At 35.0% G+C, this 52832-nt stretch overlaps 2 protein-coding genes across 10 annotated transcripts; one reads left to right on the forward strand and one right to left on the reverse strand.

Moving 5' to 3' along the window:
• Positions 1–26363: 26363 nt before the first annotated feature.
• LOC108339702 (E3 ubiquitin-protein ligase CCNB1IP1 homolog) lies at positions 26364–30557 on the reverse strand. 6 transcript variants are annotated; one of them, XM_017576893.2, is made up of 10 exons: positions 30388–30557; positions 29177–29296; positions 28949–29021; positions 28523–28568; positions 28344–28374; positions 27910–28165; positions 27671–27834; positions 26834–27101; positions 26722–26759; positions 26364–26637 (listed from the first exon to the last, which is right to left on the reverse strand). In XM_017576893.2, the coding sequence occupies exons 2-9, from the start codon at positions 29244–29246 to the stop codon at positions 26753–26755; spliced, it is 915 nt and encodes a 304-aa protein (XP_017432382.1). In that variant the 5' UTR covers positions 29247–29296; positions 30388–30557; the 3' UTR covers positions 26364–26637; positions 26722–26752. The 6 variants fall into 6 exon arrangements, with proteins under 6 accessions (XP_017432382.1, XP_017432385.1, XP_017432380.1 ...); XM_017576896.2 differs by lacking the exon at positions 26364–26637 and having other exon boundaries at positions 26721–26759; positions 26834–27071; XM_017576891.2 differs by lacking the exon at positions 26364–26637 and having other exon boundaries at positions 26721–26759.
• Positions 30558–39347: 8790 nt separating this feature from the next.
• On the forward strand, positions 39348–48642 carry LOC108340756 (pentatricopeptide repeat-containing protein At1g03560, mitochondrial). 4 transcript variants are annotated; one of them, XM_017578316.2, is made up of 3 exons: positions 39348–42080; positions 42883–43155; positions 48512–48642. In XM_017578316.2, exon 1 carries the CDS (start codon positions 39420–39422, stop codon positions 41280–41282), a length of 1863 nt encoding a protein of 620 aa, XP_017433805.1. In that variant the 5' UTR covers positions 39348–39419; the 3' UTR covers positions 41283–42080; positions 42883–43155; positions 48512–48642. The 4 variants fall into 4 exon arrangements, with proteins under 4 accessions (XP_017433805.1, XP_017433807.1, XP_017433804.1 ...); XM_017578318.2 differs by lacking the exon at positions 42883–43155; XM_017578315.2 differs by lacking the exon at positions 48512–48642 and having other exon boundaries at positions 42883–43332.
• The last annotated feature ends 4190 nt before the right edge of the window (positions 48643–52832 follow it).

Raw genomic sequence — 52832 nt, forward strand, 5'->3', positions numbered from 1 at the left:
AACAATCTCCCAATAGTCAAACACCAACATCTTCCAAACACAAGTGCAAATGTGAATGAAATACACTAGATTTGACAATGGTCACCCTTGTTACCCTGACTGACAACTTCAGTTCAAGTTTCTGTACAAAATATGGATTTCTCTCGGGTAATCGTTTACGAAGATACTGTAAACGATTACCACAGGGTTTTTTTAACACTCTCATTCATCCCTTACACAACTTGGTCTCCCCACTCATAAGGGGTCATTCCACAGTCCTTGGGGTCACCTGACATCACCAAGCACCATCTGCCAACAGTCAAACACCAACATCTTCCAAACACAAGTGCAAATGTGAGTCAAACTGACTGGTTTTGACAATGGTCACCCCTGTTACCCTGACTGACAACTTTAGGTGAACTTTCTGTACAAAATATGGATTTCTCTTGGGTAATCGTTTACGAAGACACTGTAAACAATGACCACAGGCTTTTTTTAACATTCTCATTGATCCCTTGCACAACTTGAACTCCCCACTCATAAGGGGTCACTCCACACTCCTTGGGGTCACATCACATCACCCACCACCATCTCCCAACATTCAAACACCAACATCTTCCAAACACAAGTGAAAATGTGAGTCCAACTCACTGGTTTTGACAATGGTCACCCCTGTTACCCTGACTGACTACTTCAGTTGAAGTTTCTGGTCAAAATATGGATTTCTTTCGGGTAATCGTTTACGAAGACACTATAAACGATTACCACAGGGTTTTTTGAACACTCTCATTCATCCCTTGCACAACTTGGTCTCCCCACTCATAAGGGGTCACTCCACACTCCTTGGGGTCACATCACATCACCAACCACCATCTCCCAACATTTAAACACCAACATCTTCCAAACACAAGTGCAAATGTGAGTCCAACTCACTGGTTTTGACAATGGTCACCCCTGTTTCCCTGACTGACTACTTCAGTTGAAGTTTCTGTACAAAATATGGATTTCTCTCGGGTAATCGTTTACGAACACACTGTAAACGATTACAGAAGGGTTTTCTTAACACTCTCATTCATTCCTTGCACATCTTGGTCCCCCCACTCAAAATGGGTCACTCCCCACTCCTTGGGGTCACATGACATCACCGAGCACCATCTCCCAACAGTCAAACACCAACATCTTCCAAACACAAGTGCAAATGTGAATGAAATGCACTGGATTTGACAATGGTCACCTCTGTTATCCTGGCTTACTACTTTAGTTCAAGTTTCTGTACAAAATATGGATTTCTCTCGGGTAATCGTTTACGAAGATACTGTAAACGATTACCACAGGGTTTTTTTAACACTCTCATTCATCCCTTGCACAACTTGGTCTCCCCACTCATAAGGGGTCATTCCACAGTCCTTGGGGTCACATCACATCACCAAGCACCATCTGCCAACAGTCAAAAACCAACATCTTCCAAACACAAGTGCAAATGTGAGTCAAACTCACTGGTTTTGACAATGGTCACCCTTGTTACCCTCATTGACTACTTCAGTTCAAGTTTCAGTACAGAATATGGATTTCTCTCGGGTAATCGTTTACGAAGACACTGTAAACGATTACCACAGGGTTTTTTGAACACTCTCAATCATCCCTTGCACAACTTGGTCTCCCCACTCAAAATGTGATTGAAATGAACTGGTTTTGACAATGGTCACCTATGTTGCCCTCAATGACCACTCAAACACCAACGTCTTACAAACACACCTGCAACATATCGAACACAAAACTTCACCAGATTCTCAAATCCACAAACCCACAAATCATAATAACAATGCTATTGAAAAAATCAAATATGTGACCAAACAAAAAACTCAAATTTTATATTATTCAACTAAATCCGATACATTACACTTTGTTTTCTTAATCTATTTACAATGATCATTTACTTTCCATTAATCAACTCAATACACATATAACTCATTTTTTATTCTAAGCACTACGATTTTGGTGTATGGAGTCCTAAGTGCTCTTCCCTTGTAACGCCTTCGTGACCCAACCCTTACATACGTCTTCAAAGGTTGTTGATTTTTGTCAATGTCAGTAGGAGATACAAAACCAGTGTTCAAGGATGGTTCTGTACGAGGCACACTTTGTCCACCGTGATCTTTATTTTGTCGTCTTGCCTTCTCTTCAGCCAATTGTGCCTCTAAACCTGCAACCCTCCTTTTAAGTTCTTCAATTAGAAATTCTTGCTCCTCTAAGGCACGCATAAAAATTCTTGGGCATCCTTTCTTGTTGGTGTTGGTCTGTATTCCTTCTTATCCTTGATTGAAGCACCAACATAAACATCATCAACAACCTGGAATTTAACCACATATTTCAGACTACACAAGTTTTGTCAATATATCAAAACATAACAAAACTTCGGATAACAAACCACATACCAAACCTATCTCCATACACCGTTTTACGAACTTGTCTCCAACACTTCTATTCATCCAATGCAATATTCGTGGAAATTTATCAATTGGACCTTTCGGTGGAACAAATACCTCAAAAAACCATACCTAAGAAAAATAAATCATCTTAACTTCTAGTAAAAAACTAAAATCACAAAACAATAAACAAACAATTTACATTTTACATCAACAAGTAATAATTACCTGCAGCATGTAAACACAACCATCCACGTAAACGTTTGTTGTACCTTTGCCTTTCTTCAAGCCTTCTGAAGCTTTGCACAAACTACGTAACAAAAAACGATAAACTAGACTACCCCAACAATAACTACCCAAACCACTTAAGTTGTCAACAATATTAAACATTACGGGAAACACTTTTCCGCTACGTTTTGGAAATAAAATCTCACATATCCCTACCAATAGGTAAAGGCTACAAAAATGAGAACAAGGGATCTTTTTCTTGTGTTTTCGCATTAGAATTTTGTATATGGAATTCAAATCCTTTGTTCCTTTACCTATGTATTTCACACATTGAATATTTCCCATTTCTTCCTTTAAGTTAATATTTTCACCATTTGTACTCAATCCCAACCCTAAATAAAAATCATTTTCATTTATATTCAAAACTTTATTTCCAACTAAAAAACCACTACTCAAGTCGTCCCACTTACCCAATAACTCACTCAATATATTTCTACCTAGTTTGACATTCACATTCACATCTAAAAACCACGCAAATAGAGTCTTCGCAATCAATGACCGATGCTCGTCTGTCAAGCGTTCGTTTAAAGTACATATATACTTTGTCGAAAAAGAGTGACGAACGATCAACTGCATCAACCAAAATAAAATCAGCAAAACTACTAAACCCAATAACCAAAACAAAACGATACAAACCCCAAACCTTAACCCAAACCAAAAAACCATGGAACGAAATGGAACGAAAAACCACTTACCTTCGTCGTCGGACAATGCTCACCGGACCTTGCCATTGCACACGATAACATCTACGAAAAACACCACCTTTACGAAAATGGAGGGAGACAACACCACGCACAGAGAACCATCACAGACAAAGCAAAGTGAAGACGCAGGGAAACGAGAAGTTCATTTCCAATGAAACAGACATGGGTATTTTGGGATTCTCACTTAAAACAAAACTTAGGTACTTCCATTTCCACAGTTTTTAAAACAAACCAATAAACATGCGACACGTGGCGTTGTAAAAAAAGTATTACAAAATCGTTGTCGAAATATCGTAATCCTTATGAAAAAGGGTTTTGAAAGAAAAGAGAAAGCTGTTGGAAAAGATATTAATGTTGGAAGAGTAGTAATACATTGATAGGTCTACGTGTGAATTACACTCATTTGACACGCTGCCACGTCATATTTCATTTAAAACATGCACAGTGATGTCAGGGTAAAATAGGAAATTGTACGTTTTTTTTTAGAATTTCTTTCTCCTCGCGTGCTCTTCGACTTCATTTTTGTCCAGTCTTAAACTTTCCTTTCTTCTATTTGGTGTTCTCTCTCGACCTTTCTTCAATCATGTTCTCTCTCGGCTTTTCTTCAATCGTGGTGGTTGTGCATATTTGTTGTTGTGAAGGCTATCGATTAATTTCTTCTTCGTCTTTGGTTATTCATTCTTATCCTTCAAAGAAGCACAAACCCTAGGTCGAGAAAAAATGGGACTTTTGGTACGACAAGGGTCGTAACGAAGAAAACAAAAATTGTGAAAAGCAGCAATTGAATTTGAAGGGAGAAGGACAGAAGGAGTGGGTCGTGAGAGGCTAAGAAGATAAAAGGGACGCATTCCCTCCCTAAGGGGTTTACTGTGTGAGGAAGGACCAATTCCAGGTAGGAGGAAGCTAACTTGAACTGATTTGTTTAAGGTGTGTTAATATTTGTTGAATGTATGAACCTAAGTTTGTTTTAGGGTTGTGAATATACTGTTGTTCGCCATTTTATTGATAAAATGTAGCGCCATGATGTTATTCTAATATTAGTGTTGTAACTTTCTTAAAGAAAATTTGCATTTGGTTAGTATTGTAATCTGAAATGCATGAAGGGTGCGGTTGTGTTATTTCATTAACCTGGAATGAGACATAGATAAGCATGTGCATGGTTATGAAAAGCATATTTGGGTAATGCAACAGTAGTCTCAACCTTAAAATCGTAACAACCAATGTTCAACACTTACAAAATACAAGGAGCTACACAATTTAAAATAATGGACCCTTTACTTGTTTTAGAAAATAACCAAAGCAATAACAAGCATCCAGCTGTGAGAAGACCATTAATGTTATAAAAAATTAACAAGCACCACTAACAAAGTACTTAAAAAGAGTAGAATAAAATCTTGGCGTTATTAGAATTTAATAAAAATTACCAATCACAAAAAATACCAGCACAAAGCAGCTGACCCCAAATCCTCTTAATGGTAGCAGGATGACCAATATGTTAAAATAACTTAACATATATGATTACATCACATAATTATAAATTATAAATGTTCAAAAATTCAAAAACAGGAAGCATTCAAAGTTATAAATTAAAAGAGAAAAAGTAAAGGGAGTAGAACACCCAGACCGAGAACTAAAAGGGAATAAATTCACAACATTCCCTCAACTAGTCAAGATAAATTAACAACTTGCACAACAAATTAAATTCAGTGAAACTCAATCATATTATTCTCTCACTGATTATTTATTCTTCTTAGGGTGGTGAAACATGTGAATTATTCTATTTATTGGAAGCATAAATCTGTAAAATATAAAAAAAAAAGAGGGTAAGTGATAAAAGTGTATTGATTGAAAGATATTTGTCTAGAATTGGGGATTGTTCATTTCTCTAGAATTTTCTTTTAGTTATAGTGTAGTAGAATAGTTAAATTCTGCAGTTTTAATTTTTAATAACTAGAAAGATATAGTTGTAGATTAGTTCAGTGAATTTGAGTTTGTTTAAATAAACATTAGAGTTGGTTAGAATTAAGAAGTTAATTTTTAGATTAATCTATTTTACTGCAGTACTTTTAGGCTATTGTAAGGGTATTTTCAGATGTTGGTTTTATAATTATAGAGAGTAGATGATGTTGGGAATTGTTTCTAATGTTAATTTTAGGTTTGTTATCATAGTTATGATAATGTTTTGGTAGTTTTAGCATTAGGATATAGGTTTAGGATAATTTTAAAACAACCTTTTTCTTATTTTTCTACATGCTGCATTTTGTTCATTCATTCACATCTATAAGTGCTTGTGTTGTAAGAGAAGAGATATGGTACAGAGCCCATCTCATATTTGTAGTTTAGAGTGGAACACCAAGGCCATGTTTGTCATGTTGGCCTTATTTTCCTCTCAACCTAATGCTTCAAACCACCTTATCTTCTTACTTTTCAACTTATATATATATATATATATATATATATATATATATATATATATATATATATATATATATATAAACAATATCTCCATCCCTATCTATATATCTATGTATCCTAGTATTACTTGATACTTATACACAACGATTTATATTATTTACATATATGTTTATTTAAATATGATTTATGATAAGTGATTTTTATGTGTAATATTTGACAACAATAATATTATTACAGGAAGAATTACAAGTTCTTCGACAACAAATGGTTTGTGAGTGGGTCTTACATGAAGAAAATATTCATCGAAATACGATAATGAAGAATTGTGGGATGCTATAGACAATGATGAAGTGATGAAGTGATGAAGTAGGAGATGAGGAAGAAATTGAAGATCCTGAAGAAGGGGAATAATTTCTAGTAGAAGCTCAAGATGACTTGAGTGATGTAGATATTGAAGACAAAGTGGATGAAATATGATTGATTAAGATAGAATTTTTGTTTTTGCTTTTTAGGTTGTTTAGTATGTGTAAGCAACAACCATAGAATGCAATAATTATGTAGTAGCAGCAACAACAACACTTAACTTTTTTGGATGGCTATAATGCAAAATTTGTTTATTAGGATATAGCCATGGTAATAGTAATCGTATGCAGCAACAACATTGTTCTTTTGGAGGTTGTGTTGCTGAAATTGCATAGTATATACACATAGATACAACCAATTTTATGACTACGTGGTTGTTTTGTTATTAATTGTATCTTTGCTTGTTTAATGTCTTATATATTTAAGAATATGTTGTACTTTTGAATGTTTATGAATCTTATCATTCAATACAAAATGGTTCATGCTTTAAAATATATGTTCTTTAAAGATATTTTTATTTTAGGTATGTTGAACAACTTCAATGAATGAACTTCTTGTAGTGACAATCATAGAAAACCACATACTCTTGATTGGATAATCGCTTACTACACTAAATAATATGACCCTTTATATTCAACTTAAGCATTTATTTTAGTTGTACATAACCAGCTTAATAAATAACCACATAAGACTTACTATATAACCAGTTACTGCATCAATAATTGCTTGAAAATTTATCCTCAAAAACCACTTTAAATGTTGTATATAACAACTTTTACAACTAACCACATAACCTTGATTGCATAAGTACTTACTGCACTAACTAATTTGATCCTTCATATTCATCTTAACTATTATGTTAGTTGTACATAACCAGCTTAATAAATAACCACATAAGAATAAGTATATAACCACTTATTGCACCAATAAATTTGATGAAACCTATCCTAAAAAATCACAACATTTGTTGTTCGTAAGAAATTGAGTAAAAAATCACGTAAGACTTACTATATAACCACTTATTGTACAAAAGAAATGTGATCATTGATATTGAATTTAACCACTTCTAGTGTTGTATGGAACCCCTTTCAGAAATAACCACATAAGAGTGAGTAGATAACCACTTACTACACCAATGGATTTGATGAAACCTATCCTCAAAAACTATAACATTTGTTGTTCGTAAGCAATTGAGTAAAAAACCATGTAAGACTTACTATATAACCACTTACTGCACCAAAGAAATGTGATCATTGATATTGAATTTAACCACTTCTAGTGTTGTACATAACCCCTTTCAAAAATAACCACATAGGAGTGAGTAGATAACTACTTATTGCACCAATGAATTTGATGAAACATATCCTCAAAAACCACAACATTTGTTGTTCATAAGCAATTGAGTAAAAAAAACACATAAGACTTACTATATAACCACTCATTGCACTAAAAAAATGTGATCATTGATATTGAATTTAACTACTTCTAGTGTTGTACAAAACCTCTTTCAGAAATAATCACATAGGACTGAGTAGATAACTACTTATTGCACCAATAAATTTGATGAAACTTATCCACAAAAACCATAACATTTGTTGTTTGTAAGCATTGAGCAATTAATATGATTGATAATGCTAATTTTTACCACTATCTAAGCATCATTTTAGTAGCAAAATCAACTCCTTTATAACTTATAACTTGTTAAATCCTCTTCTTTTGTCTTGTTTTCTAAATAATTGTATCTTTGGCTACTTTGATGTGCTTTCATCAATAATCCCTTATTTTGTAGCTAATAATGAGCTTGGAAGAGTCTCCAATAATGTCTAAAGCTGAACCAAGCATGAGAAGCAAGCAGATCTGCAGAAAAAGTGAAAATGATGTAGTGCTGAAAAGTCAGGCCCAAGCCCCCCCTGGCTGAGGGGCGCCCAAGCGTGACTGCACCAGGCCAGTTTCTGCACAGAAAAGTGACCAGGTGCCAGTTTTGTGTGCTGGTCAGGCCCAAGCCCCCCCTGGCTGAGGGGCGCCCAAGCGCGACTGCACCAGGGCCAGTTTCTGCACAGAAAAGTGACCAGGTGCCAGTTTTGTGTGCTGGTCGCGCCCGGGCGTGAAAAAGGGGCGCCCGGGCGCGACTTTTTGCGAGAAGCTTGCACCCGGGCGTGAGAAATGGGGCGCCCAAGCGCGACTTTTTCCGAGAGGCTCGCGCCCGGGCGCGACTGAGAGGGCGCCCGGGCGCGACTTTTGCTGATGTGTCAGATCTAGCTTATTTAACCCTAAAACGCGAAGGGGTTGGGATCTTTGGCTGCCCAAACACGATTTCTCTCAATTGGAGCTCTTGGAGGCGAGCTAGGAGCTGTGGAAACAGTCCTTCTTCAACCTTGGGTCTTCCTCCTTCTTCCATTTCCACCATTGTTGTAAGCTTGAGCTCTCCATTCATGGAGAGCTAGTTTCATTATTGTTGGGGGATTGATGTAGCCACTGAAATCTTATGTAAACCACTATGTTTTGAATGAATTTATGCCTCTTTCATTGATTGTTAGTGTTTAATTCCTTTTCTTAATGCTTGTTGTGAAATTGCTACCCATTACATGACTTTAGGGTTTGCTTGATATTGGAAAATGTTGGGTAAATCTGGACTTGGATTAAACACCTAAAGGAAATAGTATCTAGGAATAGAGCTAGGACCTTTGGTTGTCTTAAGATCTCAATTCTTAATGCAGATAATTGTTAGGTTTTCCAAGGGATTGGAGCCTAATAAGGAAGTCTAGGCTCTCTCTACCAAGGAATTGGGTTTGAGTAATTTAGTAGATTGACATTGGCATATTAATGAAGAGGAAGTGATTTTCTATGCATAAGAGTGAAGTAGGTGAAATCATACCCCCAACATTACCATTCCATATCATTTCTAATCTTTCCATTTCCAAGTGTTTGAGTATCTAAGATCACTTTTATCAATTATGTTTCTTGTTTACTTTAATTGCACAAAAACACAAATTATGAAGAATTCTTTAGTCTAAGTTAGTTGGAAATTATACGATTGTTTGGTGACACGAGTCTCTTGGGAAACGATATCCGGTCTTACCGGTTTTATTACTTAGAACGATTTGGTACACTTGCCAAAGTCTCAACAAGTTTTTGGCGCCGTTGCCGGGGACTCGTGGTTAATACTATACTTTTGTGTGTTTCTAACCAACTTAGGCTTTATTCTTATATTCTTTTTACTGTGAATAATTTTTGCTATCTTTTATTTTCGGATAACTTGGTACTCTAGTATTGTTGTCTCTAGTGTATGCAGGGCACAATCCGTACTAGGAGCACAACATCATCTGAACCCCTCCTTTTTGACCCTGAAGTTGAGAAAACTGCCCGTAGAAACAAAAGTAGAAGGAGAAGATATGGTCGTCAATCCAAATGGTTATGGTGATGGCCAAGCTAGACGCACCTTGGAGGACTATTCTACATTCTCAGGGCCTCTTCACTTTAACAGCATTTCTAGGCCAAGAGTTAATGCCGCCAACATGGAGATAAAGCCTGCTCTCATCCATTTGGTGCAGAACAATCAGTTCCAGGGCCTTTCTCATGAGAATCCGTACAATCATTTGGCCACCTTCATTGAGATATGTAATACTGTGAAGATTCATGATGTTCCTGATGAAGCTATAAGGCTGAGCCTGTTTCCATTCTCGTTGGTAGGAAACGCCAAGGTGTGGTTGAATTCTTTTCCTGAGAATAGCTTCACGGCATGGGAGGACGTGGTTGCCAAGTTCCTCAACAAATACTTCCCACAGTCAAAAGTAAATAAAGGAAAGCAGGAAATCTCATCTTTTCAGCAAGATGGTAGTGAAACTTTGAGTCAAGCATGGGATAGGTTCAAGGGCTTACTACGAAAGACGCCCACTCATGGGTTTGATGAGCCTACCGTCCTGAATATGTTTTTGGGGGGCCTTAAATCCCAAACCAAATTAATGTTGGATGCCTCAGATGGAGGAAACATCAGATGGAAGACACCTGAAGAAGCACATGAGCTGATAGAGAATATGTCTTCTAATGACAATGAAGTGCAAAATGAAAGGGCTCAACTCCAACAAAAAGGTGTTTTTCAACTACAATCTCAGGACGCCTTGTTAGCTCAAAACAAAATAATGACCCAACAACTCGAAGCTCTCATGAACAAGCTCTCTCAACTCCCTAAAGAGCTCCAGAATGTTTCGCAAGCTCAACATCAAGGTTGTGAGCTATGTGGTGGAGATCATATAAATGGTCAGTGTGCCATGCAAGCCAATTTCCAAGAGGTGAATTATATGGGTAATCAAGACCGCCAAGGTAACTACAACCAAGGATGGAGACCTCACCCAAGCATGGGCCAAGGACAAGTTGGGCCATCAAACATACCACCTCAACAACAATATCAACCACATCCCTCCTTATCTGACAGGACCTCAAAGTTAGAGGACACTCTTCAGCAGTTTATGCAAGTGTCCATCTCCAACCACAAGAGCACTGAAGCTTCCATTAGAAATCTGGAGATAGAAGTGGGTCAACTTGCTAAGAAGCTCGAGGAAAAACCTGAAAAGAATTTTGTGGCCAACAATGAAGTTAACCCTAAGGAGGAATGCAATGTCATTACAACAAGAAGTGGAAAAGAGGTTGGGGTTGATTACAAGAAACAACTGCCAAATAAAGAAAACAGAAGCAATGAAGATGAGATTCAAGCACACAAGGAAATAGATCAAGAGATTGTTGGGAGAGAAGAAGAAAATAAAGGAAAAGAAAAAGAGAAAAAGCAAAAAGAGAAAGAAATAGTGAAACACCTCCCTTACCCAAAAATCCCATCTACTAAAGGGAAGGAGAAACAGTTGGCTCGGTTCAAGCAAATATTTGATCAACTTGAGATCACCATGCCATTGACCGAAGCACTGCAACAAATTCCTGCTTATGCGAAGTACATGAAGCAAATCCTCAGCAAGAAGAAATATTTAGATGAGGAAACAATTGAAGTACAGGGAAATTGCAGTGCCATCATGCAGAAGACTCTTCCTCCAAAATTTAAAGATCCGGGGAGTTTCACCATCCCGTGCACCATTGGAGACCATGATATAGGGAAGGCTCTCGTTGACTTGGGGGCTAGTATCAATCTGATGCCCCTATCTATGCTTAAGAAGATTGGTGGTCTTGAAGTCAAGCCTACAAAAATGATGCTACAGCTGGCGGACAGATCCATCAAGTATCCGTATGGTGTCGTGGAAGATGTGGTGGTCAAAATAGATAAACTCCAATTCCCGGTGGATTTTGTAGTTATGGACATGGAAGAAGATGCAGAGATACAACTCATACTTGGAAGACCTTTCATGAAGACAGCAAAGGTTGTCATTCATGTAGAAGAAGCAACAGTGAAATTAAAGGACCAAGATGAGGAAGTAACTTTCAACGTCTTTGGAGTTGAGCAGCAAAATCATGAAAAAGAGACTAGTATTGAAGCCACTGATGAAATTTTATCAATTACTAGTCTAACAGAGAAAGCTGCCAAGTTGGTCAAGAGGAGCCTCAGCTGTTTATCCCCAAGAGTAAAGGGAGAGGAAGAAGAAAAGGAAGAAGAACTAGTTCACCAAAATTCTGTGAAAGCAAGCGATGAGCCCAAACATGGCAAACCAGTGAAATTCAAGAATAGGTTATGGGTCATCAAGAACATCAAGATAAATTGAGTACTTGAGATAGAGGCTCCATATTCTAGGAGAGTCAAGTTGGTGACTAGGAAATTACTGAGAGGATGTTGGTGTCATGACAAGAAGAGGCACTGCAACATCAAGAATCAAACTTGAGCTTAATGATGTCAAGCTAATGATGTTAAACAAGCGCTTACTGGGAGGCAACCCAGCTTTCTAACCCTCTCTCTTTGTGTGATTTTGTTATTTGAGTGTGTTCTTATTGTTTGAATTTGCTTTAGAATGTTTTGATTTGATTTTGTTATTTTGGAGCATGTTAGTTTCAATTGTAGTTTTTGTGTTTTTAATGGTTAACTAGTGTAATGTTGAGTTTTATTGTGTATTGATGTGTTTTAGAATTGTTCAATCTGTTTTTATGTGTTCTAGTGTGATTGTGTATGTTGTGAATGGTTATGTTGAGTTTAGGTATGTTTAAAGTGTAAAATTTGAAGCCTTGAGTTGTAGAAGAAAGCTTTGGAAGTGTGCACCTAATTTGGCACTGACAATGAGCTACAAATCATGAGTCACAGGACCTTTTATTTTGCTTTCTTTTACTTTGGTTACTAGTTAGCTTTTGTTTTTCAATTTTAGTTAAGTTGTTTTAGTTATCTGGCTTGATAGACTGTGCTGAACCATGATGCTTATGCTTGAATATGAAATGATTTTTGAGATGGTTCAAGTTAGTTCAAATTGTGGTTGCTTTCTTCATGAAAATTATGAGAATGCTCTATGTTTAATTGCGATCAATATTTATGGCAGTTGCTTCATGATGTTGTGGAACCTTGAGTTAATCTTGTGAGATGTTGTGCCTTATATTTTTCTTGTAAATGCTATCATGTTAGATCACAATTGACTTTGCTTGAGTTTCTCTGAATTGAATCATTTGCTTGCTTGTTGGACATGATCAAGGTCATCTTACTCTTCTACCTCTTTCACATGTTCTAAGCCAAATTAGCCAATACTAACCCCCTCAACCTTAATGAAAGATGTCTTCCCTCTTTGAACCTCAAGTCTATTGAAAATTCCTTGATTTCCCTACCTTGAGCTTAATAGAGCAATCATTTGTACTACAGGAGAATGGTTTAAGTTTGGGGGAGTTTGTTTAGTATGGGTGTATTGAGAAAAATAGAAAAGTAATGAAAAAGAAGAAAGAAGAAGAAGAGGAAGAAAAATGAATTCTTTGAAAAAGAATTGGGAAATGAGTTGAGAAGTGGTTTATCCAATTGTGAAGCAAAGAGAGAGACTAATAGAATATCATGAAGTAAATTGTTTTATCTCTTAAGCTCAAGGTGCTTATTATTCAGAAAAACCATGTTTCTTTCTTAGCCCAACCACAATACAAGCCAATCAAAGTCCTTGTGATGCTAACTTGCTTGTGAATGTGTTTAATTTGGTTGAAACGAAGGGCAAAGTTGATGTGTGTGACATTGTGATAGTAGAGTGATAGATACACATCCTTATACACTAGAGCATTAAAGTAAAACACTATCTTGAGTGAGGATTGGTTCTACATAATTCAGTAAAGCATTCTGCCATGATTGTTGATCTCTTATAAACTGTGACATTTGATTGATTCAATGTATTGTGAGCACCACAGTGGAAGACTAATTTGTTATACATTTTCAGTTGTTTCAAGTTAAGCAAGCATTGTGAATTCGGTTGTGCTTTTGAAAATTTTGTTGTGTTATAGACAGATACCTTTTGCTTGAGGACAAGCAAGGTTCTAAGTTTGGGGGTATTTGATAATGCTAATTTTTACCACTATCTAAGCATCATTTTAGTAGCAAAATCAACTCCTTTATAACTTATAACTTGTTAAATCCTCTTCTTTTGTCTTGTTTTCTAAATAATTGTATCTTTGGCTACTTTGATGTGCTTTCATCAATAATCCCTTATTTTGTAGCTAATAATGAGCTTGGAAGAGTCTCCAATAATGTCTAAAGCTGAACCAAGCATGAGAAGCAAGCAGATCTGCAGAAAAAGTGAAAATGATGTAGTGCTGAAAAGTCAGGCCCAAGCCCCCCCTGGCTGAGGGGCGCCCAAGCGTGACTGCACCAGGCCAGTTTCTGCACAGAAAAGTGACCAGGTGCCAGTTTTGTGTGCTGGTCAGGCCCAAGCCCCCCCTGGCTGAGGGGCGCCCAAGCGCGACTGCACCAGGGCCAGTTTCTGCACAGAAAAGTGACCAGGTGCCAGTTTTGTGTGCTGGTCGCGCCCGGGCGTGAAAAGGGGCGCCCGGGCGCGACTTTTTGCGAGAAGCTTGCACCCGGGCGTGAGAAATGGGGCGCCCAAGCGCGACTTTTTCCGAGAGGCTCGCGCCCGGGCGCGACTGAGAGGGCGCCCGGGCGCGACTTTTGCTGATGTGTCAGATCTAGCTTATTTAACCCTAAAACGCGAAGGGGTTGGGATCTTTGGCTGCCCAAACACGATTTCTCTCAATTGGAGCTCTTGGAGGCGAGCTAGGAGCTGTGGAAACAGTCCTTCTTCAACCTTGGGTCTTCCTCCTTCTTCCATTTCCACCATTGTTGTAAGCTTGAGCTCTCCATTCATGGAGAGCTAGTTTCATTATTGTTGGGGGATTGATGTAGCCACTGAAATCTTATGTAAACCACTATGTTTTGAATGAATTTATGCCTCTTTCATTGATTGTTAGTGTTTAATTCCTTTTCTTAATGCTTGTTGTGAAATTGCTACCCATTACATGACTTTAGGGTTTGCTTGATATTGGAAAATGTTGGGTAAATCTGGACTTGGATTAAACACCTAAAGGAAATAGTATCTAGGAATAGAGCTAGGACCTTTGGTTGTCTTAAGATCTCAATTCTTAATGCAGATAATTGTTAGGTTTTCCAAGGGATTGGAGCCTAATAAGGAAGTCTAGGCTCTCTCTACCAAGGAATTGGGTTTGAGTAATTTAGTAGATTGACATTGGCATATTAATGAAGAGGAAGTGATTTTCTATGCATAAGAGTGAAGTAGGTGAAATCATACCCCCAACATTACCATTCCATATCATTTCTAATCTTTCCATTTCCAAGTGTTTGAGTATCTAAGATCACTTTTATCAATTATGTTTCTTGTTTACTTTAATTGCACAAAAACACAAATTATGAAGAATTCTTTAGTCTAAGTTAGTTGGAAATTATACGATTGTTTGGTGACACGAGTCTCTTGGGAAACGATATCCGGTCTTACCGGTTTTATTACTTAGAACGATTTGGTACACTTGCCAAAGTCTCAACAAGTTTTTGGCGCCGTTGCCGGGGACTCGTGGTTAATACTATACTTTTGTGTGTTTCTAACCAACTTAGGCTTTATTCTTATATTCTTTTTACTGTGAATAATTTTTGCTATCTTTTATTTTCGGATAACTTGGTACTCTAGTATTGTTGTCTCTAGTGTATGCAGGGCACAATCCGTACTAGGAGCACAACATCATCTGAACCCCTCCTTTTTGACCCTGAAGTTGAGAAAACTGCCCGTAGAAACAAAAGTAGAAGGAGAAGATATGGCCGTCAATCCAAATGGTTATGGTGATGGCCAAGCTAGACGCACCTTGGGGGACTATTCTACATTCTCAGGGCCTCTTCACTTTAACAGCATTTCTAGGCCAAGAGTTAATGCCGCCAACATGGAGATAAAGCCTGCTCTCATCCATTTGGTGCAGAACAATCAGTTCCAGGGCCTTTCTCATGAGAATCCGTACAATCATTTGGCCACCTTCATTGAGATATGTAATACTGTGAAGATTCATGATGTTCCTGATGAAGCTATAAGGCTGAGCCTGTTTCCATTCTCGTTGGTAGGAAACGCCAAGGTGTGGTTGAATTCTTTTCCTGAGAATAGCTTCACGGCATGGGAGGACGTGGTTGCCAAGTTCCTCAACAAATACTTCCCACAGTCAAAAGTAAATAAAGGAAAGCAGGAAATCTCATCTTTTCAGCAAGATGGTAGTGAAACTTTGAGTCAAGCATGGGATAGGTTCAAGGGCTTACTACGAAAGACGCCCACTCATGGGTTTGATGAGCCTACCGTCCTGAATATGTTTTTGGGGGGCCTTAAATCCCAAACCAAATTAATGTTGGATGCCTCAGATGGAGGAAACATCAGATGGAAGACACCTGAAGAAGCACATGAGCTGATAGAGAATATGTCTTCTAATGACAATGAAGTGCAAAATGAAAGGGCTCAACTCCAACAAAAAGGTGTTTTTCAACTACAATCTCAGGACGCCTTGTTAGCTCAAAACAAAATAATGACCCAACAACTCGAAGCTCTCATGAACAAGCTCTCTCAACTCCCTAAAGAGCTCCAGAATGTTTCGCAAGCTCAACATCAAGGTTGTGAGCTATGTGGTGGAGATCATATAAATGGTCAGTGTGCCATGCAAGCCAATTTCCAAGAGGTGAATTATATGGGTAATCAAGACCGCCAAGGTAACTACAACCAAGGATGGAGACCTCACCCAAGCATGGGCCAAGGACAAGTTGGGCCATCAAACATACCACCTCAACAACAATATCAACCACATCCCTCCTTATCTGACAGGACCTCAAAGTTAGAGGACACTCTTCAGCAGTTTATGCAAGTGTCCATCTCCAACCACAAGAGCACTGAAGCTTCCATTAGAAATCTGGAGATAGAAGTGGGTCAACTTGCTAAGAAGCTCGAGGAAAAACCTGAAAAGAATTTTGTGGCCAACAATGAAGTTAACCCTAAGGAGGAATGCAATGTCATTACAACAAGAAGTGGAAAAGAGGTTGGGGTTGATTACAAGAAACAACTGCCAAATAAAGAAAACAGAAGCAATGAAGATGAGATTCAAGCACACAAGGAAATAGATCAAGAGATTGTTGGGAGAGAAGAAGAAAATAAAGGAAAAGAAAAAGAGAAAAAGCAAAAAGAGAAAGAAATAGTGAAACACCTCCCTTACCCAAAAATCCCATCTACTAAAGGGAAGGAGAAACAGTTGGCTCGGTTCAAGCAAATATTTGATCAACTTGAGATCACCATGCCATTGACCGAAGCACTGCAACAAATTCCTGCTTATGCGAAGTACATGAAGCAAATCCTCAGCAAGAAGAAATATTTAGATGAGGAAACAATTGAAGTACAGGGAAATTGCAGTGCCATCATGCAGAAGACTCTTCCTCCAAAATTTAAAGATCCGGGGAGTTTCACCATCCCGTGCACCATTGGAGACCATGATATAGGGAAGGCTCTCGTTGACTTGGGGGCTAGTATCAATCTGATGCCCCTATCTATGCTTAAGAAGATTGGTGGTCTTGAAGTCAAGCCTACAAAAATGATGCTACAGCTGGCGGACAGATCCATCAAGTATCCGTATGGTGTCGTGGAAGATGTGGTGGTCAAAATAGATAAACTCCAATTCCCGGTGGATTTTGTAGTTATGGACATGGAAGAAGATGCAGAGATACAACTCATACTTGGAAGACCTTTCATGAAGACAGCAAAGGTTGTCATTCATGTAGAAGAAGCAACAGTGAAATTAAAGGACCAAGATGAGGAAGTAACTTTCAACGTCTTTGGAGTTGAGCAGCAAAATCATGAAAAAGAGACTAGTATTGAAGCCACTGATGAAATTTTATCAATTACTAGTCTAACAGAGAAAGCTGCCAAGTTGGTCAAGAGGAGCCTCAGCTGTTTATCCCCAAGAGTAAAGGGAGAGGAAGAAGAAAAGGAAGAAGAACTAGTTCACCAAAATTCTGTGAAAGCAAGCGATGAGCCCAAACATGGCAAACCAGTGAAATTCAAGAATAGGTTATGGGTCATCAAGAACATCAAGATAAATTGAGTACTTGAGATAGAGGCTCCATATTCTAGGAGAGTCAAGTTGGTGACTAGGAAATTACTGAGAGGATGTTGGTGTCATGACAAGAAGAGGCACTGCAACATCAAGAATCAAACTTGAGCTTAATGATGTCAAGCTAATGATGTTAAACAAGCGCTTACTGGGAGGCAACCCAGCTTTCTAACCCTCTCTCTTTGTGTGATTTTGTTATTTGAGTGTGTTCTTATTGTTTGAATTTGCTTTAGAATGTTTTGATTTGATTTTGTTATTTTGGAGCATGTTAGTTTCAATTGTAGTTTTTGTGTTTTTAATGGTTAACTAGTGTAATGTTGAGTTTTATTGTGTATTGATGTGTTTTAGAATTGTTCAATCTGTTTTTATGTGTTCTAGTGTGATTGTGTATGTTGTGAATGGTTATGTTGAGTTTAGGTATGTTTAAAGTGTAAAATTTGAAGCCTTGAGTTGTAGAAGAAAGCTTTGGAAGTGTGCACCTAATTTGGCACTGACAATGAGCTACAAATCATGAGTCACAGGACCTTTTATTTTGCTTTCTTTTACTTTGGTTACTAGTTAGCTTTTGTTTTTCAATTTTAGTTAAGTTGTTTTAGTTATCTGGCTTGATAGACTGTGCTGAACCATGATGCTTATGCTTGAATATGAAATGATTTTTGAGATGGTTCAAGTTAGTTCAAATTGTGGTTGCTTTCTTCATGAAAATTATGAGAATGCTCTATGTTTAATTGCGATCAATATTTATGGCAGTTGCTTCATGATGTTGTGGAACCTTGAGTTAATCTTGTGAGATGTTGTGCCTTATATTTTTCTTGTAAATGCTATCATGTTAGATCACAATTGACTTTGCTTGAGTTTCTCTGAATTGAATCATTTGCTTGCTTGTTGGACATGATCAAGGTCATCTTACTCTTCTACCTCTTTCACATGTTCTAAGCCAAATTAGCCAATACTAACCCCCTCAACCTTAATGAAAGATGTCTTCCCTCTTTGAACCTCAAGTCTATTGAAAATTCCTTGATTTCCCTACCTTGAGCTTAATAGAGCAATCATTTGTACTACAGGAGAATGGTTTAAGTTTGGGGGAGTTTGTTTAGTATGGGTGTATTGAGAAAAATAGAAAAGTAATGAAAAAGAAGAAAGAAGAAGAAGAGGAAGAAAAATGAATTCTTTGAAAAAGAATTGGGAAATGAGTTGAGAAGTGGTTTATCCAATTGTGAAGCAAAGAGAGAGACTAATAGAATATCATGAAGTAAATTGTTTTATCTCTTAAGCTCAAGGTGCTTATTATTCAGAAAAACCATGTTTCTTTCTTAGCCCAACCACAATACAAGCCAATCAAAGTCCTTGTGATGCTAACTTGCTTGTGAATGTGTTTAATTTGGTTGAAACGAAGGGCAAAGTTGATGTGTGTGACATTGTGATAGTAGAGTGATAGATACACATCCTTATACACTAGAGCATTAAAGTAAAACACTATCTTGAGTGAGGATTGGTTCTACATAATTCAGTAAAGCATTCTGCCATGATTGTTGATCTCTTATAAACTGTGACATTTGATTGATTCAATGTATTGTGAGCACCACAGTGGAAGACTAATTTGTTATACATTTTCAGTTGTTTCAAGTTAAGCAAGCATTGTGAATTCGGTTGTGCTTTTGAAAATTTTGTTGTGTTATAGACAGATACCTTTTGCTTGAGGACAAGCAAGGTTCTAAGTTTGGGGGTATTTGATAATGCTAATTTTTACCACTATCTAAGCATCATTTTAGTAGCAAAATCAACTCCTTTATAACTTATAACTTGTTAAATCCTCTTCTTTTGTCTTGTTTTCTAAATAATTGTATCTTTGGCTACTTTGATGTGCTTTCATCAATAATCCCTTATTTTGTAGCTAATAATGAGCTTGGAAGAGTCTCCAATAATGTCTAAAGCTGAACCAAGCATGAGAAGCAAGCAGATCTGCAGAAAAAGTGAAAATGATGTAGTGCTGAAAAGTCAGGCCCAAGCCCCCCCTGGCTGAGGGGCGCCCAAGCGTGACTGCACCAGGCCAGTTTCTGCACAGAAAAGTGACCAGGTGCCAGTTTTGTGTGCTGGTCAGGCCCAAGCCCCCCCTGGCTGAGGGGCGCCCAAGCGCGACTGCACCAGGGCCAGTTTCTGCACAGAAAAGTGACCAGGTGCCAGTTTTGTGTGCTGGTCGCGCCCGGGCGTGAAAAAGGGGCGCCCGGGCGCGACTTTTTGCGAGAAGCTTGCACCCGGGCGTGAGAAATGGGGCGCCCAAGCGCGACTTTTTCCGAGAGGCTCGCGCCCGGGCGCGACTGAGAGGGCGCCCGGGCGCGACTTTTGCTGATGTGTCAGATCTAGCTTATTTAACCCTAAAACGCGAAGGGGTTGGGATCTTTGGCTGCCCAAACACGATTTCTCTCAATTGGAGCTCTTGGAGGCGAGCTAGGAGCTGTGGAAACAGTCCTTCTTCAACCTTGGGTCTTCCTCCTTCTTCCATTTCCACCATTGTTGTAAGCTTGAGCTCTCCATTCATGGAGAGCTAGTTTCATTATTGTTGGGGGATTGATGTAGCCACTGAAATCTTATGTAAACCACTATGTTTTGAATGAATTTATGCCTCTTTCATTGATTGTTAGTGTTTAATTCCTTTTCTTAATGCTTGTTGTGAAATTGCTACCCATTACATGACTTTAGGGTTTGCTTGATATTGGAAAATGTTGGGTAAATCTGGACTTGGATTAAACACCTAAAGGAAATAGTATCTAGGAATAGAGCTAGGACCTTTGGTTGTCTTAAGATCTCAATTCTTAATGCAGATAATTGTTAGGTTTTCCAAGGGATTGGAGCCTAATAAGGAAGTCTAGGCTCTCTCTACCAAGGAATTGGGTTTGAGTAATTTAGTAGATTGACATTGGCATATTAATGAAGAGGAAGTGATTTTCTATGCATAAGAGTGAAGTAGGTGAAATCATACCCCCAACATTATCATTCCATATCATTTCTAATCTTTCCATTTCCAAGTGTTTGAGTATCTAAGATCACTTTTATCAATTATGTTTCTTGTTTACTTTAATTGCACAAAAACACAAATTATGAAGAATTCTTTAGTCTAAGTTAGTTGGAAATTATACGATTGTTTGGTGACACGAGTCTCTTGGGAAACGATATCCGGTCTTACCGGTTTTATTACTTAGAACGATTTGGTACACTTGCCAAAGTCTCAACAATGATCCTTCATTAGGTAACCACTTATTGGACTAATTAATATGATCCTTCGCATTGAACTTATGCATTTTTTTAGATGTACATAACAAGATTAAGAAATAACCACATAGGACTCAGCACATAACCAGTTACTGCAACAATAAATGTGATCAAATCTATCCTTAACAACCACTACATTTCTTCTATATCACGAATTTCATACTACACAAAATCCCCTTCATTGTATAAGCGCTTAGTCCGACATAGTAATATGATCCTTCATATTGAACTGAAGGATTTTTGTTATTTGTACATAACTACCTTAACAAATAACCACGTAACAGTTAAGACATAACCACTTACTGAACTAATACTTGTGAAATCAGTTTTTGACTCACTTGTGCCATCTATCTTTGATTTTTGTAGGGTGCTCATAATTATTTGCTTTAATCATTGTACATCGTAGTGCTATGGGTTAAGAGTTATTCAACTGCAACATTGGATGACAATTTATTTCGCTATTAATCATTGTGTCAGTTGTACATAACCACTTTAATATATAACCACATAATGAAGAAGGTATAACCAATTATTGCACCAATTTGTCAAAAAAAATTTATATCAAAAAAACATCATATAAAACTTAGAACATAACATACATTACATTACCACTTAATGCAGCAACACATTCATGAACCTGACTTTAGTACTTCACTAATAGTACTACATAATAAATCCATGTAAACACGGACAATATTCGAAACTGACAACAATGATAAAACTGAAATACAAATTAACAAATTATGAAAGTCCTCAATTTGTTCCACTTTTAATATTCTTGTTTGATCCACTGCCTTCAGGTTTGTCGTTGTGAACAGGTGGAATCAATTTGTTAAGGATGTCATCAACGAAATGTGTTGGAGGCTTGTTGGTAACATTGGTATTGATAGACGTACTAGGTCATCAATTGGGCAACCAATATCACTTGCAAAAACCTACACATACGGAGAGTATCATTCAAAGTAATAAAAAAAGTTCAGAAAATATACAACACCACAATACAAAAAAGTTGTAAACTTTACCTTAACAATATTCTTAAGAGTTATGTTAAGAAATTATATTCCGCATATTGGTAAAAAAATTACAACTTGTTCAAACATTATTGGTTAACTCCATATGGACTATTTCCATTAATACCCAAAGGTAACCTTTCTCTTTAGCTATACAAGGGGAAGGTATTTGTGTCACTCCTTAAATAAATCATTTTATTCCATTCAAGTTTTTGATTCATCTTTCTTATTTTATTTATTTATTTATTTATTTATATAAGTTGCCCATAAATCAAGTTAAGAGAGTAGTATGATTAAGATGTGATGTAATTCCACTATTATAAGCCCAACAATGTAAAATTTTATCTTCTAGAGACCAAGATAGTAATCTTCCAATGTGAATTATTGTGGAGAGATGTGACAATATTAAGGCACACCCGTGAGTGGAAAAGACCAACTTTGGTATGATCAAAGGCTTACAAAAATGAATAAACAAAGAAGAGAAATGTCCTACCATGCATCTATTAAGTCTAATACAATTATTTTATTTAAAATTAAATGCTTCAGTTCATGCTAAACAAAAAATAAAATAGATAGCAAACAATTTATTACACTGTTGTACCGTGTTAAATAATACCATCTTTGGTCCCTTAGTCTGGACAATGAAGTATTAAATAAAGAAAGTTATTTCTACCCTTGCTATGCAACAACTTTGGTTTGTACCGAGAGGTATGGTCCGATACAGTGAAGGTTCTCACAACAATAAAAGGGATGATCTTAAAAAAATAAAGTAATATGGATAAAGAAAATGAGGAAAAACAATTTTTAATATATGAAGTATGGTCGTTCTGACGCAAAACTACATTGTCCCTTTAAAAAAATGTAAGCATAAAACTGTGTAAAAAAAAATAATTCTGCAACCTTTTGGAGAATTATTCTCCTGGTCATGATAAAACTTGTACTGAAAGGTTCTGCTTGTAATTTTGAGTAGTTAAAGAAATAGCCTTAATTAGTCAAACGTTATAACAAGGTATCTAAGATGGGTATTAAAATTTTAAATTAGGAAGAGTACTGACAGCAAACTAACAAAGTAAAGAAGTCTGCCACTTAATTGGCAAGGAACATAATTTAGTTTTGAACCGTGAAGGGTGGTCTACAGGATAAATCAAAAGTATCCAACTTATTTTAATCAGGTGCAGCTTTATAAGGCAAGGCAACAATATATCAAGCAACGACAGTGTTATTCAAGAATCATTTTACAAATCAAACATTACAAGGTGTTCACGTAATCCAGACAAGGTTAGTTCCCCTACCTCATTTTCCAGCAAAGAAAACTTTAACTCTTGGTGCTCTAAATTCCCAACCCTCCTCTCATGCTTGCTCTTCACTTTCATACAGGTTCAGAAAACTTGCAAACGACACTCACATCTCCTCTCTCAATATTACGTTCTCAATACAATAGCCTCAAAAAAAATTAAAATCAAGCATCATGAGACATCACTTGCATCTACTCAAATGCATTTGACTGTGTTTCTCTTTTTCAAACAAATTTAATCTTACATTGTACTTTGATCAATGGGAACCTAACCAAACAAACATCCCAAATTACACATTCAACAAAAATTTACAAATTACACAAACATAGCTCATCAACCTTGCCCCCATTAGTCTACGGTTTTCGAAAATGAAGGAAAAAGAAAAGGAAAGATAGACAAATGTAGAGAAAAGAACAAAGGAAGAAGAAGCATACAACTTTCTTCGTATGACGTCCACCCTCCGATTAAGTGGCACCCATGGAGTTCTCGCGTTCTCTATAAAACCTTGCCCCCTTTAGTCTAGGGTTTTCCAAAATCAAGCAAAAAGAAAACGAAAGATAAACAACCAAATGAAAAGAAGACAAGAAAGGAAGACGAAGCATACAACTTTCTTCCCATAAGGTCCACCGATGACGTCCACCCTCCGATTAAGTCGCAGTTCTCGCGTTCTCGTCCACCCCTTGCCATAGCACGAAGACTTGATTTCCAAAATGAAATGGTCCAGCAAAACTGATCTTAGAGAGAAAACCAAATTGAAAGGCACAGTTTCATTTCCGCTCCCAATACAAATGAAGAAATTAACCTTTGCCACAGTCAGAAAATTTGGACCCACCGCGTGTCAAATGAGTGTCAAACACTTAAAGCGTGTCAAAGTATTCTTTTTCAAGTTGGAATTAGAGAAGTTTAATGGGTTGGAAAATGAAAAACCTTCTTCATAAGTAAATTAATTTTTTAAAGCATTATTACTTGAGAAATAACGTTTTAATTATTATTAAAAGTTAAATAGAAATTTTTAAGTTAATTTTTTGGAAATTGCATTACTAATTAGTACTTAAATTGTAACATACATCATTTTTCAAAAATCTTAACTTTCAAAACATACATAATTTATTCAAAATATAATAGTTACAAAAATATTGTCTAATTACATTATACAAAAGTAATTCAAAGAACTAAGAAAATAAAACAATTACAATATCATCTCATATAATCAATTATAACGTTAAAGTAAATTAATTTTTTAAAGCATATCATCACTTGAGAAATAACGTTTTAATTATTATTAAAAGTTAATTAGAAATTGTTAAGTTAATTTTTTGTAAATTGCATTGCAAATTATAATAGTACTTAAATATATGAATTGATATTATGTGTTAATGTTTTTGTAACATCACAAATATAATATAAATACTATAATAAATTCATCACAAAAAGAATAAATCAAGAAGAAAATATAGAGTTAATACAATTATCATGATAACCATAATATAAACTTTATATACAATCCAACTTCTAAACCAAAAACTATACACATCAACACAAACTACACAATTAAGCATTTGCTGGTCCTTCCTCTGGGGCCTGCTCCACGGACATCTCATCGTCCTCTACTCACACTCACCATGTGATCAAAGCCAAGAAAATAGTAAGAACATTCAACAAAACACAAACCAAAAGAGTAAGCTAGATAAATAAGACAATTCATATATATATATATATATATATATATATATATATATATATATATATATATATATATATATATATATATATATATATATATATTACAATTTCAAACATTAGTTAAAAAATAAACTATAACAATTCATTCCTCCTATACATGCCATAACCTAGAAGAGACTCATCCGGATTTGGTATAATGTCGAACTATTGGTAGTCTATGCACTTGTAATGGTAATACTACTGACTGAAACCAAGCTACCGTACGAGGTTAGTCCATTTTAATTGCATATGACAATGATCAAAGCTTATAAACAAGAATATCTCGTTACTCTTACCACCCGACTCGCCCCTAAAGTTTATGTGGTATCAAAGGCCTCTATCATTGGGCGACTCTAGTAAAAATGGGCTCTGAGATATGATCACTAAGCGAGCACAACTATTGTTGGACAAAAGTTATTTTGGAAATCTAGGTGAGCCTAGACAATGGCTAGAATGTATTCAAATATTGAGTACTTGTGTATGTGATATGTATGAAGTATTTTCAAGGAGAAAATGTTGTTGTATGATTTAGAATGTGTATTGAATATGGATTCCTTGATGGGATTATCTAGACTTTACCAAGGATTTAGACTCAAAGATAAAGATCTAGGTAATGAAAATCGATAGATGTTTCTACACTGAGTAGAATCTGGGTAATTCTACCAAAATCTAGAGTCTCTATATGATAGGTGGGAAATCTCTAAATCCAATTCAACATATGAATGAATTAGTGATATAATGTCAATTAAGATAGTTGTGTAAAGTAGATTAAATGATTAATTTGAGATTTGATGTTTTAAATTATTGGCATTATGGTAAGATTTTGAATCTTTTAAATATACTACCTTACCTTATGCTTTTATTTGCTATGTGTGACAGAGTAGCAAAGAATCGTGCAGGTGGAAATTCTTATCCGTGAGTAATTAAAAGAGTTTAGAATAGTATAAATATTTTGGATACATGTAGTTTATATTCCTTTAAATGAGCATGTATATATTTTATTTTGAAAAAAATTATTTCATTGGAGGATTGTAAACTAATCTTATATATATTTATATTATCTGGATATATGGTGATTAGATACATGGTTAGTGGTAATGTTACGACTAAATAGGATTGTTACAACAATTACAATTATCCGTTCCGACATAATGCTATTCACAATGATTGTCTGGTGGAATATAAATTCTGATAACTGGAAACAAAATTTGCCTGCTGATCAAGGATATAGATCGACACAAGTTCACGTTTCGATGTGGCATACAAGTCTCTCTCACCATGTGAACACAGCTTTTTTGAAAGGTCAAAAGTCCATGTTAATAATTCTCGATTTCAATAATTTATTAAACCATGAAATTGGACGCAAAAATGTAAGGCAAAAAAGAAGGCTCCCTCTTTCATTCGGATTCATACTTAGTTTTAAGGGTATTCACTTTTGAGTGTCCTCCAATCACACCATAATACGCTGGGAAAATATGCATCTACAGATTGAAACTAGGGAACTTACATGATATATAAAGTGTTCATGTTAGCAGCTCTACATCTATAAGAGTTTGAAGGTCAGAACTAGAGAGAGAAGTTTAAAATATCATAGCACGTTATGCAGACCACAAATTGATTTGTGCCAACACCAGATTCGTTTTTCCTGCCAAAGGAAAACAACCAAGGGACTAAAAAAGAAGAAAAGAAGAAAGGAAAATAAAGCCAGAACCAAAGGAAAAAGCTTAACTGGTATTACAGAAGGTTGGCCTCCTTTGAGCCTACAATCTGAAACAACAAAATATAACAAGATTAAGAATGTACACCTGGAGTAAATTAGCAGAGTTGAGTTTAATCCTTACGTGAATAACTGAGGGCGGTTACGTGAGAGTTGAGGCCTCTTTATTGGAGATAGTATCATGTTCCTCAAAGTCATGGATGGATTATTAGTAGCACCTGGTCCAAAAGGATGAGCACCAGCCCTTCTGTTACCAGCGTCCCCTGCGATGGCCGTTTGTTTTGCCGGTGAGACAACGGAGAGATCAAAGGGACCGGAGTTATTGCTATTCTGCCTTGCTGGCCAGACATCATCTCTTGGTCCTGGAGTGGCAGGAGTGAATACCGGCCCACCTGCAACAAATAAGTTATTCTACTTTTGGAAACATCTAAGCAGAAACAAGGTCAAACACAGTCCATGACCACCACGATCATCACCATAATATTCATTGTTGCTCCATTACCGTCGTAGTGATGAGAGTTTCAACAATGTTAATGGTGGTAATTGTAATGATTGGGCTGTGACTATGGTGGCAGAGGTTGTAGTAGTAATTGGATGTCATTTTCTTCATTGCTTTCATTACATTATTTAAGGGCATGTTTTCAATTACAAGAAAATAAAAAGGAAAGACAACAAATTTCTTCATAAATTAAAATTAACTTATATAAGTTACTTTTGTAGAAGTTTCTTATATTAATTTTTTTTAAATTAATTTTATATTTTACTTAGTTCATGTTGAAACTCTTTAATTTCTTTTTCAACTCCTTGTATTGATAGACAAGTTTAATCAAACAAACCCTAAATAAATCATACTTTATTTGGTTTTATAGTTATTTGAAACTTGAACATAACATAAAATGCTTTCTAATGTCTATTGACAATGAAAAGAAATATCCTCTATCTATTGAAAGTAAAGGGTTACCTTTTCTGCCAATTTCTCTGTCATCAATCATGTTTGGCGGGTTAGAGAACAAGTCGTGCTCATTTCTGGAATAATAGTTGTTTGCAGGCTGTATGGCAGATCGCTTCACTGAGTCAAACTCATTCCTCAGCTGGTCATACATTTCATCCAATTTTCTCTTCTGCCTGAAATTGAAATTGATTTAGGGAACTAATAACGACATATAATTTTGTACAAGAGGAAATGCAATCAACACTGACCTGGATTTTTCAGCAAATTTTTCCTGAAGTTCTTGATTGTCCTTGGTTAAGCTCTCAATTTCCTGTTGCATAATCTGACACTTCTTAGCCATCTTTTGGTAAGCAGTGTGGACCTGCTCTAGTTTTTCTGTAAACTTCTCTTGCATCATCTCACATTTCTGCCGGCATTGAGCAACGATCTTGTTCATCTTAAACTGCATCTCCAGTTCTTTTTGCCCAATGTAGAACATCACACTTCTATATGCACTTTTCATTACTGAATTGGCTCAGGTAAACACGCAAGGTTCAATGTACCCTCTTAATTTCTAGAATTTCAGAATATGCACTTCATTTATGATAATCATACTGCTAGATAGTCCAGAGGGATATTACATACAACCTTAGTTTTCTATTTCTACACAGTTCTACCTCTAAACAATTGAAATAAAGGATACATATCTGTGGAGATACTCCTGCCATGGCCATCTGCAACATAAATCATCACAATAATTGGCGACAAAGCTAGTGTGAATAAAGAAAAAGAAGAGATAGGATAGTGAAATTCAGTAAATTACAGAGTATCTTAGGTTTATGTAATATGTAGTTAGTATTGCACATGAGAATATTTACTTACATTGACCCATTCATCATTGGGATTGACATCCACAGGTTTCATGAGACTGACAAGAGGAGAAACATATAACTTAGACAACAACACGTCATCCATGAGGCTTAAAATTGACAACTCAAAATCTAAAAATGAAGACAGAGCATCAAATTTCGGCACAATTATAGGTACTAACTGTTAAGGGGATATTATAGCTACCAAATGAGCGCTTACATCAGCATCATTTCATTGAAACTTAAAATTGACAGCATATAATGTAGAATAAAATTAAATAATCAGTACAACTCCTATAATCAAACATTATTTCCATAAAGCTTAAAGTATAGATTGCTGAGGGATGACTCGTTCCATTAACTGACCGTTATAATCAGTATTATTTCAGGTAAGGAACGAAATCACGTGTATGATCAAACAGACCTATCACATCCTCACCTCTTAGAAAGGACTTGATCACATATAGGACATGCTCCATCATTGCTTAATATCTTATTCGCATCATCTGTGCCTTTTAACATTGTTAAGGAAACCACATAAATAAAAAATAATAACCATTTCAATGATAAAACATGCGGAAAATCAACCTAATTTAATATGAACTAAGTTGATCATATTTTACTAAAAAGGAGGAACACAACGTCAAAACTGTTTCTATGTGGATACATAATAGGTGACCACAGGTTGTGGAAATCGCTCGCCCTTCTAATTCTCGCCAGCATGCATTGCATCTCATTTCAGTTGTCGGATATTAACCATAAATGTCCAAGGGTCCAATGAAAACAACTGCAAGACAAAACAGTACATCAGGTTTCTTCATGGAATGATAAGACTAGGCTTTACTTAATTGCAGACAAAAGAAAAGTAGCTAGCGGATGTGCTCAAACGGCTACGATAATAATAACATCAATGCAATCGTCCTACAACTAAAGAAGCTACCATTTCTTAACTAAAAATAACAAGTTGAAAGCAAAAATAGTTGAACTTTGAGTAGGTCAATACTAAACCCGTAGATCAGTTATAATACATTATACAGTAAGCACATAAGAAACTAGTTATCCTAAATATTAAATATTTGAATCATACAAGGCAGAAAATTTTCAACGATGATTTCAGTTCAATACCTGATGCTTCTCTAACAAAGATCTGACAAACAAAGGATTGTGTATAGAATTTTTCAAAAGCATACTTGAAAACCAAGGACTATTTAGCTGTATAAAATAACTAATACCAATTCACAGTCCCAGCTCCTAACTGACTAAACATTAACCCCTCCTCTGTTCGCACACACTAACCCTCACACACAGACTAACCCATTTACACGCAGACTGGTAACAGCTGCTCTAACTTTCTCATTAACTTATTTGTCACTTTCTTTTTGAATAAATCACTAAGCAACAAATCATTATCCTCTAATCAGCACCTTCAACTTCCAATAAAGTTTTATAAACTCATTACATAATTGCAGTTTCACAAAGGAAGATGGAAACTTGACTGATGCGTAATGACAAAAGGACTTCATAAAACTTAAGCTCCATCATCAAAAGTGAGGAAAAAGAGAGCAAAACAGTGAAAATCCAATGAATATACACACCTTTGTACCACCAACAAATCTTTCACTAAATACTGTAAAATTCACAAATAAATGGGAGCAGAACAGGATTAAATGACCTAGAAGTAGAGGTAGAATATGCAGAAAACAAATCACTTCAAGAACTCAATTGACAATGCAACACATTTTCATTCATTATTGGTAGCATAAAAGAAGTTTCAGTTACACGCTAACTCCCAGAATCAGAATTTCAAATGCAAATAATGAATTAACTTAAACTATATTCATTTACAATAGATAAAACCGTGACCGAAATAGCCAGTACCTAACAGAAATTGCTCGAGAATTTGAAGAAGGAACGAGAGAAGCGTTGAATTTCAGAGAAGAATGGAAGATGGACTTTAGCGCGAAAACTTGAAATGGGAACCAAAGGCTGAAGCGCGACACGAAAAGTCCCGTAGAAGAACAAAGAGAAAAAAAAAAAGAGGAGTAACGGCAAAGTTTAAAATGTGTGTATAATTTAAAAGTCTCTACAGCGTTAAAAAAACTTATATATTTTATTTAGTTAAAAAAATTATTTTTTATTGATTTTTATCATAATTATTTTAAAATTTTATTTATCATATGTTTTAAGTTAATCAGAGTCCATATAAATTGAATTAAAATGAACTAGTTTAACTTGGTTCAGTTTTTTTAGTAAGTGAAAAATTTTATAATTAGATTCCACCCTTTACAAAATATTAGGTATATTTTTTCAATTTATTTAATATATGAATTGCAATAAATTCAAAATAAATTAATTCAACTCATTCTAAACCCAACTTAAATGGTTTAACCTATAAATTAAGTTAACCAGGTTCAATTTCACTTACATTTAAAATTTCAAATTTTTGTTAACCCAAATTAATGAGGTTAATTCACACATTTAAACTGATATTTCTATTTACAATAGGAATTAGTGGATAAAGGTAATAATATCCTATAACGGAGTTTACTAGAAAAATAGAAAAATATATTGTAAAAAAAGAATAACATATAAAACTATAGTGGAGTCATGATTTAACTTCTATATTTATTGTTTGGTATTCAATATAACTTTATATTTGGCATTAATTTGTGCATATAACTATTCAATATAATATAATACCATGTTTTATATTGTTTTACTAGTCTAAGACCTCTTTTGTCTTATATAGGGTAAGATTGTAATATATAAAGTTTCATATATTATCAATTTTAATGCGTTTTTTCATTGTTTTAAGTTTAAAAATATATGTTAATATATACTCCAATAAATAGTTTATAATTAGTGGCTGTAATTTTTGCAACACTCTTTTATATGTAGAGAGAGATAGAGAAACCAGATATATTAAATAAAGTTTTTATTTGCTTCGGATTTAAAATAAATCCGGTTCAGCTTCTTAATGTTAGGAAAATAAATAAATAAAATTCCCGACTTTCTTCAACGCTATGCTTGTTGAGAATTCTAAAAGCTAAAGGAAAATTTTCTTCCTTAGTATCTTGTTCTCTCCATCATCAATCCATAGCTAAGTTTTACTAAACTAAAATATTGATTTAGCTAATGTCATTAATTCAATGAAAGTGATTCAAAATTTTATGGAAATTTAAGTTTTAATCTTTAAATCAAATATCTAGTTTAAGAAGATAACCCAATTGGCTAAAGTTGATGCTAAGACAAAAGATGACGTCAAAAAAATTAATGAAGTTAAAGTTGTTACAAAGATTTTTGTCTAAGTTATGACTCTGGTAAAAGATAACTCAATGTGAGACATCCAAGCTGTAAAAGCTTCATCTCCGAGTCTCAATGCAATGTATATATATTCTTGTTAGTAATACTATAACATTCTTGTCAAGCTGGTAATAAAACTCATATTGTCTATTACTTATATAAAAAACATAATACATATTATTTTGATACCATTGTTTAATCATAAATGAATTCATCCACAAGGAAATAAAAAAAAATACTATGTATCACTCTTAAAAAAAATGCAAAATTGTTATCTTAACTAAATGTCTATAAATGAAAACAACTTTTTTTATTCTAAAAATACTAAAAAGAACTAAAGAAAATTGCTTTATCAAGAACTTCTTATAAAACATGTTACTATAGGATAGACCCGCCTAGTAAGGCACGACATCCAACGGATCGAACAACTAGGTTACGTAAAATGACTTAGAAGTCGTTCGGTCACGACATAGTTAAAGCCCAATCAATGCGGTAACGACTATTGATGACTGATTAAGACATGTATTAATGATCATTAAGAGGTAAATTAATTGGCCAGATTCTTGTAAACTCTATAAATAGAGATTTAATTTTGAGGTAATGTTTACGCTTTCATAATCGCATTACTTTAGACCTCCAGAGAAAAATTATGACTTAAATTATGACTTGAGCGTCAGAGTGTATTCTGTAGGTCACCCCCCAAACCGATCGGTCACCTAGAGCATAGAGGGGAGCAAACATTTGACCAGGCAGGAGAGTTGAGCAAGAGTCATCCTCATCCAATTCAACAAAAACATAACACTTTTTATTGTTATGCATCTTCCTCAATGTATGTATTATGATATGTTTATATGATAAATCATGATCAATTCAGTCAAATACAAACACAACAAACAAAAGGGTAAGTTAACATAAAAACACATAACCTATAGTTTAAAACTACTTTGTATACTTTATTATCCCAAGTTATCCATATAGTTTACTCAATTTTCGACACACGCATAGTAACAAACATTATCTCATAATCAACTCTTAGACTCACACAAAGTCACAGTTCATGCAAGACTACCACGAGCTCACACAAAGCTGCCAACTCTAGAGCTTGTGAGCTAATCGGGCTCACTAGAGGTTCAAGTGGGGTTGATTGCTAACTCTAGAACTTGTGAGTCAAATTGGACCCAGCTCATTTAACCCACAATTAAATTGAATCGGGTCGGGTTAAAGGTGGGTTGACCCACAACCCACCAACAACAATCCTTTACTAATTTTTTACCATTTTTCACAAGCTTATTATTATAATTATTACTTCTAATTTTGTAGGTTGAAAATTTGATCATTTTAGTTACTAGAATATTGTTCAATAATGTTTGAATAGTTTGAATGTTTAATCCATTTGTTTATCAAATTATATAAAGCTTGACACTTTAATTTTCAATTACTACCTTTATAATAATGTTTGGTAGAATAGGTGAAGACTTTGATTATACTAGTATAAAATAATGAGTTGGATTAATTCACTCTAACTATATTGTAATAAATACATAAAATACATTGAAAGAACAAAACATTCTTAAGGGTGTTTTCTTTTGTAAAGATGGATTTTAAGAAGAGTGTGTGGACAAATTTAAGTGGACTTGAAAGTAAAGTTTTTTATGTTTCTTTTAAAGGATTTGGGAATAAAAGTGGATGGATTTCGGGTGAAGTTTGTGAATAATTTGACTCATATGATATATGAAAGAAAAATATTTAATAGATAGTAAATAAAAATTATCACATTGCCCATATGTTAAAAGTAAAATGAAATAATTTTTGGATGAGTTAACATTATTTTAAAAGACCGTTACTCCATAATTTTGAAAAAAAAAGTTAATAATGGTAATTTTTAAAGAATACATCATTTTTTGTATAAAAAAAATGTGAAAGAAGACACCAAAATGAAGAATGTAACCATGATTTTCAATGCTTTTCACATATGCAGTAAGACTATTACTCTCAAAGGTCACTGAATATGGTAAATGGATCAAGAACCACATAAAGATATACAATTAAGAGCCCACACACATATGCATGCTCATGGAATTGGTCCCACAAGCCCCAAAATCGATTCCCTTACCTTTAACCCTTCAAAAGCAATCGATTCCACTACACCCAAAACCAATTCCCAACACTTCACTATCACACAGTTGTTCATGAAATGCGTTCCACAACTACCTTCATGCTCCCTTCGCCACCATGGAGGTCCACAACGACTACCTTCATATAGTAGGGACATTATTGTAAAACAACCATTATCGCCCTCAAATCCGTTTAACTCATGTGAGATAGAAGGATGACGTGATCCCACTAATTCACATTTTCCATCGCTTGCAAATTGCTAGAAATGAACACAGTTAATCATCACAAATCTTCCCCTCGTAATTTACTAGAATAATGAATCAACGCAAACGAACACGCCCTAAGTGAGCAACCTATTAACCCACTAACCTATAGTGGGTCGAACCGGGTTACAAATTTTTTGACCCACCAAAAAGTGAGTAAATTTGAGCTTATTCATTTTTAGCTCAACCCGTGGTGAGCCAATCCATGTGAGTCATGTTAGCTCACAATGACATGCCTAGCCAACTCAAATAGAGCTATCAAGCATCTTACTCATGTAAAACTACCAATTGTTACACTCACACAAAATTTCCGCCCTTTCACTCTTGAAAAGTTTATCCATTATTTCACTCACACAACTTCTAGACATGCTTTGTCATAAAGCTTAGTAGATAAATCAATCTACACAAGATTACCAATTGTGTCACTCACACAGAGTTTTTCAATCATTCTCACACAAAGATTTACGAGTTCACTCATTCTAACACAAAGACTTATCGAGTTCATAAGGTGCCATTACCCATACAAGACTACTCACATAGAGCCCACCTTTTGTTGAGACACATGACACATCATTCAAATAACTTCACATACACATAAAACTAAAGTTGACATCAACAATTTATAACACATATAAACAAGTGAACATACCCATTATCTTAAAATGAGATTACAATTCATCCAAATTATCTTTAGCCCCAACATACATACTTAATGCATATCAACACATTTATTAATCGTAAAAATTTTCCCTTTCTAACGTAGCCTACTCTATCATGCCTTCGTCCCATGAACAATCCAAACTTTAAATTACCTTTTAGAGCAATAATATATCATATGACACCAAAACTCACACAATTAGTTCATTTTAAATACAAAACTTAAACTACAACACACATTACATTAACATGAATTCAAATCACACCCAACCAATGACAAAGTATAAATATGGTTAGCTTTCCTTACATGGATACTTCAAGTTTCAATCAAACACTTCAACTTTCACTTTCTATTCTATGTTTCTTCTAACAAATTCCTCCTTGTTTATCTTCAAAAATCACTCATGTTTCTATTTTAACTCTTTAAACTATTGCACTACTTTGATTTGAATGTCTCACCATTATCTCAACTTGTCTTTTTGTTGTGAAATTCTCAACCCATAAATCCACTTATCTTCTATGATATTCAAGGGAAAAAAAATAAAGAAAGTTGCTCAGAAATAAATTCTTATATGCATGGGTTAACTTTGAATAATACACACATTTTTAACGACTAAATCTTTACGAAATCTACTTATAATATTCTTAATTAGATAATTATCTACTAAATTTCATATATATTAACATAATTCCTGAAAAATCCCATTTTTGTTTTTATAATCCACTGTTCACGCCTAGCGAGACTCCTAACTCGCAAAGCACTCACTCTCTACAACTCTTCTCGCTTAGCAAGTCCTTTGTCTTACCAGTGTCTTCTCTCTACCACATGCCTCACCTAGCGAGTCCTTTGTCTTGCCCAAAACATTTCCTTTGTAATTGCTCTTGGTTAAGGAGTGGCAACCCTGCTAAACGAAAACTCAAAACTTGAGCTTTTTGAAATTTAACTCTATTGGTGTCAATACCAAATTTCGTCCGAATTGGTTTTTGACTTTATCATATTTTATTGTCCTATGTTTTATTATTTATTCATTTTCATTTACATTTTCATTTACTTTGTTATTTTTATTTCTTTTCTTTCATTTTATTCTTATGTGGAAGAAGCTCAACCATAGCACGACATGACTAATGAACAATGTAATACATGAGAGGAAATGTAATACATGAAAGCACTATTCTATGAATAATGTTTTACATTATAGTATTGCACATATTGGTATTTCTATGAACAATGGTTTGTAAGGGATGACTACATTTTGGTATTAATATAGCATATATTATTATGTCCATCTTGATTTGAGTAATGGATGACTACATTTTGGTTTTCTTAACTACTGTTTTACTACACTAGTATTATGTGTTTGTTGAAACTGTCATGAGTACAGGTTGTTCTACGGCAGTAATGAGAGCTTACATATATAACAGGAAATTAAGCGTCATTTTTGCAATCATTTGTGAAGACAAGATGAAAACAAATAACTTAAATTGGTGTTGTAAAACTAAATAGACCATCACTGTTGACAGAAAAAATGGATCAGCAATTGAATATTATGAGTTATATCAAACACGTTTATAACCATTGCACAAAATTAATAATTGGTTCCTCTGTTTAATTAGTGTGGCTTTCACACAATTAATAATTGGTGTGGCTTGCACACAATTAATAATTGGTTCCTCCATTTAACTGGTATGACTTATAACAATTAGTTCCAATTTTACTTTCAGTGCACAACTTACCAAACTGTCATATGTTATTGGGTCTTCTACTAAATATGAATTAGGTGAACAAAAGCAATGTAAATTGCTTTCACTTCTTCTTCAAAATACAAAACCACAATGTACCAAATCAGACAAACCATTTGATCTTATTGTTTGAAAATCTTAATTTCATTAAACATCTACAACTAATACAATACATTGCAACACATCTTAATTACATTGAACAACAATACATTCAACTTGCCTACATTACACCTACAACAACACATCATGTCCTTCCCATCAACATTGCAACTACAATAATGTTCATTACACATAGAACAATAACAGCCCCTATGAACAATTTCATCTAAGTTTGAAGACCCATCATAGCTTTCTCCAAATGAACTATGTTCTTCTTATCACTTTCATTTTCCTCACTCTTCACCAACCTCTCATCCTTTGCTTCCAACTTCTCATAGCTAACACTTTCGTCAAATCCACCATTATTGCACCATCTGAAGTAGCTGCATCCAACATTTTCACTTTCAACCTTGTACTTAAGGCAAAACCAGAATTGTTTGCCTCAATTCTTACTGGTTTTTGTAGTCCTCAAGACAAACTTCTCTCCACAATGGAAAATCAGTGATGCGTCATTTCTGTTCCACCCTCCATCTCCGCGAGAACTGACAGAGCAGTATTGCTTTCTACACTCATTGCAAGTGGAAGAGAAGCACGAATGGCCCATAGACATTCTTGCGTCTTGTGTCTTGCATCTTGCATCTCCAAGCTCAACCACGAACACACTGCCTCCCAATTTTAATCCAACACGAACCCTAATTCCCTAATTCCTCATCTTTTGAATTTTCAGCCTCTACATATGCCACGTTTTAATTTCCACTACCAAACCCTATCTTTTAAATGTTTTATATAAAGAAATTCCAAGTAATACCCTTGCATATATGCCACATCTTAAAAATATTTCATGTCAAACTGACAACTCATCAGAAAGTTAACTCCATTAATCCAATTTAACAGCAGAGAGCCAATTGCTTAAACTTTTCACTTTTAGGGATCCAATTGAAAAAAAAGGACTATTTGGAAAAACCCAACAAAAATAAAAACTATAAAAATGATTAAACATTTTTAATTTATACATATATAACAAAATTTAGAGACCAAAACCTTCTATGTCTCCATTAAATACCACCCAATAAAACTATTATATAATTACTTGTAATTAATTATATATCTCAACATAAGAACTATGTATCCAAAACATATTGGATTTTATGATTCCAACTATTTATATTAAAATTAAATATCGTTACTAAATACATTGTCATTACACTTTGTTATATTACTTTTAATCATTATTATTAAACATTAAGACATCAATTCCAATTAGTTAATTAATTAATTACATATAATTCAAAAATATTTTTTAAATTATACAAATTAATACTTAATAATTATTTATTTTTCAAATTTAATTTTATACTAGTACGGGCAATATATCAAGAAAGATAAATTAATCTTAATAATCAAAGTCATGATATTTGTTGATTGTACCACACACAAGTTATCAATGTGTTGAAATAATCAACCGTTAAAGGAGAAAGTCTAGTAAACCAGCTTAAGGTTGTGCCTTTGAGCGGAGTGGAAAAAACACGACAAAATACTATGTCATCGATAGTGTGTACAAGTTGACTTGTGTGACATACATGTTCACATGCTTCTTTGATTGGTGATACCATCTTACCTATCAATGATTAGACCCTTCTAGTAGTTAGGTAAAGGGGTTTTCATGATATCATCTATGAACGAATGTCTTTGATTAATTTGAGTGATGTGGAAGGTGTGGGTTGTGCCATTAGTTCGACAATGTGCTACTTGGGCACTTTTTGCCATTGTATTCTGGGCGAAGAGGAATCTTAGGACACTGGGTTGCAATGTTTCATTTTGCAATCTCTTAGAGTTTTCATGGTCAACTTTCTCTAATTTTCTTTTCATTCGCATTTTTCTTTTTCAACACCTTTATCTACTTTGCGTTTTGCTTTATTCAACTTTGTTGGCTACCTTTGTAGTTCCAACTATCGTTTTTCCAAAAATGTAAACACCATGAGTTCTTCAGAGTTGGCCTCATGGTGGACATTGAATGTTTTTACAAGGTTAAAGTGTATTCGTCCAATATAAGTGTTTACTTTTCTTCCACTTGTATCTCTCGTTTTTTCACAGTTACAACGTTCTTTAGCAATAAGGCAAAATGTGTCTTTCTTGTTCGATCTTGCTAGTCCTAAGTTAAGGAGCCTGAAAAGTTAATGTGATGCTCAATTCAATTATACATATTAGACAATAAATGTTGTATTTATACATAGTAAATAATATCTATTTACAGTAATGTATATGTTTTTGTCGTTCATAAGCCTATGTTATGTTTTGTGGGTGGGTACCGGTTTAGGATATGCTAAGTAACACTTAGTTACCTTAATAATTTATTAGTCATCTTTGGTTTTACTAGGACAACGTTACTTGCGAAAGACTCTGACATTATACAATCCTATTTTGAATTTGGAGTGGAAGTTATCTGGTTTGATCTCTTGCACAAATTTATTACTTTTTTAAATACAAACAAAAACTTTTTACAATTTGTTATATTTATAATTAATTTCTTTACACCAATCACATTTATTATATATTTTTAATTTAAACTATTTAATTTCTCATTCTTTCTTTTCATTTTCACTCTCCCTCACTATATAACTTTGACTTTTGCTTTCTTAGTTCAACAACTGAACCATTCATTTGAAGAACCCAAATAACCAACACTTCAAACGAAAATAAATCCTTATTGACAAACAAAATAGTGAGAGAGTCATGAGAAGAGTGGCCCTTGCGCTACTCAAACGAGTTTACCCTTCGCGCAGCCACAATGCACGGCGCTCGTTCAGCACACTCCTCCCTCCGCCGCGCGAGGTGGTGGAACCCTTCTGCAATCTCTCCGACGTCGTTTCCTCCCCTCAAACCTCTCCGTGGGTCTCTCAAATCATCTCCCTCCTCGACGGCTCTCCCTCCATGGAGTCCAACCTCGACTCCTTCTGCCGCCAATACCTCGTCTCTCTCTCCCCCGCCTTCGTTTCCCACACGCTCCGCTCCCTCTCCGACCCTCTCACCGCCACGCGCTTCTTCTCCTGGGCCGCCACACAGCCCAACTACACCCACTCCCTCGACTGCCATGTGTCCCTCCTACCCCTCCTGCCCCCCTCCTCCCTCCCCGCCGCTGTCGACAGCCTCCGCCGCGCCAACCTCCCCATCACCCTCCCGGCTGCCCACTCCCTCGCCAAAACCCTAGCCGCCGCCGGCCTCATCCATGATCTCCTCTGGCTGTTCCGCGCCATGACGACCAACAACCTCCCTCTCTCCCTCATCACCCTCAACTCCCTCCTCAATGCCCTCGTCAACGCCTCCCTCGTCGAGTCCGCCGAGCGCGTGTTCAAATCAATGCAGGAAGGCGCGTCGCCCAAGCCCGACGTCGTCAGTTACAACACGCTCGTCAAAGGCTACTGCAAGGTCGGGCGAACGCGGGACGCGTTCGCCACTCTCCGCGAAATGGAGGCTGAAAACGTGCCGCCCGATGAGGCCACGTACATGACCCTGATGCAGGCGTGTTACAATGAGGGTGACATGGATTCGTGCGTGAGGCTTTACCATGAGATGGAGGAGGATGAAGTGTTGGTAACGAAAATCCCTTCTCACGCGTATAGTTTAACAATATGTGGGTTGTGTAAGCAGGGGAAGGTTGTGGAGGGTTGTTTTGTGTTTGAGAGTATGATTAAGAAAGGTTGTGTGGCTCACAAGGCTGTGTATACTGCCATGATTGATGGTTATGCCAAGAGCGGGAACATGGATGCGGCGCTCTCGTTTTTGGAGAGGATGAAGGTGGATGGAGTTGAGCCTGATGAGGTTACTTATGGTGCTGTTGTAGGTGGTTTGTGCAAGAGTGGGAAAGTGGAGGAGGCCATGAGTTATTTCAGGTTTTGTAAGGGTAATGGGGTGGGTGTGAATGCTGTGTTTTATTCGAGTTTGATTGATGGGCTTGGGAAGGTTGGGAGGGTGGATGAGGCGGAGAGGCTGTTTGAGGAGATGGCGGAAGTGGGGTGTCCACCGGATTCGTATTGTTACAATGCTCTGATGGATGGTTTGTGCAAGAGTGGGAGGGTTGATGAGGCTCTGATGTTGTTTAGGCGGATGGAGCAAGAGGGGTGTGAGCAGACTATTTATACTTTTACTATACTTATAAGTGAGCTATTCAAGGAGAGGAGGAACGAGGAGGCGCTGAAGCTGTGGGAGGAGATGATCGACAAAGGTGTCACGCCGAATGCTGCATGTTTCAGGGCTCTTTCAATTGGGCTGTGTCTTTCAGGGAAGGTTGCAAGGGCCTGCAGGGTGTTGGATGAGCTTGCCCCGATGGGGATTGTTCTGGAGAGAGCCTATGAGGACATGATTGGTGTGCTGTGCAAGGCTGGTCGTGTGAAGGAGGCCTGCAAGTTGGCTGATGGGATTGTGGATAGGGGTAGGGAAATACCAGGAAAGGTTCGGACTGTGCTGATCAATGCCTTGAGGAAGGCTGGTAATGCGGATTTGGCGATTAAGTTAATGCACAGCAAGATTGGTATTGGGTATGATCGAATGCGGAGTGTTAAAAAGCGAGTGAAGTTCCAAACCCTCGTCAACAGCTGATTATCTTGAATTTAAGCTGTAGACTCAATGGTTGGTCCCTGAAGTTTTGTTATATGGGTTTTATATGGACAATTTCAGGATATACTATTTCAATCCAAATGTGTGTTGTCTCACAATAAAGGTTGCTTAGTTAAATAGGCAAGTAACTTTGGATTGAATGTTTGGGGGAAGTGACTTTAGACTTATTTTTCTTCTTCATGGTTGCAAACCTGACCGACCAGATGATTATAGGAATACTGATGCTTGGTCCCCTTTGGAGTCACACCATGGCTTCAGGTTTCATGGATACAGGGTCGAGGGTGGATAATTTGAAGATCTAATATTTTAAGTTATGTGTGCTGTTTCATGTTGAATGATGCTAAATTAAATCTCTTTAGCCTGTATATCCGACTAACTTTGGATTCAGTGTCCAGGTAAAGTGACTTATTGGGCATCAAACTGATCAAAAGTAGAAGTAATTAGGCAAAACTCAAGGTGCAGGACAGCATTATTTGGGCACCAGTGCACCCTAGAGTGTAACCTGTGGATAACATGTTTAAATAACAAAAATGGGTTAGATCTCAGCTGTGGTAAAAGGGTATGAAGAAAATTGTTATTTAAATTTCAGCCCTCTGCTAAGGAAATCAAGAACTCAAAGTTTTGGCCGAGCATTCAAAATCCTAATAAGTATTCGGAAGGCAGAAAGTCTACTCTGAATATTAGCAATTCGCTCATCAATGAGTGTGAAGTGGCACTTTGAGCGAGTTTGGTTGGTGGCTTGACAGCAGATCCGATTGAAGGGGTGATTTCTCATTAAAGGTTTATTTTCTTCCTCCCCTTTGATGCTCACTTATAATCTTCTATAATCAGTATCATGCATCTCTTTAGAAGTAGTGTTCCACTGCAGTAGGACTCTAGATGGATTTGATGTTATTTGGGTGACATTGTTCCCTTGAATAAGAATATTTGCAATTCTCCTAGTTACTCTTCTTGAAATAGTGTGTTTTTACTCTTTTTCTTTATCTTCATTCATACACTCATGAAGTTGCCACTTTTAGCTATATGATACTGTTGACATTTTAAATTGGTTAACCTCAATACAATTTGAATTGAACATTTTGTATAAGTCCAAGAATACAAACTAAACAAACTAAAGCTATTTTAGTTGATAACAATATTTTCTCTTGTTATTCTTAGTTATTCTTGAAATAATGTGTTTTTTTTTTCATTTATGCATTCATCATGCTGTCACTTTTAGCTAGTAACCCAAAATTCTTTTACAGAAATATATCATAAATCATAACGGTTAGACAGAACCATATCGGATAAAATAATAAAATACATATATATAAAATAAAAAGGCGGAAACATTACTATTGTTAAAAATAAAGAAAGACAGCCTCTTAATAGTAAGTCTAAAAATTCAAATAAAAATAACATTAAAACGAAACACCACCAAGTTCAAGACTTGAAATAATTTCATAACTATAGATACATGTTTTAAATTTTAAATCCTCTGCAACTCCTAACAAGCATAAAACTAATTCATCCTTATCTTCAAATAGAATCTTTTCTTTGCTCTCCTTCAGAGAATGAGTATTGAGGGGTTTCAATGTTTCAGGGAATGAGTATTAAGTAGAACAATGAAGATAAAAAACGAGAGAAGAGAGTAAAAAAAGTAGTGGAAAAAAAGAAACAATAAATAGAAACAAATCGCAGGTGTTGTAGTGGCGATGGCAGCGCTGCATCTTGATGGTGGCGCCGGAATTGGTGGCCAGCAACTTCACCAGTCGCTGAAGGTGTCAGTTGGTCTGCCACTATTTAGTCTTATTGTATGGTTGAGGTTGCTGGACGGAAGATCCGATTGAAGGCATGGTTTGGTTTCTCAATGAAGGTTTCTTTTCTTCCCCCTTTGAAGCTCAGTTTTAATCTTCCCTAATCAGTATGATGTATTGCTGTAGAAGTAGTGTTCCAGTGCAGTAGGACTGTAATGGATTTGATATTATTTGGGTGCCATAGTCCCCTTGAGTAATTGTGTTAATACATAATCATTTGTCTGTTTTATTTGATTCATGCCGGTGATAGTTTGATTGACGCTGTAATTACAACACAAAAATGAATCATTGGAAACCCAACCAGTGTAAATGAATCAAGAAATTTGTCATGCCATGTCCCTGAGATATAAAGGGAGATGTCCTTACTTCTTATATACTTAGTATGGGGAGATGTCCTTAGTTTAAAAGTAGAAATAAATTTTGTATATAAATAAAACAGTGAATTCCTGAATAAAATAAAGGTGTGATTCTCCATTATAAGTTAGAGTTTCATTTCTGTAACCATCACTGACATTTAGTGCTGACTCTTCCTGCATGGATTAATGAAGTAAAACATCAATTTTGATTGGAAAATCACACTACATATAAAGTAGTGCCCCTATGTTTTGTCCGTGGTAAAATTTGTGTTTTGTTATTTCTTTACAGGACTTCTTGTAGTGAGTTTATTGGCATAAAAGTTGATAAGGTTTAAAAAAATCAACAGAACATATATAGGTGATTTTTATTTCTTGATAAACAAGAAAATCAGAAGGATACAACTATCCCACTCTCCATAGCCAAGCTCCTAAGAGAAACCAAGAATGGTTCCCTCTCCACTAAACAAAATAACCATCCTCCTAAAACTTCCCTTCTTCCTGATTCTTTTTAAAACAACCACACCTCTTTTTCTTTCTTCTAACCAATATATTCCTCCCTAATATGCCACGTCGTCCTTCCTAGTCTTTTTCCTCTAATATACTCTGCCTTATCTATTTTTTACCTTTTCTTCTTGGATCAAGGGCTCATTGAGCCCAATAATGTTTGGGTCTGGATCAATACCCCTTCTTGAAATAGAGCCTTGTCCTTAAGGCTACATTCTGGAAATTGACTTCGAATTACTACTTCATCTTCCCAAGTAGCTTCATCAACATTTTACCCCTTCCAAGGCACCAACACTTGCTTCTTATTTTCCCCCCTCTATGTGTTGTTCTGCTGGAATTAGTAATTCCACTCTATCATCCTCCAACCCATTAGGAAGATCCTCCTCAACCTTATACTTACTCACGACTCTTTTAAATAATGATACATGAAAAACAGGATGAATCTTTGAACTTGGTGGCAATTTTAGTTGATATGCCATTTTCCTAATTTTCTCCACAATCTCAAAAGGGCCATAATATCTAGCACATAATTTCGGGTTAACCCTGTTAATGACAGACTGCTGCCTATTCAGTTTCAATTTTAAAAACACAAGATCACCACAACAAAGTGTCTTTTTTCCTTTCAATGCTTATTGGCTTGAGTCCTCATCCTGTCATGAGCATGAAGAAAATGAGATTTTAGTTGTCTTAACACCTCATCCCTCTCCAAAAGATTCTTCTGGACAACTTCAACTCTCACTTCTCCTTGCACCACTTGCACAATCTTGGGGGGTGGTCTCCCATAGACAGCTTCAAAAGGAGTCATTCCTGTAGATCCATGATTAGTGGTGTTAAACCAAAACTCTGCCCAAGGCAACCAAAGCACCCACGTTTCGGTTTGGTCAGTGATAGGGGAATAAAAGTATACGTGAGGAGAAATAAAGGCGGGAAGGAGAGAATGTCTGTTAGAAATTAGGAGGGAGTTTCTGTTAGAAGTTAGTTAGAGGAAAAGGGGAGTATAAATAAGAATTAGTGGTAAAGGGCGGGGATTATGAAATGAATATTTTGTTGTTAACTGGAACATTAGTCCAATGGAGGGAGATCGAGCTTCCTTGGGGTGATTACTATACAATTGTATTCTTGTTCATTGAATAAGAGAAGTATATTAAGATAAGTGCGTTCTGTTGGTGTGATTTATTTGCTTTCTTGACTTCTTGATTTAAGAAGTCCAACAATATTGGTCCGACTTGCCGGATCCAAATCGAAGGAGAGACGAGATGGAGAACAGGGTGAGTGCATTGGAGGGAAGATTCGATTCCATGGAAGCGACGTTGGAGGAAATTCGAGCGGAGATGAGGGGAACGACTCGAAACACGAATCGCGACCGTGGGAGAAGAGGGAACCGGGGGAGGAGTTCTGAAGGCAGTCGTTCGGTTAATGGAGGTCGGGGTACGGAGGAGGATGAGTCAGAGGATGAATTAGAGGAAGAATGCGACGTTCAAAAGAGTTGGATGAAGAGAGTGGAATTACCCACTTTCGAAGGGGTCGATCCGATGGGATGGATCGCTAGGGCGGAGAAATTCTTCGAATTACAAAATGTGACAGAAAGGGAGAAGATGAAGCTGGTGTACATCTGTATGGAAGGGGGAGCGAATTATTGGTTCCGCTTTTGGCGAAAGAAGGTGAAGAATCCTACCTGGGCGACATTGACGGAGGCGATGGTCAGGAGGTTTGGAGGTAGACATCGGGGAACAATCTTCGTAAAATTGGCGGCCTGGTCCATTTCCTCCCAATTAGGCCTGGTCCATTTCCTCCCCAATTGCCCTCATTCTATTTTGGGCCAATTTTACCCAACACACTAAAGATAGGTCAGTTTCCAATTAGGTTTTACCATCACCACGTGACTCACCTCTTCCCGGCCACATTCTGTTTCTCCCTGACATCTCCACATCAATGGCATGAGCCATATTCATCATGCGCCCCTAAAGAGAGGGTTTGCAATGTGTAAACTTCGCATTCTGCACGAATTTCGACCTTTAACCCTTGAGTAAAGTATAAAAAGAACTATTCGTCATGCATTCGTGGTATTTGGGTAATCAAATATTTAAAACTTCTAATATAATCCTCCACACTTCTTGTTTGTTTCAGAGAAACCAATTGATCATAAACACTTCCTTCCCCCATTCCTCCATATCTCTTCAGCATCTCTCTTTTCAAATCTTCCCATGTTAACTCCTCATATTCATTCATTCAACAGAGACTGAAAAAAAATATATCGTGCTTCCTTCCATACATAGATGGGCAAAGTTTACATGTACGACTTCTCGTGTCTCTTGGATATTAAAATAAACCTTTGCCCTCGCAATCCACCCTGCGAGATCTTCACCGTGGAATGATGTCAACTCGATTTTCTTCATCGATTCGCAAAACTTCAACAAATCATTTCCGTCAAGCTGTTTCATACTCGGAAACACCCTTGATATAATAACCTTTACCGAATTCATTTTCTTCTGTTCCACTGACCCCTGTCCTTCATCCTTGTCCTCTCTTCCCTTCGTAAATTCTTGTCCTCTCTTCCCTTCGTAAATTCTGACATTAGGTTGAGCAACTTTGATTGATTCTTACCTGCATCCTTACGTAATATTGTGATCTGCTTAGCAGCGTCTTTACGAACATTCTCCAAATGGGTTTGGTTCTATAATGATTGCGCAATTAACTCCTCAACAACTGCCTTGAGTTTGGTCACTTTTCCCGCAACGAACCCTACCTTCGTCTCATCATTCTCCTCAGCTATTGATTCCTCTTGAGTATTGGTCTTCTTCGGTGACATTGTGTGCGACTATCCGATAGGTCGGACCAATGATAAGGTTTAAAAAAAATCAACAAAACATATTAAATGAAGACTCAAAATAAATATAGGTGATTTTTATTTCCTGCTAAACAAGAAAATCAGAAGGATACAATTATCCACTATCCAAAGCCAAGCTCCTAAGAGAAACCAAAAATGGTTCCCTCTCCACTAAACAAAATAACCGTCCTTCCAAAACTTCTCATCCTGATTCTTTTTAAAACAACCACACCCCTTTCTCTCTCTCTTCTAACCAACCTATTCCTCCCTGATATGTTGCGTCCCCTTCTTAGTCTTTTTCCTCTGATATACTTTGCCCCATCTATTTTTGACCTTTTCTTCTTGGATCAAGGGCTCATTGAGCCCAATAAAAGGTTTGTATCAAAAGTTGTGGGACATGTGTTGTTGTCATGACTAGTATAGTAAGTTACCATTCAATGGGAATCTTCTTCCTGCATATCAAGAACTATGACTAATATTGTCTATTGTGTCTATTGATTTAATTATCAGCTAATGATTTTCTTTTAATTTTTTTTATGCGACTTTTTTCTTTTCTGCACAAAAGAGAAAACTTATATTATTTCACTTATGAACTAACTGTCCATTCTGCTTTCTATTGTGTGTTCTCCAATATGTTATTTGTGATAGAATTTTGACCCGTATCTTGATAAATGTTTATATTTCAGATTATATAATTTAAAATACAAATTTTTTTATTATGAATTACATATTCTGAAAAAAAAACTAAAATATATTTTAGATTACATATTTTAGAATATTCTAAATTAGATTTCTCGAAATAAATTTTTTGAGAATACAGTTTTTTTTTCAAGGTTGTGTCATGTGTCTTACATGAAAGTGATATGTGACATTACATCAATACAAGAAAATAATATAAATCACGTCCTTGTAAGTTAAATAGTAAAAACATGCAGTGATAAATTTGTAAATTTGTAATAGTTTTTGGTTTTTATGTTGATTGTAATAAGAATAAATGTAAAACTAACTTTATGTCTTTTCTTCTATAATCTATGTATATCCTTTAAACATAGCATCCATTCAATCTCTTTTCACTTTGTGTGCATCATTTTGTTTCTTTTTGATGTTTTCTCATTGTGTTGTTAGTGTTTGCATGCTCTCACCTCGTCATCACTGTCTCTTTTTCATTGTTGCACTCTTCGCAACTCACTCACAACTGTTAGTAGAATGACAAAGTCTTTGTATAATTTAATTTTACTTTAATGTATTTCATATCACGTGAACATTATAATTTAAAGGATAAACATTTGGTCTTTCATCTCTAAGCCATAGTATCTCTAATTATTACAATACACACTATTATAATGACCATAAATGTCAAAACATAATACACTAACTTCTTGGCTTTGCTCTTCTAATATATTAAAACATTATTCCTCATAATAATTGACAAAGTTTATTCTGACAAAACCCTTTTATAAACTTAAATTATTTTCATCTTTCATCCCAATCAACTTCTTCTAATCATTGAAAAACACAGTAGGTAATGAATTTGTCAACATATCAACAATTTGCATTCTACTTTCCACATGTTCTACTTCACACTTCTTTATTTTATTGGTTCTCAGATGAAGTGAAACTCAACATTAATGTTTTTTATTTCTTTCATGATTGATTGGGTTATGCTAACTCAATGCCTGACTTGTTATCCACTTGGATAATTATTTTCTTTTCTTGCTTCACTTTCAGCATGCTTAAAAGATTCTTAAGCTAAACAACATGATGCACACTCCAAGACGTTGTAATGTACTCGGCCTCACAGGTTGACAATGTTACAATAGGTTGCTTCTTCGAAAGTCAGGTGAATATCGTGTTTTCCATGAAGAAAACATAACCCATTTTGCTCTTCCGATCATTAACGTCTCCACACCAATCACAATTTAAGTAGTCACTAAGTCGGTAATCATTTAACTTGGTATATAATAGGCCAAACAATATTGTTTCTATCATATATCTTAGTATTCCTTTCAAAGCCTTATTGTGGGAGTACCTCGACTCTTCCATGTATCGACTTTTGATCCCAACACTTAACATCAAATCTAGTCTCATGTTTGTCAAATACCTTAAACTTCTAATTAGACTGCGGTACTTGCTTGGATTAACTTGGTCTCCTTCTCCATACTAAGACAATTTTGTGTTGGGCTTTATTGGAGTAGAAACCAGGTTACGCTACGCCATTTTAAACTTTTGTAAAATCTCCTCGGCGTACCTTTCTTGAGACATGAAAATGCCTTCCTTCCCTCGAACGACCTCCAAACTAAGAAAATACTTCATGAGATCCAAATTGATCATTTCAATTTCGTTCTTCATCACCCCTTTAAATTCTTTAACCAACTCAGTTTTGTTTCCCATAAAGATTGAATCATATACATACAAAGCAACAATAATCATATCTTCTCTATTCTTTTTAAAGTGTAAAGCATATTCATATGGACATTGCTCGTACCCATTCTTCTTAAAATAAGTGTCAATTCTTTCATTCTGTGCTCGGGTGACCTACTTTAACTCATCATGCGCTTTCTTCAATCTCAACACTTTATTTTCTTCTCCTCTTTACATGTAGTCGAATAGTTGTTCAACATATACCTCCCCTTCCAGAACTCCTTTAAGAAATGATGACTTCACATCTATCTGCTGAATTGTCCATTTGTGTTGAGTTGCTAAAGAGATCAACAGCCGAATTGTTTCCATCCTTGTCATAATCAATTCATTTTTTTTGTTTGTCCCCTTAACTACAAGTTGAGCTTTATATCACTCTACTTCTTCATCCACATTGGTTTTTCTCTTATCCACCCATTTTACACCAATGGGTCAAGCTTCTTTCGGTAAACTGGTTAGCTCTCATGTATTATTGCACTCAATGCCCCAATCTCTTCATTCATTGCTTTCCTAATGGTCCTCCAACGTCCAAGTTATGTTGTTCGCTCTCCTTCTTGTCTAAACCATGTGGGAGGGTACCTGTCAAAGACACTCTGACGCTTGAGTCAATGACTTTACGTAACAATATTGTAATAAAGATGAATAATAAGAGTTAATTATCTGACCTCCTCCGTCTGACATATATTTATAAGTATTATAATGAACTTACCATTAGGTTTGACTCATTGATTACCAATAAATGACTGTTATTATTTTTATTAATTTTCAATTAATGACTATTATTCTCATTAACTACCCATTAATAATTGTTATTGTTCAGATTAATTATCAATTATTGATTGTTCTAAGACCAGTCCGTTATTTGACTGGGTGATCATACAAATACAATAACTAATAATATAATACTAATATCAATAATAAATATCTCAAATTAATTATCTATATATATATATTATTCTTAGTAAATATTTATTTATATAAATTTTTAAGAATGAGTCCATATTATTTTTATCTTGTTTTTGTTATTCTTTATACATGATGATTAATTTTAAATACTTATTATAATTGGTTACATAAAAGTAATATATAATCATGACGAAACATTCTCAACTTTATCCAGTACTTTTTCAACTTTACAAAATACTTCTTAACAAAAGCTACGTAGAATACATTAAATTACGTCATTTCATTTTGTAATGTGTTTTTTCTACAAGTCCTCGAATTACAAGTAGGCATACACATATTTGTCAAAACTGTTGTCTTCTGCCTTGATCTTTTTAACGAAGAAGAGATCTCGTACAGACACGTTTCGACAATTTCATATGATTGGTTGCTAAACTTTCATATAATCTTGAAACTTTTCTATTCCAAGTCTCATTCTAGATTGGTCTGGATATGATCCCGACAGTTTGTCTTGCGTTAGGAAAATAAATGTTGAAACCTGTCCAAACACATCATCATAATAATTGCCTAGCTATTTGAAAAGGAATATAATCTAAAATATATATTTAAATATAATACATTATCTTATTATTTATCTTTTATTCATCCATTTATAACATACAACTTAATGAATTTCATTTTTCTTTTATAAGATAAGACTGTTTCATTTAATTTCTTTTTTTTTAATAAACAAGATATTTATAACAATAAAATATTATGCATATTGATATTATACTTTTCTTTTTAAGAACTTTTATGTTTTAGTGTGTATTTGGATCATGACATTATTATATTTTTTATCATTATACTTGAAGATATTCTACCTATTATATTGATTAGCCATAATATAACCAACACACTTTGTTTATAAAAGTTATTTTATTTTTATGGGAATGTGTCAAATTCGTCTTTGCTTTTAAAATTATTTTAACTTTTGAATTTTCTTAATTAGGTTTTTTAAAATATGTTATTAACGACATTAATGAAATGGCATATTTTAATTTGTTTTTTTTTTAATTTTGTAAAAAAATTATAAAAAATTTTGTCAGTAAAATATCCTTATTTTAATTATTTAGTCTTTATATATATCTTTAATTTAATTTAATTTAGTTTTAATTTTTCTCAAAATATAATAATATAATCGTTTTCTAAATTAAAAAAAATTATTATTTGTATAAATATTATACTTATATTTTTATTAAAAATAATTTTTTAACCTATTATATTATTATATATTACTAATTCATGTTTTGTTAATTCATATTTTTTTTATAAAATTAAATTTATATAAGTAGAAATATTTTAAAAAAAATTATATTTAAAACTAATATATTATTAATTATTTTTTTATAAAAATAAATTAATAAATATATTTATATAATAAATTCAGTTTTCTTTTAATGGAGACCAAATTTATTATTTATATAAATGGTATACTAATATTTATATTAAAATTTTGTTGTTAAAGTCATTATTAATTAATAATATACAATAATATAATATATTAAAAAGTCATTTTTAATTCAAATATCAATCTAATATTTATATAAATAATAAATTTCGCCTATAATATTTATATAAATAATAAATTTGTCTGAGATAAAAATTATTGTTTTTTTAGAATAATTAAAATTAAATTAAAATTAAATGAAACCAACTTAACACATTCCCATCTCTTACCAAAATAGAGATCATATGAATAGTCAAACGTAAAAATAATTAATTATGAAACTTCCTCCTTAAAAGACTATGAAAAAGATTAACAAAAGTAACTTTAAACTTGAATATTTTTGTGGATGAAAAAGAAAAATGAGACATGATTTTTGTCCTAATTTAAGTAGCTAAATTAGTTACTTTTTTAACTTTCAACTAATTTTACTAAATATAACACAGTAAGTGTATTTGATGTTGTGCTTGGTGTTTGGCGGAACATTTTAATCCTCTGGAAAAGTTTGATTAAACTCATCTTCTGAAAATTGTATTGTAAGAAAAGGAACTTATTAAACGCTTTTTGCCGTCTTTTATAACAGAAATAGCAATTTATGATATTACAATTCATTTTTCAAATAAACATTACAATATTTACTTTTTCGAAGTTTTGGCCAAGATCTAATTTCTCCTTTCTCTCCCATTTTTCAAGTTAAAATAAAAAATACCAATTTTTTTAAAATTCTATTCAATTTGAATATTAAAACAACTTTGAAGATTAAAATTGTAAATATACCTAATTTTTAAAATAATCATATTAATTAATTTAATTAATATATAATTATACATTGCATTTAAGATTGTTTTATTTTAACTAATAATAGCATAGTGTTCCATAATTAACTTTTAAATTCAACACAATTAATTACCAAAAAGAAAATTATAAAATTACACAAAATAAAAGAAATTCAAAATTAAAATTCACTGTAAAGTTTTATTTAAAATTAAAATTTAAAATTACACTAGTAATAAATTTATATAGTTGATTAAAAATTATTAATATTATAAAAATAAGAAAGGATTATCATGTTATTGGTTTTTTATGCTATTTCTTTGTAGTAATTTCAATTTTAATTTTATAATAATAATAAGGTTTAAACGTCCTTGTATTTGTGTGTCAATCTCAAGTAGGTCCTCGTTTTTTTTTCAGTCTCAATCGGATCCATAAACTTGTAAAACTAAGCCAATTAAACCTCTCTGT

This window comes from Vigna angularis, chromosome 5, assembly GCF_016808095.1.
Source record: "Vigna angularis cultivar LongXiaoDou No.4 chromosome 5, ASM1680809v1, whole genome shotgun sequence".
Taxonomy (NCBI): domain Eukaryota; kingdom Viridiplantae; phylum Streptophyta; class Magnoliopsida; order Fabales; family Fabaceae; genus Vigna; species Vigna angularis.

Coding starts and splice junctions, on each gene's coding strand:
- LOC108339702 (XM_017576893.2), bottom strand. CDS start 29,246: ATGAGATGCAATGCATGCTGGCGAGAATTAGAAGGGCGAGCGATTTCC. Junction 28,375..28,522: donor CCAATGATGAATGGGTCAAT/GTAAGTAAATAT, acceptor TTTATGTTGCAG/ATGGCCATGGCAGGAGTATC. Junction 27,102..27,670: donor CAGAGAAATTGGCAGAAAAG/GTAACCCTTTAC, acceptor TATTTGTTGCAG/GTGGGCCGGTATTCACTCCT.
- LOC108340756 (XM_017578316.2), top strand. CDS start 39,420: ATGAGAAGAGTGGCCCTTGCGCTACTCAAACGAGTTTACCCTTCGCGC.